The 72,089-nt window shown below is 31.4% G+C and overlaps 1 protein-coding gene across 1 annotated transcript; it reads right to left on the reverse strand.

The window, feature by feature from the left end:
- Positions 1–2,487: 2,487 nt before the first annotated feature.
- On the reverse strand, positions 2,488–39,015 carry LOC143044346 (substance-P receptor-like). Its single transcript, XM_076216292.1, has 4 exons — positions 38,171–39,015; positions 10,386–10,489; positions 10,080–10,170; positions 2,488–3,550 (listed from the first exon to the last, which is right to left on the reverse strand). Exons 1-4 carry the CDS (start codon positions 38,945–38,947, stop codon positions 3,395–3,397), a joined length of 1,128 nt encoding a protein of 375 aa, XP_076072407.1. The 5' UTR covers positions 38,948–39,015; the 3' UTR covers positions 2,488–3,394.
- Positions 39,016–72,089: the final 33,074 nt, after the last annotated feature.

Raw genomic sequence — 72,089 nt, forward strand, 5'->3', positions numbered from 1 at the left:
ACTACCCGTTACAATGATACACTGTGTATATATTACGGTCGTGTCTCTCTCATCGGTTTTTTTATATATTTATATTGAACCTTTTTGAATTATTTATCACCGACAACGCATGCAAGATCTTATTTTTTCAAAAAAATATTCTTCTCACGGTCATAAATCTACATGAAATATTTGCCACTGAGCGTTCAGAAAACATATACCAATAAATCTTATATCCTATATTTGTAAATTGTAGTATTATAAAAACTATAAACATTATCAAATAAGTTTTCGTTTAAACTCTGGTCATATATTGTCAGTTACATAGTGTGTTAGTGACCCTTTGTAATACGATATATACGGGGTAAGTAAATTCCATTATGGAGTTTGAGCCAAAATAAAACCTCATATGGAATTTACTGACCCTGTATATATCGTATTAGGTTACTAACACACTGTTTAACGAATTTACTCTACCGACTATCTTGATTTGTTAAATGTATACTGGAGTTGTCTCATTTAAAATCATACCACATCTTCTAATTGTTATATTAGAGTGTTCAATTCTAAGGACATACTCCCATTGGGTCTGCACAAAAAAACAAATAGACACTTCTCGTCTCTCTTCTTATTTATTTTTTTTAATTTCCGACAAATTGAACCCATCAAAGATACAAGAGTTGAGTTTCGGCTTCGAAAGAAATTTTCAAAACAGTACTAGACCAAAGCAAGGGATTCAAGCGTTACACGCCATTCTTGTGCATTCTGGAATTAAAACAGTTTAAACGTTATATATTTGTTGATGGTATAAGTATGACCACATCAGTGATAAGTCATGGTAACACAGATTGGTAAATAAGATATAAATGATGAAAAAGAGTATTCATTGGCGAATTATATATATATTCGGGTTGAAAGCATATAATACGATATCAATATTTATCCTGCTTATACAGATCGGACATCCTGACTGGATTGTTAAGCATACTTGTTCACACGGAAAAAGCCGAAAGGCAGATTTATCACCTAAATTTGTGTAATAGAGATAAAAAAAAGACTTATATAATAATGCAGACATGACTGAATATTATGCTTAATTTAAACTAACAAGAAAAACGAGAAACGAGAAATAAAAGTTTACGTGAATTAATAAAAACAAATTGTTAAGCATTTTGGTATTGAAAATCACGACGTCAAAGGAAATAAAATGACGTTAAATATATCTTTTTTTTAAATTTTCTTTCATCTAAACTGTCTCGATCATTACAAATTAACGGTAAAATATTACATGTTGAAATTTAGAGGGTGGGTAGAATATACTATGAGGATGTTCTATGTATTTTATCAAAAAGTTTTGATGCAATTTATATTTTATCATTTTTTACTCTGACATTGGGCGCTTTAACGGAGAACCAGTAATAGATCCCAAATGTTCGTGTTGATCAGTGTTCAATTTCTAATGGCGTGCAGGAAAACAAACTTTTAATCAACCATCAATGAAAGTAATTCCTGTGTTAATGATATTTCCATACGTCATATGTACATGATGTAAATACTTTCTCGGAAATAATTATATAGTGTGCAAAATCTTCACATTGAAATCTAATTTCTTTTTGTTCATTGTAGTTGGTGATCAGTTTGACTAAAGTTTATTTAAAGTGGGTAATAAAAGATTTTTTTTTCGATTTTTACAATGGTGCAGGTGATATACTATATAAGGTTTCAAAATCGCAGATTATTACACGATGAAAAGAGAGTTGTGGTGTAGTGGTGAGCACACTGGACTTCTTACGCCAAGGTTCCTGGTTCGATTCCCATTTCGTGCAGGAAAGTTCAGGGACTGACACCATTTGCAAGTAATGTCTTGAGAAACGATAATTGTCCGTTTAAAAGGAACAATAATTGGATGACGTTAAGAGAAAGCCTCATCTCTTGCACGTAAAAGACACCCTTGTAGATCTCAAAAAGAGCAGATTTATGCTGCTACAAGTCAGCACTCGCACCCACAAAGTGGAAAGGGATTACTGTTAGTTGAAATAAGTTGTTTCATAATTCACTACAAATAAATATTTTTAAACGTACCAGTTTTGATCCTCAATAACTTATATATTCGGGAACGCATTTCTCACCATAAAATACAACTTTAAAGGTTCTTTTCCCTCTAATATTAGTTACAAATCAGAGGAATAAGTTGTTTACCAATTTTCACATTACATTTAACTAATCATAACAGGCACAATTTCAACCAACATCGTAAGACACCATTTGCATTTATACAAACAGTTGAGAATCATTAACTTTCCTTTACAACAAAATAAAACTTGTTTTCATATTTTATTTTATGTAGGAGATATATCACCATTTATTGTTATTATAAGTATTCCAGATGTACGGTTAATAATAACATGAATTTGTGCTAATGTTCAAATGAAATTGAACTATCACTTTGGTTCTCCCGTGTAATAAGCAATCAATATGCCTTGCTTAATCAAAACAAAATGTAAAGAGTTCTGATATTTTCTAAATTTATTGTTTGAATAAATGTGATGTATCTACTTACAATCATAACATATATTTCAACTGATTATGGTAACTAAATCAAGACAATATAGAACTCGTCAATATTACTGGCTGTAAACTGATGGTCTCGAAATATGCACGGTGGCAGTGCTTCTATACGGACATGAATAGTAACATACCTTACTTTAGTTCTCAATAGAAAACACACAAATCATGTCATACTCCTAAGAAGCTAAATACTGATACAAAAGTAGGGAAAGTTCAAAGATGTTAGTCAAAGTCCTCACTAACAGAAGAAAAGCCCATCATGAATAGTAATTAAAGGAAACCAAAGACAAACAACAATCTACGGATTAAGAATAGACAACTACATCTTTAACTACGCCCTCATTGAAATCGAAAGTGGAATTTGTTGTTCAAATTTGTAAACAAGTTCTTATAACTTTTTTTGTGTAGTTATTGCCTTTTTTGGTTAATTTTCTAAATAAAAGGAAACTGTTCAATTATTACACTTCACAGAGAAACCGAAACCAACAGCAAAGTCATGGACGACAACATCGACGATGATGATGATGATGATGATGATGATGAGGAGGAGGATTATGTTAACAAACAGATGACGGTTATAGTGATAATACTGATGGTAATTATACAATGTTATATGAAGACGAAGATACATAAAATTATCAAAAAGTTAAAACAACATACCTGGATTCATAGTTAAAAATATTGGAATAAAAAAAAAAAAAAAACATATCGGAAAATAATGTTTTCCTGATTATTGTATCAACATAGTATATATTATAGAGATAATGGTTATGTCTGGGTCACAGTCGTTTCACATGTATTTTTACAAATTATTTTACAAATGTCTGCATTTGTTTTACTATTTTAACTAAGGCTTTGAAAACGTTCGAAGACTTCTTGAACTATTTCCTCGAATTGCCATTTCTGTGTAACAACTTCGTTGTCCAATTGAATTCTTTCGATACTGCTTACAACAGCAGGCACATGTTGTCAACAAATTCTTGAATTCCTTTTTAAACTTTTCCTGCATAAGAAAAAAAGCTATAACCACCCGTAAATATTTGCAAAATTGTAAGCCACCTTTTCATTCTTCGCTATATTTTTATGTACCTGTAATATTTATGTAGGTAACGTTATACAACACAGTGAGTATGTTATCCATTAAATTTGTTCAAAAACTCCAATGTGATCCATCAGATTGTAAAATGAGACTTTTTGAAAGCTGTTCGACAAGACAGTTAAAACAACCCATGATAAGCGATAAGTGTAAAAATGTTGAGGTAAGGTATCATTACAAATAAGTGGACTTTCAACCAAGGGTAAAGAGAAGCAGTAGTAAGCTATTATAGACCACCATACATCTCTCTTCAATAAGAAAACACAGGACTTATAATCAATTAAAAAGGGGTGCGACATGATTTTTTTTGAAGAACTGTGAGGTGTTTGTGTTAATTATGATCAAGGATAAGTACATAAAATATACTCAAGACAATCACAAATATAAGAGTAGATTTACCATTCTTAATAGGCCCTAGTTTGTAATGACATTCCAAAATGTTGAAGAATGTGTTTTCTTCTTATTACGCTCTAGTTTAAAATGACATACACACATGTTAGAGTAGATATGATGTTTTTATAAAGCCCTAGTTTGTAGTTAAATTCAGAAATATGAACATGATTAAAGAATCTACAACTTTCTAATTACGCCTTAGCTGGTATTGACATTCACACATATTAGAGTATATATATCGTTCTTATCATTCCCTAATTTGTAATGACATCCTTAAATGTAAAAATAAGATATATCGTTCTTATAAAGCCCTAGTTTGTAGTTCAATTAAGAAATATTAAAATGATTAAAGAATATACATCGTTCTTATTACGCCTTAGCTGGTTTTGACGTTCACAAATATCAGAGTATATATATCGTTGTCATTACGCCCTTGTTTGCAATGACATCCACTAATGTAAAGATAAGACTTATCGCTCTTATTACGCCCTAGATTATGATGTGAATATTTTAAGTTTTAATTTCTAGGTTTACGTGTTCTAATCTTGGCCTAAATTTACAAGGAAAGGGGCATATAATATTTGTAAATGTCTTTTAAAATCATTTATATTGGAACCCGTTTCACTTCCGTTATTATTTGTTTTTCTTTTCTTTCAGCTATTAAACATAACAAACATCATATCACTTCTGAGGAAACATTTATGTTTTCATTATTTATTTAGGGACAGGTATCGTTTAGAATACTACAAAACCAATAAAGAAATTGACGTCGATGATTTTCTAAATGCACACAATTATTGTGTACTAAACTAGTCAAACCAAGGTGACTCGATATGCACGTAAAGCAATACATGTGCAATAAATGAAATTACCTAATAAGAAGTTGGTGCATTTTACAGTAATAAACATGATTATTCGTTTGATTATAGTAATAATTTTCAATTATTGATGTAATTAAACGTGTATATCAATAATATTTTTATCAAGACAATATTATTTTAAGAATATCACAGGAAGATCGAATTGTTCAGTTAGTACTGAAACAGCTAAACTCTTTTCCTGCGCTAATATATATCGTAAAAATCTATTTTCATATGTGCAATTTATATAAAAATAATAACCCTTCCTATACAGTTGGGTGTAGATCAAGCATTACATAAAGTAAACGCAAGTTAACGCCGCGTGCACATATTTCGTTAGTTAACTTCATGTTTCCCGTTTTCTATATTTACGTTAGCACGGTCAAAATTGAAATTTCTAATATCTACCCGTGTAGACGGGCGTTTACTCTGTGTCCGTTTAGTCAGTAGTTACCTGGCTTTTACGTCAAAATTCTTCAAATTTATTTTTACTTGCACTTAAAAGTAAACGGGCGTTTACTACAGATTTTACAAGTGTATTTTTACTTGCACTTGAAATTATACGCACGTTTACTTTTCGCGTTAACTGATTGCGGTATTTAGAAATAAACTTCAAGTTCATTTGTACATTTTTTTTTATAAAAACGACTTTTAGTCTAATATTTTACGTATATAATCGTATATGTGTTTAAAATCAGAACAATTCAAAAAATTTCATTAAATTACACAAAATCAGTTTCTATAACTTTACTGATTAGTAGATATTCTATATTTCCTTTTCAAAAGTTAAATGTACAAATATCTAGGCGGAAAGAAAGCTTATCCAAAACATCGGAAAAATAATTTTATATGATGGGATATAAACATCATGGTTTACGTTGCTTCGTTCCCCATTTTTAACTGTCTCTTCAAATTCCTTACTATAACTTGGTGCATTTAATACATTATTTTAATCGAATTTCACCTTGTTTGCCTTGTATTTACATGATTTAAGCTTCTTTTTGACAAATTATCAAACGAAAATTGTACAGTGTATTGAAAGGGATATTAATAAAGTGTAACATAAGTATGTACATTTGTACCAACTCGTCAATTTGAAATTTCAAATATTGCTATCCTTTGTATTATACAATCTATCCTGACATGACAATATAACTCATTTACTATGCGGCTATGTAGATTTACATAATAAAGTGCTAATATGGTCAGTTGTGGTTGTTGCGGACAAATCATTTCATTATACGAGTCAGTCTGAAGTAAGAAAACTACTGAATTTTGTTTACAATTCAATATTTTGAATAAAAAAGTACATGCTGGCACTCTAAATTGATGTGAACATTTTTTTTAGTCATTATGTTCCAATATTGCTAATTTTATTTCATACAATCCATCCTGACATTATAATAAAACTCATTTACTATGCAGCTATATATATTTACATAATAAAGTGCTAATATGGTCAGTTTTTGTTGTTGCGGACAAATAATGTCATTATACGAGTCAGTCTGAGGTAAGAAAACTACCGAAATTTGTTTTCTGATTCAATAATTTAAATAAAAAGAGGTCACCCTGGTTCCAAAATTGCTCTCAATTGTATTATACGGACTATTATGACATAACAATATATCTAAATTACTACTATATAAATAACTTGATAAAGTGTAAATATGGTCAGTTTTGGTTAATGAGATCAAATAATTTTGTTTTACGAGTCCGTCTGTCTAAGATGAGAAAACTGTTTGATTTTGTGGATGATTTAATTATTTCAAGAAACATACTTGAACTATTTATTTGTGAAGAAATAGAAATTTACTATAATTTATAATTTTCAATTAATTACAGATGTGTGATAACATTTTTAATTAACTTTTATGTCTACTGCAATTTCGAAGCTAATGCACAGTTAACGCGACGTTAACAGGAAGTGCACGCGAGTAAACGCCGCGTTAACTTTTTCGGTCCGTCTACATCATGTACATGTAATGCTTGGTCTGCACCCAATTGTACCTTCTAACATTTTTTTTAACACAGATACATGTAAGTTAAAACATATTTCTGATTTCCAAAAGTTTTATCTATGTATCTATAAGAACTGATTGAAATGTATAAATGCAGTTTAAGGCATGATCTCGTTTGCAGAAACTCGGTCTTCTCCTTTAACAACTCATGTGATTCCTTTAGTTGTTGATGGTAACCTGTATTCTTTTTATTCGATTAAAATCATATAAAAATCAAGTACAACTGCTACCAGAATTTCATTTCTGACTCAGCTTTATGTAGAGTTATGAGAACAAATTACTGAAACCGGCCACGTCCACTTGTATTTGTAGTATTCCATTTTTATCCGTATGATGAGTTAAGCCTTTAACAAACTGATTTGTATGGTTTGTTCTTACGTTGTACTGTTACACCAATGTCCCAGGTTAGGTGGAGGGTTTGGATCCCACTAACATTATCTATGTATGTGCCTGTCTCAAGCCAAGACCCTGTAATTCAGTGGTTGTCAATTGTTTGTGTGTTACATATTTGTTTGAAGTTTATTTTTCTAAAGAAATAAGGTCGTTAGTTTTCTTGTTTTACATTGTTATTTCGGGGTCTTTTATACCTGACTATGAGGTATTGGCTTTGAAGGCCGAACGGAAACCTGTTATTGTTAATTTCTATGTTATTTTGGTTTCTTGTTGAAAGTAGTCTCATTGGCAATCATACCACATCTTCTTTTTTTACACATTATATTCAAAGTATGAATGGTTGACCGATATGATATGTCTGTGTTTCAAAATATCTTTGGAAAGCAAAAACATTGTTTAGTTGGAAGGAGCATCTACAGCCAAGTGGTCTACGTAGTCGAACTACTGTATCATTAGGATTCCAACACTAAGGTTTTGAATATATACAAGTAGATATGGTACGCGTGCCAAGGAGAATGTGAGTTTGAATTCCGCAAATTGTTAGGTCACCGGACTCAAAATTCGTTTGATAAGGACTATAACTTTTCTAACCAAAGGTCATTGCTTCTCGCCATGCCCTTTGGCGTCCAATAAAAAAAAAACTCAGAAAAATAGTGATGGGAGTGACTTTGATTCAATTATACTATTGACTAATCCATTTAGAAAATTATCATTTGCTTCTTTTTGTCGATTTTGACATTTTGACTAAGGAAGGAATCTTATGTTTGGAGCATGTTTGTTTCTCTAAGTTTCAGTAAATTTTCAGGATCAGTGCGGAATGTCATTGATAATATTCGCCTACAATATATAGCATTATTGAAACCGGTTGTGGTGAAGCGTAATGGGAGTTTCTATAATTAGTTGAAGATTTGAAATGTAATTGATATGTGATTACAAAAAATATTGTATTTTACATTTATGTTTTTTTCATTTAAGCTTGCTCTTTTTGCATAAGTAAATGAAAACCACATTGTTATGCACTTGGCTACTCCGAAGATATGGCAGATATATAAGAGCTTTTATGATTACATATTTTTTTTTCATTTCAATTGAATCGGTCGGCATGTTAGTCATTGGTTGCAGGGAACGATGTTGCTGTCATTAAAATAAACTGCTTCCAGTAATTAACGGAAATTTCAAAGTTCAAAAGAAAAATCAACTGATTGACATTTGAGATCAATAGATGTAAACACACTATGCATCCTTTACTGATGAAATTCAAACGTCCTGAAACAATAATCAGGCCGAAGGATTTATATAATGTCATGATATCTGTACTTAATTTCTATCACATCGATCTTCATGGAATTAATTGGTTGAAGGGAATAAAAATAAGTGCTTTCATTCTGTAGTTTTGTGACAGTAGTAACCGATGTCCGATCAGAAAAAGGAAATGTGGTATTATTATTAATGTGACGATTGTCCATAACGGTTTAGCTGAAGAGGAAGTAATCCTTTATAAACCTCCGCACGGCATCAAACGATAAAAAATACCGCTTAGTCGGCATTAATAGGTCAAGACGAACAATATTAAACAATTCATTTAAGAAAATAGACTGCTAATTTAGATCAAAACAGTTTGTAAAAAGCAATAATGACAGATCTAGACACGAACAACCACAAACCACTGACCTACATGCTACTGACTTTGGTCAGGTTCATACAAAATATGTTTTTGTGCGCGTTCATTCATTCTCTAACATTGGACAGTGGTGCATCAGCACAGTATAAGAACAAACTATGAAGATTTGAAAGACGCGTCACTCATCAGATTGACACAAAGGAAAAAAAATCAAAAATACAGAACTCCAAGAAAAATTTAAAACAGAAAGTCAGTAATCAAAAGGAAAAGTCAAATGCTTAAACATGTCAAACGAATAGAATCCTTGATAATTAAAACACATACAGAACGTGGTAGGGTATATAACTTTTCCAAATGTATAATATAAAAAAGACACTAATTACATAATTATTTGAGAGTAATCACACGAAATGACATTAACAACGGTTTATGTTGTTGAACTTATCAATCAAATGGAATTAATCCAGTGATACTTAGTTTAACCATGCAATGTAATTCACAACAGTACAGAACAAGTCTGTTATTATATGGGCACAAATGGTGGCCAAAGTAGTACATACACTCTGTCGATACATTTTCTTGCTACAACGTACATATCAAACGGTTTAGAAAAAGAACACAAGTCAAATTCGTGTCCTTTACTTTCAATATTTGGTCTATGATTTAAGGCCTTGCAATTCGTTACCTCAAGATAAGAAATTTTTGATAATGCAATATCAATTTATCCAACATAAATAATAACGCCGTTGAATACCCTGTCAAATTACAAGAAAACCGCAACAGACAAGACTCAACAGAATTGAAACAATTGTTTCCAAAATTAAGCTTTAAACTAAATGAATTTGAGAATCGCAACAAAGAAAGTGTCAAAAGGACAACAACACGACCAAAGAGTAGAAAACAGCCAAAGGCCATCAATAGATCTTAAACACAAACGTAGGTGGGTTTTATGATAGTACTTCCGTTTCCTCTTTTAACTCCCGTAGTGCTTTCCTTTTAAAAGACCAATCATCTTATGATCAATGCACACTAGTAGTTAATTACCATAATTTTTCCACTGAGCGTCTGCTGAACTTTGCATACTACAACGGAATAAAAGGACTATTTAGGAACAACAGACTTGTACATATATATAAAGTAAAAACACTCACGTTTAGTAATCCGTAAATAAATGGATTATAACAAGCATTGCTCATCGCTAGCCAATTGGAGCAAAGCCAAATGATCTTGATGTATTCAAATCTACAAAACAAAACATTACAACTCATGGGTATTAAATGTAGTTTCTTATATGAAAGTTATGTTCAATTCATTTTTGAGAAATGTTCATAAAATGTTTTTATATACAAGTATCTGCGAAGAAATATTTGTTACATTTTTTAATGACATATCTATGAGTCTGAAATCAAGTTGTGATTTTACTCTTTAACATGTAAATGTACATTAGACATACTTACTTGTTTACTTTGTCCTTGTATACAACTAACAGTAAGTTGTAGATCTGAACAGGTAGCCAACAAAAAGCAAATAAACATACCACTATAATAAGCATCTTTACGACCTACAATAAATATGTAAAGTATGTCTTAATTGCAATAAAGACAAAATTAACAAATTTTAACCCCGCCACATTATTTATGTATGTGTCTGTCCCAAGTCAGGAGCCTGTAATTCAGTTGTTGTCGTTTGTTTATGTGTTACATATTTGTTTTTCGTTCATTTTTTACATAAATAAGGCCGTTAGTTTTCTCGTTTGAATTTTTTTACATTGTCTTATCGGGGCCTTTTATAGCTCACTATGCGGTATGGGCTTTGCTCATTGTTGAAGGCCGTACGGTGACCTATAGTTGTTACTGTATGTGTCATTTTGGTCTTTTGTGGATAGTTGTCTCATTGGCAATCATACCACATCTTCTTTTTTATAAATCACAAAATATGGTTTTATTAATCAACATTTTTTTTATTTTTGTAAGCATTCTTTTTACTTTTAGTTATGCATCATTTTTTGTTAAATTATTGAACATGTTGTAAGGCAATTGTTGAAGTTGTCTATCACGTTGTTCTTGTAAGGGACGACAGCATAAGATCGATGTAGGATAAAAAACTTAAATCAAAAAGTCAGTGAAAAAACTATATGAATTAAGTTTTTTATCCTACATTGAACTTTTGATGTCGTCCCTAAATGTATGTCTAGTACATATCTTGCAAATAATAATCAATCTTCAAAATACTACAACAATTTTATTTTTCGACATATAATAAGGAAATCGATTCATTTAAACTCAATTATTGACAGATTATATAGGGATATGAGCATGCAATTACTGAAACCAACTTATTTTTGCGAATGCTTTCCCTCTCATTTGGAGATTTTTTTTATCCTTTTCGAAGCGATTTGAATTTGCGATTTTCGAATTGACTAGATGTAATTAGATAATGAAAGATTTTTTTCGCAACCATTTACATTCGCGGTATTGTTCTACTTGCAAAAGTCGCAAAAACAAATGACTCGCGAAAATGAGATGTGTTTTTCAGTACGCAAAGATAATCATATGCAAGAAAAAAAAAGAAAAAAAAGTCGTGCCTTTGTTGCATAAAATATCAAATTGTACCATTATGTTGGCAGCAAATGCGCATTTTGACAATCAATGCAGCAGTGATGCTCTGGACCAAAAATATTTGAAAATTCAGAGATTATTGAAAGGTTTAGAGCTATAAACCAAAAAAGACACACGTTTAGCAAAATTCGGTTAAGAAACCAGAGCATTGCAGGGGGTGATACATTCTTTAATTTCAAATAGTGTCCAAAATTGGGTAACAGCAAATTTCAAAAATTTTTGTCTTTTCATTTATTGGAAAAGCATGACCTTGTGAACTGTCAGTGTATTAGTATCAACAGAATATAGGTGTATCTGTTCGTCTTTGTTTGTAATGAAAATAAAATGCTCTTCTCAGTTTCCTTCCGACACAAATTAGGAGATAACTGTATTGTATTTTAGGATTGTCCTTCGTAAAACATAGATTTTAATGTCGCAAATTGAGTTTACCTAGCGACATTTCTTTTTTTATTTGCCCTAAGTATAATGATGTAAGACAGATCCTTCTTGATTCCATTTACTCAATTGTTGATAATGTTGACATAAATATTGAATTACTACTTTTTGGAAACGAATTATTTTCATATGATATGAATATTGCTATTTTTAAATCTGTTCAAAAATATATTAGTGACACTCAACATTTGTTTGAAACTTACTTAATTTTTGTTTCATCTAGTTTTATTTTTTATTTTTTTCTACACTCGTATTCACTGGCCAGGAGGTAATTGTTCGTATTCACTTGCCAGGAGGCAATTGTTCGTATTCACTGGCTAGGAGGTTATTGTTCGTATTCACCGGCCAGGAGGCAATTGTTCGTATGCACTGGCCATCAGGTAATTGTTCGTATTAATTTGCCAGGAGGTTATTGTTCGTATTCACTGGCAAAGAGGTTATTGTTTGTTTTCACAGTCAAGGAGGTAATTGTTCGCATTCACTGGCCAAGAGATTATTGTTCGGTTCCCAGGCCAGGAGGTAATTGTTCGTATTCACTGGTCAGGAGGTAATTGTTCGTATTCATTGTTCAGGAGGTTATTGTTCGTATTCACTGGCAAGGAGGTTATTGTTTGTTTTCACCGGCCAGGAGGTAACTGTTCGTATTCACTGGTCAGGAGGTAATTGTTCGTATTCATTGTTCAGGAGGTTATTGTTCGTATTCACTGGCAAGGAAGTAATTGTTTGTATTCGCTGGCAAGGAGGTAATTGTTTGTATTCGCTGGCAAGAGGTTAATGCCTTTTTTTACACTGCTTGTTTATATTGATAGTCAAATCAAAATGATTGCCTGTATTCACTTGTTATGAGATCATTAGTCGTATTCACTCGCCAGGAGATCATTCTAAAGAAGATTTATTATAATTTATTATTACATTTTGTAATTACCCAGGAACATATTGTGGTCTTAGATATTATGATACAAAAAAGAAAAAAAAATTGTCACTTCGTGTACTTTGGATATATAATTTCTGCAATGCTATTTGAAATCAAGTTTTCTTTTTCCATTAGTACGGACATCTCAATTAGGAGTAAGTGGGTTATTGAATCAAAGCCGTTTGCATAGACTAATTATAATAACAAACAACACGAACAGGAAAAAAAAAATTTCCAGTAATATGTTACTAATGACAGCTTATTGCTTTACGGAAAGTCGTTTTCAGAAAGTTCTAAGATACATTACATTTTCACAACAAGTTGTATTGATAACGTAACCATGATGTGTTTATTGAAATCTGAATAAATGAGTATTGTTAAAAATGATAAAAATTAGAATTTATTTTCTGTTGATGTACATATGGTGATGACGACAAAATCATTATGAAAACTGCTATCTGGTATAAGTTACACACAATGAATTACAGTTGAATACATTTAAACATGACTTCGTCAGTACATTATGTTAAGCTTGAAATATTTTTTTCTCTACGTTTTGGGTTGTATTTTTTTTTTTGATAACTAATTGTCAAGTGTGTATCTTAATTGAAACTGTACATGAAGCACAGTTAACTTGATTCTTGACAGACCGTAGATATACATTCTAGTTATATTCAGGGTACATTGTAGTAGTCTTGAAAAAAAATAAAATGCGAAAGACATGTGTTCTGTTAAATGTAATGTTAAACACTAATCAATTGATTTAATTTCCATTGAAATCAGTCGCTCACTGTGCTACATTCAATAAACGCAACGTACCTATTTTTATTTTAATCTAAATTAGTCTTACAAAAGGTTCATCTTAAAATCAATTGGAATATGATTAACGTAACACATTAACATTTATTTACGTTTTACGGAATTGTACATTATAAAGAGACAACAATCTTGAAACAAGAGCACCAAAGACGTCATAAGAAGTTATTGAATATAAAACATATAAATCCCGTCTCAAATCGACAGTGATTGACAAGTTATATTTTTCAAATTCTGTTGAATATATATTAATCTTAATGTTAATACTTGTAATGCTTTTTTCAAGCTTAAACATAAATGAATTATCAGCTAGACCTCGTACAGAAAATGCTGTTTGAATCGTTTATGAGAGCTTAACTCTCCCATCACATGCGATACTGGTCATGAGGGGAGATACACACAACATGATAACAACAAATAATCACTTGGGGAAGACTATCAAATGTGTTGTTGCATTTTTCTGTTGTTTATGACTTTTTATTTGTTTTCGGTTTGGTTTAATATATATCGATGAATTACATGAATTAGGAATGTTTTTTTTTATTTTCTGGGTCAAAATATTGAAACGAGTGTTTATGTTTGTTATCAATATAAAAATGGAGGATTTCGTATGTTTTTTTATGATCTCTAGACAAGAGAACAAACAGACAGAAAAATTATTAACAATAGGTCACAGTACAGCTTTCAACCATTAGTTAAACCCATTCCACATAGTCAGCTTTAGCTACAAACTGCACAGAAATGACAATATTAACCCATATTAAAGTTCTTTATAAATTTAAAGTTATATTGAATAAAAACATTCAAAACAGACATTTATTTCATTCCTTTTGTTTTAAACTTGTTAAAACATTGTTTTTATAATCTAATTTGTTTTTTTTTTCTTTGTTAACAATGTAAATACTACATTCTACTAATGGGGAAACAGGTCGACTAGCTGTTTGAGACATATAGGTTTATATGGTGGGGATTATGTCGATTTTGTTCAGACTAGAATTATCATTTAAACCAGACTGTCATGAATACATTTATATCTTTATCTTTTTTTTATTAAAATATGTCTGCTTCATTCCAAATAATCTATGACCATGAATTATGATGTAAAATAATAAAATTAGATTGAATTAAATTCGTTTATTTTGTCGTATCAACGATAAAATGAAGATTTTAGATTGATAGTGTGAAATTACAATTTAAATTACTGGTTTAAAGTAATTACAACAATTTTGTGCCAAATGCTTGTTATTGACATTATATAACTTAATATGTAGTGTTTATTTATAAACACCAGAACAAACGCATGCAATATATTTGAAGAATTTGCTAATGAATCCAAACTCATTATAAATACCAGGACTGGACATTTTGTAAAAGACTCATCAGTGACGCTCGAATAAAAAAAGTTAAAAAGGCTGACAAAGTATGAAATTGAAGAGCATTAAATGTAAGAACTTATGTAGGCAAAATTTAAAGTAAGCAGTTTTAAAACCCAGCAATTAAGATAATGATACATACAGGTGGTATTCGGAAAAAAAATATGAAATCCCCACGAAGAAAGATATTTGATGACTCAAAACAACACTGTCGCATTTTGAAATGTGAGACCAAAGGCTGCAAAACTTTTAATAACTGTTAATAACAGATGCTGAATTCACTAGCAATTTAACTAAGAAGTTATATTTTACAACAAGTTGCGATGATCTGAATTGTAAATCGATTAATGTCGTCTACGGATTAGAGTGCAACCTTTGCGGATTGCTATACGTCGGTGAAACGAAAGGAAGGCTAAACAAACGGACGAGCGGTCATATATCAGACATTAACCGTAATGCTAACGACATTCTTTACCAGCATTTCAATCAGCCCGATCATTCCATCGTTTCTATGACAGTACGCATTATCAAAAAAATATACCACAGTTCTAACAATCCTAATCTTGCAACGCCTCTCCGTAGACAAAAAGAGAACTACTGGATTAGACAATTGGGAACTGCGACACCATATGGCAATGACAAAATTGATGGTATAGGTATTCTATCAAGTCCTTCGTGTAGCTCGATGAATGTGATGAATATTTTCAACTCTACTCCTCAACGTATACAAAAGCCGTTAGGTATTCATCACATTTGCACAAAACTTAATTCATTGCTGCTTTCAAAACTTTTCATTCTCTGTTCAATTTATGTTTGGAAACCAATGTTACAAACCCTCATTCAAACCAATACAAACAAACAGCTATAATTTCGGATATTGCAAGTCAACTTAAGAAATATCCTTCATCATAAATTAGTTCAATCGAAAAATACCTCCTTATTTCAAAGACCAGTCTGAACCAATCATTTCTAATACTTATACCAAATCTATTCCAACTAAAATTTTCAATTACAAACACGTTTTGCAGGATCTCAGTATAAACAACTTCAAGTCTAAACCTCTTGATTGCACTTGTGCTAGTTCCCATTTCACATATACCCCGCTGGCCACGTTATTACTAGTGACCTCAACATTGTTAATAACACTCCCCTACGAAATGTGTTATCGAAAGGTCCCAAATATCGTGAGCCGAAATCCATCAATTGGAAATACAACAAACAAATTGTGATTGATTCAGTCGAAGATTATGCCAGGCAATGGGCTAAGCGTGAGAAGGAAGACGTAGACACTCTTTCCGAATATATTAAGGCAGTGAGGTCGTTGATAGAAATCAGAATTAAGAAACTGAATTGGTCTATCAATGCCCATAATAGGTCAATCTTTAAAGACCCTTATGTTGCAAAACACTTATCCTATCTTCATGACAAATATGGTGTTGTCCCTGCAGATAAAGCCCCAAACAGCATCGTTTTTGTGTGTAAAACACATTACATTATAAACTAGATATTGACAATTCAATTTGAAACCAAACATATACTCTGACAACACTTACATGTACCAAAGAGGAAATTCTGGATAAACATATGTTCCTTTGGGATTTTAACCAAAGATGATGAACTGGATCTTCCATCACTGTATTGGATACCTTAACTACATAAGTGTCCTTACAAACAACGGTATATTGCTGGGTCTTTCAAGTGCTCCACGCAACCTCTTTCTAAATTATTAACATCTATTTTATCAGCAATCAAAGACGGGATTCAAAGTTATTGTGAAACTGCCTATTCTAAAGGTGGCGTGAATCAGATGTGGATACTTCCAAAGATCTTTTAGAGTACATACAATCTAATTCTCTTTCATCTTGTAATAGTATTAAAACTTTTGACTTTCTACACTTTATACAATTATTCAACATTTCAAACTAAAAGACAAATTGAAAGAGTTGGTTTTCATAAAAAAAGAATGGCGAACGAAGATACAAGAATCTTGTCTTAGGAAGGGATAAATCCTACTTTCTAAAGGATCACTCGGATTCAAACAAAAAATTCTCTTAAACTGACAATATCAAGATGCATGATTTCTTGATTGACAACATATTTGCTACGTTCGGAGGACGTGTTTTTCAACAGACTATCGGCATTCTAATGGGAACGAATTGTGCCCCCTTCTTGCCGACTTTTTTCTTTATTATTATGAGGCTGAATTCATACAAGAACTTCTTAAGAAGAAGGATAAGAGGTTAGAAATATCCTTTAACTCTACTTTCCGCTATATAGATGATGTTCTTTCACTAAATAATTCAAAATTTGATGACTATGTGGAACGCATCTATCCCATTGAGCTAGAGATAAAGGATACAACAGATACAGTTAAGTCGGTCTCATATCTTGACTGACATCGAGAAATTGACAATGAGGGTCGATTGAAAACAAAACTTAACGACAAAAGAGATGATTTCAGCTTTCCAATTGTGAACTTTCCATTTCTAAGCAGCAGCAGCACTTGCATACGGTGTATATATCTCCCAATTGATACGATATTCCCTTGCTTGCATTTCCTATCATGATTTTCTTGATAGAGGGTTGTTGCTCACAAGGAAGCTATTAAATCAAGATTTCCAAATGGTGAAGTTGACATCATCTCTTCGCAAATTTTACGGACGCCATCACGAGTTGGTTGACCCTTATGGAATAACTGTTTCACAAATGATATCGGATATGTTACTTACATGTACATCGTAACTCCAATCCCCTTCCCTTTCATAAACGTGACCTACCGAATAAGGCTATTTACCGGATTTGATATCTCATAAGTAACACGACGGGTGCCACGTGTGGAGCAGGATCTGCCTACCCTTCCGGATCACCTGAGATCACCCCTAGTTTTTGTTGGGGTTCGTGTTGTTTATTCTTTAGTTTTCTATGTTGTGTCATGTGTACTATTGTTTGTCTGTTTGTCCTTTTCATTTGTAGCCATGGTGTTGTCAGTTTATTTTCGATTTATGAGTTTGACTGTCCCTCTGATATCTTTCTTCCCTCTTTTATGCTATTTCTAGAAGATAGCGAAATCAATATGCGCAATTATTCTTTCCGTGTTTTCATGCCTTGTTTGCAGGTCTAAGGATAATACTTTTCAGAATTTTCAATAATATGATAAATAACTCAAGGTATATTGAAATTAAAACCGCCATCTTCATATTTTGGATTGTACTAGAAGTACACAATCGGTTTAGTTCTTTGCTTAAATCTGCAAATTATGAGACATATTTGCAATTACGAAGTTAAGTGATTTATGGGCACACTACAGAGTATTTAAAAAAATTATTTTAGAATTCTTAAAGCATATTATAAAACCTACCTTCTCATATTTTATTTTAAGATTCTTCCTTATGGAATAAATTTTATTAAAGAAGGTGTTGTATTCATGCAATTTATGCAACTTAGCACGACTACATGTAATAGATCGAAAAAGACCTTGGTGACACAAACGTTTTATCATATGTTTGAAAAAAGGACGATCAAATCTTTATATAGCAAATTATAAGAAAAATGTATCGGAAGAATTGTATACTGATGATCCAGCCTAACCAATTGTAAATGATACAGATTTTTTCAACTTTAACATCAACGAACCTTTCAAATCATCTACATACGGAGTATTTATCTCCCAACTTATACGATATTCCCAGTCTTGTATTTTCTATTATGGTTCCTTGATAAAGGGTTGCTGCTTTCACAAGAAAGCTGTTAAACCAAGATTTCCAAAGGGCGAAGTTGAAACAATCCCTTCATTTTATTAAGGGACGTCATCACCGTAATGGATGATCGAATATAACTACAACCCAGCTACCTTTTAACGAATGTGACTTATCGAATTAGACTTATTACCGGGTTTATACTCAAATAAGCTTTACGACTAATGCCACATGTTGGTCAAGATCCGCTTACCCTTTCGGAGCACTAAATATCACCCCTAAATTGAGGTGGGGTTCATTCTGCTCATTCTCTACTTTTCTCTGTTGTATTTTATACACTATAGTTTGTCTTTTTGGTATTGTTACTTTTGAGCAATGACGTTGTCAGTTAGTTTTCAATTAATGAGTATGAGTGTCCCTTTGGTATATCTCACCTTTTTTGTGCAATAAATTGGTAATGACACATGGTCTTTTTTATATACAGCTCCCGTATGTGAAACTTGAACTGCAAATTTTCTAATTTTGGTCCTGCATACAACAGAAAAAATGGTTTAAGGAAAAAGAACATTTGCACAGAAAGCGTACAAAATCGTCCAACAAAATTCTCTTATTTGTTTAAAACATCCAAACTGTAATGCTGTTGACACATAATTTCAATGAAATACAACAAAAGGAATCCGAATCTGTATTTTGGAATACACGTAATTCGAATTTCTAACAATAACAAACCAAATGTCCTGAGAGATTTTTTTTATAGATAAAACATTTTTTACCTTGTACTGTGATTGCTTGCATAACATCTGGACGTCGGCTTATGGCCCAAGGAAGTTCGCAACTCAGTTTCAAAATAACAAGCCTTTTATTAGGGACTTATCGATTTGATTTTCCTATGAGTTCAGTATTTTAGAGATTCTACTTCTTTTTATAACTGTATTATTTATTGGTAGGGGATAAATAAAGGAACCAATAGAGTAAATATTAGATATAGGTCAATGTGCCTGTTTTCGAGATATTAGCTATTGAAATATTGGCGGTAAAAAGTTCTCTCTTGATTTTTCATAGCTTTATCATTGATAAGCATAAGTTCTCAAAAACTGTTCTAAAAAACAACAAAGATTTTATAACACTTATACAGATGGCTTATAGTTATACATGTAACAGTTATATTGAAAGAAAAATGAGGGTCAATGGGCATTTTTTAAGGCATTTAATAAAAATCCAGAGAAATCCGAAATTCAAACAAAATTTCCAAGACATGACATGCTAACATCATTAACCAGCATTTCAAATTTATCAATATTGAATTTAGTCAAAGTCCGTTTTCCCCACGTGTTCTACGTTGGCTAGTATGTAATTATGATATTCTACGTTATTGACACCCTTCAATTGTTCTCATTATGACTCAAGCATAGCAAAATTAAATTGTAAAACCATTGCCAGTGATCTTTTTTTTTATTTAAGCATTTATACACAGTAAAACACATCATGCTTGAGCTGCCACACATTTAAGCGTTAGGTTCTTTGATGTTTTCACTTCTAACGATAAGAAACTATCTCAGCGTTCACAGAAAAAATAAAAATAAAGGTTAATGTTAAATATTTTCTTTTTCTCGTGGATATTTATGTTAATTCCACTTAAACAGATGTTAAATATTTTACAGCATGATGAAGTGTGAAGTGTAAAGCAGTTTAATCTTTTAAGTGGAGACCATAATTACAAATGGTTAATAATGATATAAAAAATAAAAAGGCAACGAAACATGAGTTACAATCACTTCACATTTAATCAATAACAACCATCTTGTCAAAAACAATTACATTACATCCCTGAATATTCGGTCAGAATGAATGTTTACATTATTTAAAGAATAAACAATCGTTACATGAAAACTACTGCAAACGTATGCCGCCTTATTTATTTTCAATTGAGCGCAATGGAATAACCGTTTCACAAATGATATCGGATATGTTCCTTACGTCGTAACTACAATCCCCTTCCCTTTCATGAATGTGACCTACCGAATTAGACCATTTACCGGATCTGTTATCACATAAGCAACACGACGGGTGCCGCATGCGGAGCAGGATCTGCTTACCCTTCCGGAGCACCTGAGATCACCCCTAGTTTTTTGATGGGGTTCGTGTTGTTTATTCTTTAGTTTTCTATGTTGTGTCGTGTGTGCTGTTGTTTGTTTGTCTTTTTCATTTTTAGCCATGGCGTTGTCAGTTTGTTTTAGATTTATGAGTTTGACTTTCCCTTTGGTATCTTTCGTCCCTCTTTTATACTAAATAAGTTTCAGATCTTTCTATAGAACACACCATACTAAATCAGGATTTAATAAATGATAAACGCTCATTTCTTCCTAAGAGGATGCATATTTCTTATAGGTTGCATTTAGTAAAACAATTTTTTTATAAATTTAAAACCATTGAATACACTATTTGTAATAATTATAAAATTTCTTGCTATTTTTAACACAAGGGATACGCTATTAAATATCACGTATATATTTATAACAGTGAAATCTTTAGTTTTAGTTTTCAGTAGTTTGTTATAAAATAAAAGAATAAAAAAATCAACTGAAAATTGTTTTCTGGAACAACGAAGCGAAAAATAGCTAGTACTTAATACTTAATAATGCGGAGTTATGTCACTGCGTGTTATTTGACTTTTTGTTATTTTAGAAAGGAGCAAATTACCTCAAATGATTAATGTTTATATGTACTAAAATAGAAATGTATAACCCTGATTATGTGTCATACAAGTACGTTAAAAATGCTCAGATTTACTGTTTGCAAAAGTATGAATTATTCGAAATACAATGAAATACTTAATTTGTTTTTTTTATCCCAGGGCATACATAACCTTAGCCGTATTAGGCACAACCTTTTAGAATTGTGGGTCATCAATGCTAAACTTTGTGATTTTTCGGCTTTCTTGTATTTTTGTCCATCTGATGAGTTAAGTCTTTTTTAACTGATTTTATAGTTCGTTCTTATGTTGTACTGTTATACCACTGTCCCAGGTTAGGGGGAGGGTTTGGATCCCGCTAACATGTTTAATCCCGCCACATTATTTATGTATGTGTCTGTCCCAAGTCAGGAGCCTGTTATTCAGTGGTTGTCGTTTGTTTATGTGTTACATATTTGTTTTTCGTTCATTTTTTTTACATAAATAAGGCCGTTAGTTTTCTCGTTTGAATTGTTTTACATTGTCTTTATAGCCTTTTATAGCTCACTATGCGGTATGGGCTTTGCTAATTGTTGAAGGCCGTACGGTGACCTATAGTTGTTAATGTCTGTGTCATTTTGGTCTTTTGTGGATAGTTGTCTCATTGGCAATCATACCACATCTTCTTTTTTATAATTCCTAATCATTTCGATCTGAGCAATACTGATGAGTCTTATGTAGACAAAACGCCCGTCTGACGTTTCAAATTATAAGCCTGGTACCTATAATCACTATTTACACCACTGGGTCGCTTGCACTAATGGTGGACATTTTGTTCCCGATGATATCACTAGCCCTGTAGTCAGCATTTTGGTGTTGACATAAATATCAATTATATAGTAATTTTTATAAGTTTACTGTTTGCAAAAGTATGAATTATTCAAAATACTTATGATTTTCTTATTCCAGGCCATTTTGGCACATTTTGGGAGAAATTTGGGGTCATCAATGCTCTTCAATTTTATACTTGTTTGGCTTTCTAACTAATTTGATCTGAGCATCACGATAACACGTGGACAATCAAAATCAATTAGTTGAAGTTATTCATCAGTTGAACATTAACAACCTACTATTGTCTGCAAATAACACTTTTAAAAATGAATCAACTGATACGTAATGGTCATAAAATCTTGTTATATTATATAAAGTATTAAATTAGGCATATTAAGTCTGTAAACTGTCATTGTATTTTGATTTGAAGATTATTTATCCATTTTGTAGGTTCGTCTTTTTTATTGAAAAATGTAATCATGAATATGTCTTCAAACGGAAACAATTTAACTGCAACTTATTTTAAACTTGAAAAACAACAAGGTTGTTTTATTGCTTTAATGAGTTCCTTCCAGATATATTTGTACAAGAAATTGAACTGGCAGAAACCGCTCTACCTGATATTTCTTATTCAATCATACTAATCATGCTAATGTAGACGAGAAACTGAATTATTAATTGTTTTTCAGGATCGTCAGCTAATTTACAGTAATTGACAAATCTAAGATTTCGATATAAAACAAATTTTCGCTTATTGGCAGTCGTACTACATCTCCTTTCTTACATGTATATTTGTTCCCTTTTAAAAATGACTTGATTATAATACAACAACTACATAAACAAAGTTCACGAGGGATTCTGCCACCATACAACTTCATTTATTTATACAAAGTAGTAAATGATTATTGTTTGAAATGACTGTATTCAAACAAATCAGTTATCTGTTGAATCCCTAGACGAACAAGAGGTTGCACATTGAAAAACAGATGATTATAATAAGTATTGATACGAGTTTTATTTACATTGGAGAGTTTAAGATTAACCTGTTCTCGTTTAAAATTTCTAATAATTTGTAATTTCAGGTTTTTTAATGATTGCTATGGAATACGGATTTACCTCACTGTTGAAATCTTTTGATGACACATATTTGCTTACATTTCCCATCGTTTTTACTGACGGAAAGAAGTCTATTTACCTAGCTTTTAATACGTTAAATTATAACGCAAGATAAATTATGATACATGATAAATTATGTTTATCGCAGGCGGACGTTGATAATGGGTAAGACAGGGTGATAAATGTGAAATAATAAATCTTTTAACTGTACAGAACAATTGAACGCCTTTGTGTGATTTTTAACCAATCGATTAATCATGTAAACTGCAGAAAACTGTAGGATAATGTATTTCACATGGAAATAAGCTTTTGAAGAAATCAACTTCTTTCTGTCAAACTAGATCCGACAAATCTCACAATACTTATCCTCGTGCATTTTCATTAAAATATAATTTTTCAATCTGGAAGCTGACTTGGAAGGTTTGATCAAATTAATTACATTTAAATAAACTCATCATATATGCTAGGATTTAAATTTTGTATTTGCGCGATAATTTAAATGTTTGCTTTATTTGAGAGATTTGAATTGAACAAACTCATATTACTATTTAACCCAAGTTTTGTACTTCTAGCAAAACTTAATAGATTTGAAAGCGTATATGCGTGTTTGGCAGATTTTTTTTTTCAAATCTATTCTTCATATTAAAACATTCCATTTATCGTGACAATGGTCATATCGTTAGAATATTTTCGTTATTGCTCGTTATTGCTGCCATTTTTTATTGAAGACATATATACGTGTTTTTGTACCTCATTTTACGTTTTTCTTTTTTGTCTTTTCAAATTTTCAATGACAGCAAGTCTCAAAAGACTTGTCGGTAGCATATGAACAGAACAAGAGTGTGTACATAGTACACGGATGCCCCATTCTCACTTTCATTTTCAACGTTCAGTGGACCATGAAAAATCTAATTTGGCACTAAAATTAATGTTTCAATTTGAATGGACTTAAAATTAATCAAAAACTACATTGACTAAAATTTGTAACCTAAAGTGAAACAGACGGACGGACGAATGAACGAACGGACGGACGACCAGATGAACGGACGCAGAGACCAGAAAAAAAAACAATATCCATCTGAAATCGTAGGTGTGGCATACCAAGTAAAATAACAGTAAGACAAAACTAGAGGTTGTCATGCATGAGCTAGTTGAAAAACAAGTGTTTATGTACCATTTTCTACTTTAAAAAGAAGTGCTTGTACGAAGTCGCAAACATTTCAGCTGATTTCTGGTAATTTAATGCGTTTGAAGTTTTATCTTTTTTTATTTTTTAGGGTTTGAAATTTTCTTGTTTGCAATTTTTCGTATAACCTTTTTCACATCTTAATAAGTTTCCGTTTTACATATAGAACAGAAAAAGGGATTGAAAAAAGATAAACATACTATTAATTTACATCTTCTTTTTTATATATACTATTAATTTAGTGAAAATCAAAACTTTTGTAATCAAAACCAAAAATTAAAGGTAAAAGTAGTACAAAGTAAAATTTAATTCAATGAGATATAATCCCAATCCGAACAACCTACCTTTTGTTTATCAATTTCTAAAATGATCCATACAGAAAATTAACAACTTTTATGTACAATTGTTCTTGACTTACATCTTCATCTATAGCATGGTCATTACAAACTGATTTGGTTCAAGTTATTATATTATATAAAACAATGCAATATTGTAAATAAAGAAATTAAAAAAAATAAAAACACTGGTAATGAAATTTTCATAAAAAAAGATTAAGACAGATATGTATTAAGTTTATCTCTTTAAGTGCTTCACACAATATACTAAAGTAAATTGGCAATTATCTTGCATTGATGACAAACACATCGTATATAAAATGTTATAAAACATAAACTGGCTTCAAACGTTATACTGTCGGCTGCCATACTTGAATATGAATTATGGTACTTGAAACAATAATCAGTTAACGAACTATGTACTGTTTTCTAGTGTAATTCTTTTTGACTGTTTGCTTCTGGCCTATATAACTGGTTCAACATATTCAAATAATTTCCTTTTTGTTATACAAATAGAAGCAAACACAGTTTCTTTCAAATTAGCATGTATACTGTTATATTGAGTGTTCTATATTAGTTGTGATACAACATACATACTTCTAGCCCTTTATAGATAAACAAAAATTAAAATCACAAAAATACTGAGCACCCCGAAAAATTAAAAACGGACAGTCCCTTATAAAATGACAAAGCCAAAAAATCAAACGAAATGACCATATGATTTTGCATTCCCTTAACATTTGACTTAGCAGTTTAGTCTTGCATCAACGTTTTTCAGTTTTTGATCAAAATGTGGAATTATGTTCCCAATGTTTTTACAAACACAACTCATGCATTTTCATCGAAATATTATCAGATATCAGTAAATTATTAAAGTTGAATATTGTTCAAACGCATTACTATTTGATATAATTTAATGTAATACATGTTTAAAAATGTGGAATTAGTAACAGTTATGAATATTCTATAACGTTCTTGCATGTTCTAAAAGGCATGTCAAAAGACGTCTAGACAAAATTTAAGGCATTACTCAACAGCCCTTGTATATATTATTTGACAAAACGTTTAGGAAATTTGGTCCTCAATTTACAACCACTGGGTCGATGCCATTGCTGGTGGAGTTTTATTTTCCCGAGAGTATCACAAGCCCAGTAGTCAGCACTTTTGTGCTGACATAAATTATCATTGATATGGTTATATTTATAAAGTAACTGTTTACCAAATTTTGAATTGTTGAAATACTAAGGCTTTTCTACCTCAGGCATAGATAACCTTAGCTGTATTTGGGAAGACTTTTATGAATTTTGGTCCTCAATGCACTACAACTTGGTACTTTATTTGGCCCTTTTAAACTTTTTTGGATTCGAGCGTCACTGATGAGCTTTTTGTAGACGAAACGCGCGTCTAGCGTATATACAAAATTTAGTCCAGGTATCTTTGATGAGTTTATTTAAGTTGTTTGTTTTTCTAGACAGTTAATATACGTTAAGCTACTAAATACACCAGAATAAACAAATTGAAAAGGAAATAAACCCGACTGATCAACCCACCTTGCAATATAACATTGCAAACAATTACTTAGTCAGATGCAAATATACGCAAATCATCATTACTACTTTTATAACTTAATTTGTCCCGCCATGTACATTGAGTTACTGCACAGTGCACCATTAATCATTTTAAATAAACACTGACATAAAACACTCAATGTTAGTTATATTCCAGAATTGATTAAAATCTGAATAATTCATGTTCGAATATACTAGTAATTCTGATTTTGTTAAGTTCGAAATCTGTTTTATCCTAGCCTTAGTAGGTATAATTATATTCCGTTATCATTAAGCAGTATCTGAAAAAAAGCCCTCAGACCATCCACAATATTCAAGTGAGAACATTTAAGCTATCAATTACAAAATATTTTATAACATTAGCTATTAATTGAGCATGAAAGTAAATCGTGATTCTTTAAATATATCATCGTTTACTTCGTATACAGCTTAACATTATCTTTACGTGTTTATGAATCATGTAGAAGGAGTTTTGAATATCTGAAGAGTGGTATCATTTGTTAAATAAAGGCAACCATAGTATACCGCTGAAACACATCGATTGAGACAAATCCAATCCAGCTTACAAACTCAAAACGAGCGGAACACACCAACTATAAGAGGAAAGCAACAGAACAACAAAAAGAAACGATAAATACATAGACAGGTACTATTTGATAACAACTGCCATACCCTTGACTTGGCATAGGACATGTTCAGACAAATTGGTGGATTGGACCTGGTTTATTTTTGTGTTTGTGACCAATGTATAGAAGAAAACTTCACAAAGATAACGGCTACATGGCGTCTCAAACATAAACTCTGATTGAATGAAAAAACGGAATTGAACAAAAATCAACCAAAAGGTTAGGTAGTTTTGTTATTCTTTAATTTTTATATCAGAGACATATTGTTGCAAGTGTATGCATTGGTGACATTTATCTTTTTATTCACTTTTAACCACAATATAAAAAAAAACATGTTTTCAATGTCATCCTTCCTTTCTGAATATCAATTATTACTATTGCATATACCATAGTACATATATCAGAAGTAAGCAATTTGCATGTGACATACACTATTACAATATTGCGATGGGGAATTCATATCTCAATCTCGGTAATATGTAAACGGTTTTACCAGACACAGATATGCTCGTACATTAATATAAATGAGCATAGGGAATTGGTGCTTGGTAAACTTCTCTGATGAAGCCGCTGAACGATACAAAAAACAGAAATTTACAGGACTTTGGAAGATTAGAAAAACAAAGTTGTAATGAATGATGTAAAAAAAGTTGTAATGAATGAAGTAAACAACAATATAATTAAAGAGGTGTTCAGAGACACTGCAGACAATATTTATAAGAGGTGAAACATGTAATAATGACCTATCACATGAGCAAACAAAACGAAGAAATTTTGACTGTGCATGTTTGTGATGTTGAATTATAATACATAGCTCAGTATAGTTGGCAATTACAATTAAATTGTAAAAAGCATAATTTATACTTTAACCATGTCTTTTTCTTTTTATGAGTTTAAATGTCCTTTTGATATCTGTCGCGCATCTTTTAAAGTTTTATTGTTTTGAACTGTTGTATATAACATGCATTGTACAGTTAGACAAACGACTACGTTGAAAAAACATAGCCATACAATACCATGCTATTTACGCATTCAGTTTCAATTTAAAAAGAAAATAGAGTAACAGATGTTTGCTTCTTTTGCTTTTCCAGTTTTACATATATTCTGAATTCTCTGTTTTAATCCATGTAGTGTCATTACAAATTTTGTAAGCTAACCCCTTCTTTTCTCTCCATAGTATTATTACATAAAGTGTAAAGTTATTATTGCAAATCTTATAAAATCCTTTTTGTCATAGTTTTTTGAAAGAAAAAGGAGCCAAAATGAAATGTATGAAGAAAGTAGGAAGAATCACTTCCAGCCAAATTTTTAATCGTATATATCTCGAAAGCAAGCACATGACCTTTTCAAGTTTTTTTTTTGCTTTTAATCTTCTTTATCCACATACTTTTAATAATAAAAGTCTTTTAAAAGCTTGTTATTTTGAAACAGATTAGCAAATATTCTTGATCCTGTTTTTATGGATTGGAGACAAAAACATTAACAGACTAAAACGACATTGTAATGAAATTAGGTCCGAGTACACAGTTATCGTCCCTTGATTTTCGTTGTTCACGAATATAGTCCCTAGTGTGGACAGTGTGTTACTTGTCAATTTTTTTATACCCTTTCCAAATTTATTTATTTATGTTTTATGCCTCAAGTAGCAAGAAGGCGGATTAAACTACACTGTAAAAAAATGGATTCATGAATTATAATGTAAAGTAGTGATTTGGTCCAGATGAAAAAGGTCAAAAATTAGCATTTCGGAAGCTGTCAAAACATTTCAAGACCCCCTTCACATACAACTGTCCATAGTTTGAGTAAGAGCTGATGAAGTTTTCTATAATTTGGATATAATTTGTCCCAAAAGTAGTACAACACACTGTAAAAATATTATGGAGAAAGCGCAGGTGGGATTTTTTTTACTTCCGTTTATTGTCTAAAAGAAATGTACTACGAAATAACTGTGTACTCGGACCAGTGCAGTACACATTCTGAGATTATAAAAGTTCATACAACACTCGTCAACAACATTACACAATGTTCCACAGTGGGCGGAGATTTATATCGATACATAGGTATTTATGTAAAGCGTAAATGAATTGATGGTCCCTCAATACTGCCGTGATTGTTGCTATTGGTTTAGCAGGTTTCTTGTTTAGATCGATAGGCGATCAACCAATGAAAAGTATCCTTTTCGACAACACCTTCAGTTAGAGAAACAAAGAAACAAAATTTTAACCCACGAAAAATTGAATTCGTAGATTTTCCGCTTTCCTCCCCTACCACCCTACTTTGAAACCAAATCTTCTTATTTACAAAAGTGTAAATTTGTGTTATGTTTTGATTTTTTGTGTTTTTTGTAATCACATGAATTATACAGTAGTTGATAGTCTAGTTATTTTTATTTGTATGTTTGTGGGCGCTTTTTATTGCCCATCTTTGCTCCAATTATATCAGATGAACCAATCACTATTTACAGTCTAGTCATATGCATGATTTTCCCATATTAGTTACACGAATAATTTTGATATTTTGATATGTTATAAAATTTGTTTTTGATATTATTTGGTACATGTGTTCTCTTGGCGGGATCATGAGTACAGTATATACATACAGACTATATACCTTTTCGAAGCACTAACGTGTATATTCTGTTTTTACTATGCACAGGAGTTTAATATTGTCACTGTTTTCTTTGAAACTTTGTTAGTTTGTCTATTGCTTTTATATGCAACTATCTTTTTATATTGTTTATGCTATTGCACTCTAAAGAATTCTGATTAATAAAGAACAGTGTTTACTTTCCATTGAAATGTTACTTGGACCAGTAAATAACTTCAAATAATTTCCTTATGGTTTCCATCAATTAGCTATGTCAATCTTTTAACTGATCACCCTCAAGCATTCCTATTATCATTAGCACATACTATTAAGTAAATGAGTCGAAAGATAACAACTCCCTGAGGTATATCTATTAGACTGTTTTGTGTTTTATGGTTTCTAAAAGAAAACAATATATACGTATTAAACACAATTATTTCAATTTGACAGACGACATAGCAAATATCTCTTGAGAGGTTTAATGTCTCAATTTCAGTTAAAATCCGTTTTTTCAGTGAGTAAGAATGTAGGCAACAACAAAGGTCAGGACTGAAATAGGAATACAACAAATAAATAAATTGATGGACATATGAAAACATGGTCAAACTAATCGCTTAAAAACACACACGTTTTGATTCTGACCTTAGTCGGGGATGCGATTTTGGTTTACAGCCTGACAACCCCTGCACTTTTTTTGCACCTGTCCAAATTCAGGAATATGTTGTCTAGTTGTTGTCGTTTGTTGATGTGGTGTTTGTCATAAAGATTAGACTGTTAGTTTTCCTCTTCGAAAGATTTTTAATATATGAAAAATTGTGTAATTAGTTGCCCTGGGAAAGATTTTGAACTAAATTTCAAAGATAGAATGATACAAAAAGAACTCGTCACTTCAATTACTTTGGGTATAGATTTTCTACCATGCTTTTTGAAATTAAACATTTTGTTTTCAATTAGTACGGCCATCTCCATTAGGAGTTAGTGGGTTATTATATCAAATCCGCTTGCATAGACTAAGTATAAAAGCAAGCAACACGAACAGGAAAAAACCAACTTCCTTTAATATGTAACTAAAACAGCTTAATCATCTTAATGCTATAGGGGGAGTTGTTTTCAGAAAGATGTAAGATACATTATATTTTCACAATGAGTTGTATTGAATTACAGACCTCTGATGTGGTTTTTGAAATTTAAAAAAAATGAGTTTTGTTAAAATGATTAGTTTCAGCATACATTTTATGTTGGTGTACATATGGTGATGACACAAAATGCATTATACAAATTGCTAAAATTTTTCGAGTTTTTGAGTTTAACGTTTTCAATAACTTAATTGCCAATGTTTGTTTTGTAGTTGACACAGTTAACTTGATTTAACTAACAGACGAACAAGAAGGTCTACAATCGAGTTCTAAAGATGATTACGATAATGAAATACGACAGTCATGTGTGCTTCTCAAAGAGTACGAATGATACAAAAGGGACAGTCAAACTCATAAATCTAAAACAAACTGACAATGCCATGGCTAAAAATGAAAAAGACAAACAAACAACAGCACACATGACACAACATAGAAAACTTAAGAATAAACAACACGAACCCCACCAAAAAACTAGGGGTGATCTCAGGTGCTCCGGACGCGTTAGCAGATCCTGCTTCACATGTGGCACCCGTCGTGTTGCTTAGGTAGCAATAATTTGCCCTTATGAATTTTACCATTCCCTTTTCATTGCTTTCTTGCAATATCAAGCTTACTGTTTGTGTCATATATGGGCAAATGTATGTTATCATAATCTTCCATAGATTTTATATCCAGTATATAAAATAGCAAAATATAATTTCTTTTTGGTATATCCATTCCAACAATCTGCATTTATTTGTTATAAAATATTGCAAAAAGGGGGGGGGGGGTCAGATTTGGCTAAAAGTAGAATTTCAATCGCTTGAAGTAATACCTTTTCTGAAACTGTGTACATATATCATTCAGCAAATCCAATGAAAATCATATGTCTTTCATCTCATTTTGTTGTAAAATTGCGTCAAAAACTTCGTGTAGAAAAAAAAGTGTTTGTAAACAGCACATTAATTTCTGGACCGATGGCCGGTCTAGCTATGAAAATACGGATTGTCAAACAGAAAACAGCCCATAAAACATGTAAAAATTATCTTGATGCACTTATAAACCATCTTTGAAGGCTAAATTAGCACTCATCTGTCTAAAAATGATTTTTATTACACAATAACTTTCCTATTTGAAAAATCCACAGGGGCCAAAATGCGAAACTAAACTCCTAACTGTGTATTGTTACCTTATGTGATAACAAATCCGGTAAATAGTCTAATTCGGTAGGTCACATTCACGAAAGGGAAGGGGATTGTAGTTATGACGTAAGGAACATATCCGATATCACTTGTGAAACGGTTATTTCATAACGGTCAACCAACTCGTGATGGCGTCCGTAAAATTTACGAAGGGATGATTTCAACTTCACCATTTGGAACTCTTGGTTTAATATCTTCCTTGTGAGCAGCAACCCTCTATCAAGAAAATCATGATAGGAAATGCAAGCACGGGAACATCGTATCAATTGGGAGAAAAATACCCCGAATGCAGGTGCTGCTGGAATGTTGCTACTTAGAAATGGAAAGTTCACAATTGGAAAGCTGAAATCATCTCTTTTGTCGTAAAGTTTTGTTTTCAACCGACCCTCATTTTCAATTTCTAGATGTAAGTCAAGATATGAGGCCGACTTAACTATATATGTGGTATCCTTTATCTCTAGCTCGATGGGATAGATGCGTTCCACATAGTCACCAAATTTTGAATTATTTAGTAAAAGAACATCATCTAAGTGATCATATAAACACCATTCAAGTCATTTAATTTCCATTGAAACCACTAGCTCGCTGTGTTATATGCAATAAACAAAACGTTTCTATTTTAATCTTAATTCACCTTACAAAAGGTTCATCCTAAAATCAATGTGATCATTATTAACTACGAGAAGATACCCGCAAAATCGCGGGCATATACAGCTTGTGAACTGTTGTAGGATGATTTTTTGTAAAAGGTATTATGTATAGAGAATAACATAAAGGTATCAAAAGCCCTCTCCCTTTTTCCAAAGTCCGATATTTGTTTCCTTTCTGTTAAATTCAATTATATTCGTGTTCCTGGCCTACGACCACAATTATTCTTCTCCTTTTTTTCCCCCGAAATCGAAAAAAAAATATTCCCGGATCCCGTAAGGATTAATCCCCAAATCCCTCGCTTAAAAACACCCGATCCCGTTACCCCGAAAAAGGTCCTGCCTCCCTTAAATCTCTACCTGACTTTCATTTTTGCCAAATCACTATTTTCCCTTTTACCAATAAATTTTCATGCCCCAATTATGGGCATTATGTTTTCTAGTCTGTTCATCCGTGCGTTCGTTTGTTCGGTCGTCCGTCCGTCCGTCTCGTCCGCCTGTCCTACTTCAGGTAAAAAATTTTGGTCGAGGTAGTTTTAGATGAAGGTCAGCATGTTTTACTTATTTTAATATATATGCAAATGGTATGCATGACCCCTTAAATAGTAAACATTTCAAAGAAAACAGTAAACAGAATCAGGGACTTTCTATACTTACATAGAATTTCCCTGACAGAATACAGAGAGTCTCTATATATTAAAGTATCATAATCGTAGTTTACATGTAGATAAACGCGAAAAATATTTGTCCCCTCTAAGGAGGTATAATAGTTGTGATTCTTGCGATCTAAACACCATGATATGGAGAACGCTCTACGATTGGTTGTACTTGTGTCACATGTTTTACTGATTTTAATATATATGCAACTGGTATGACCCCTTAAATAGTAAATATTTTTTTAAAAAAGTAGACAGAATACAGAGAGTCTGAATATATTTAAGTAGTATAATCGTAGTTTACATGTAGATAAACGCGAAAAATAATTGTCCTCTCTAAGGAGGTAAATTAATTGTGGTTCTTGCTATCTAAACACAATAATATGGAGAACGCTCTGATTGGCTTATCTATTTTTCATTTTTGCTATCTATCATACGATTGGTTGTATTTGTGCGTGTTTCAAAGAGGAAGTCTTTTCTATGACTAAAAGTCTGTCTGATGACGGAATCATATCCGACTATGCATGTTACCTATAGGACACAGAGGGATGATGATTGATTTATTGTGGAAGGAAGAGAAGCGACATACAAAATGAGGTCTTCTCGTTTAATAGTATAGATACAGATTAGCAAGATGAAATTTGTTTCAATTACATCTAATTATTGTTTTACGGAATTGTACACTGTAAAGAGACGAAAATCTTGAACAAGAGCATCAACTGCGTAATAAGTCAATGAATATAAAACAAATGAATCATGTCAACGTTTGAGCTCAAATCAACAGTGATTGACACGTTATATTTGTCAAATTCTGGTGAATATATCAATGTTCATGTTAATAACTGTGATGTGTTTTATACCTCATACAGATTTTATGCTATTTAAAACGATAATATGAGCACTTAACACTATCATCACATGCGACTATGGTCATGATGGTATTTACACTGAACATGATAACAAAATACATTACCTTTGGGAGGACTATTAATGTCTTGTTGTTATTTTCTTATCTTGATGAGTGTTTGCATTCGTATTGTCTTTATGTATGAGTTGATTATTGTAAAAGAGGATGAAAGATACCAAAGGGACAGTGAAACTCATAAATTGAAAATAAACTGACAACGCCATGGCTAAAAATGGAAAACTAAAACAGACAAACAATAGTACACATGTAAAAGCTTCCCTTTAAGTTTTGTTTAATATTTATAGATGAAGTAGGGAATCTTTTATTTGTTGATTGTTTTTTTTTTTGGTTTTATTTCGGGGTCAAAATTTAAAACGAGTGTTTATATTTGTTATTGATATAAAAATAAGAAGATGTTGTATGGTAGCCAATTATACAACTCTAGAAAAGACACCAAAAATGACAGAGAAATTGACAATAATAGGTTACTGTAAAGCTGTCACCAATAAGTGAAACCAATACGCTAAGTCAGTTATAAAAGACCTATTTATTACAAATGTTATTCAATGAAAATTGCATGATATATTTTACATCCTTTTGCCTAATAACAATTCAAGATCCATTTATTTTATTCCAGGACCTGTTGTTATAAACGTGCTATTTTTTTAATTTGATCTAGATTTCTTTTACATTTTTTGTACTTTGTTAAGAATGTAAAAAGCCGTCATTCTGCGATCGGGGAAAAGTTGTTTAAAGAAAATATAGGTTTACATGTTGGTGATTATGTCGATTTTGTTTAGACTAGAATTATGATTTAAACAAGACTGTCGTGAATAAATCTATATCTTTATTTTTTTTATTAAAATATGTCTGCTTCATTCCAAATAAATTATGATCAATTACCTTCATGAGTAATGTTGTTAAAATATTTAAATTAGATTGAATTAAACTCATTTATTTTTTTGTATCAACGGTAAAACCAAGATTTTGGATTGATAGTCTGAAATTACAATTTAAATACCCATTATAAAGTAAATACAACAATTTTGTGCCAGATGCTAGTTATTCCCATTATATAACTTAAAATGTAGTTTTTATTTATAAACTTGTAAACTAGGACAAACACATGCAATATGTTAGACAAATTTGCTAATGAAAATTAACTCATCATAGATACAAGACTGAAATATTTGTAAAAGACTCATCAGTGTCGCTCGAATAAGAAAAGTTAAAAAGGGCGAAAAACTATGAAGTTGAAGAGCATGAAATATAAGAACTCAGTTTGGCAAAATTTATAGTAAGTTTGCATTCGAAAATTTTACATACCCCATCACGAGTTGATTGAATGTTATGGAATATCAGTTTCACAGAATATAGGGGTTATTTTTCCTAATGTCGTAACTAAAAAGCCGTCTCTTCATTTACGAATGTCACCTATGGAATGAGATGTATTATCAGGTTCGAATTCTTATGATCATTAGGACAAGTTCCACATGTTGAGCCAGATGTGCCTACCCTTCCAGAGCACATAAGAGCACCCCCAGTTTTTGATGCGGTTCGATTTGCTCATTGTTTTAGTTTTCTATGTTGTATTTGTGTATTTTAGTTCAAAATTTTGTCTTTTTTTTCTTTGTTAGCTATGGCGTTGTCAGTTTGTATTCAACTTATGATTTTTAGGTAAAAAGAAAACATGAAAGGTAGGGAGAACACTTGCACAGAAATCGTCCAATTTCTTTAATTTGTCAAAACATCAACACTGTAATGCTATTGACACATAATTGCTGTTAAATACATCAAAATAAAAACAAACCTGTAATTTGGTATATATGTATGAATATTTCACATAGATTGCCTTTAACAAAACACTTTTTGTCCTTGTTTCATCAACTGACTGCACTAACTGCAATATGTCTAAATTTTATTTTTATTTTTTTAAATGGGTTAAATATCTAATGTATATACTTTTTTATCCAGATACATTGACATCTTTAGTTCTAGTTTTTAGTATGTTTGGTATAATAAAAAAACCAAATCAACGCACAATTGCGTTCCGGTAAGGCAAAGCAAAAAATACCTAGTAATATGGAAGTTGAATCAATTCTGGCTATTTGCAACTTTTTGTTCAACGTAGTGCATAAAATATAAGATTTATCACTCTTCATTTTTTTTTTATATTTGATGCCTACCTCCGTCATGAAAAACAAGGAAAATATATCACAATTTATAGAAAAAAAAGAGAGACACGTGATTTTGAACTAGACGTTTCTTTTTGTTTGTTAACTTAACAACATCGTAAGGTAAATGAATAGATTATATATATATATATAATTAAAATGTCAGTTGTTCTTGAACAATTAAGAGGTCTTTCCTTTTGTAATGTAAAATACATGTTCCAATAGACGTAAAATGTATTGAAAAGCTTTAAAACACACTGAAAATCCTTTAAATAAGGTCAAAAACACATAATTCGCTATATGGGACATGACCTTGACCTTTGACCTTTTGATCTTTGTCAAGGTCATTGGTCTCCAATGTCATTGCTGAAGACCCCATGGGTCTTGGACCTTTGGTCATATAGTAAAAGCTGATTTTCTCTTTTCAGAAACCTAAAACAGGGGTTATGCCCCTTACAGAAAGGTCAAATCTCTTCGCTCAAAATGTAACAAAGTTGTGCCTTAATGACCCAAACATTTTCCACTATTCAAAACTGCTGTAAATATAATGGTTTCTGCGATTATCTCGTAACAAGGTGTTAGGTCAAAGGTCAAGGTCAACATACACATTTGACCTTGAGGTATTTTTCAAAGTCACATGAATTGATGATGAATGGTGAAGATCCTAGGTGTCTACGACTTACGGTTTCTGAATTTTGGTGGCCAACCTACACCGGTTAATTTTAATAGGGGCATAACCCTACCAATGAGTCGTTGAATCTTTTCGATCCAAATGTAACGAAGAACCAAGGTTTGGTCCTGAACAAATTTCATCCTTCGGTTTCTTTGTACCTATTACGGTTACGGTGTTTAAATGGTAACAAGGTTTTTAGGTTTTGGAGAGATAACTCCGGACCGACAAAATATTTCGACTCACAGGGTGAGTTCCGGATAGGTATTCATGACACCGATACAAAGTGTGAATATGAAAGCGACACGTCTTACAGTTAAGGCTGCTAACTTCGTCAAAATTTGGCGGAAGAATAATAATAACAATAATAAACAGAAGAAATACAGTAAGGTCTTTCCCTTTTGAAAAAGGAAAGACCTTAATAATAATAATAATAATAATAATAATAATAATAATAATAATAATAATAATAATAATGATAATAATAATAATAATAATAATAATAATAATAATAATAATAATAATAATAATAATAATAATAATAATAATAATAATGATAATAATAATAATAATAATAATAATAATAATAATAATAATAATAATAATAATAATAATAATAATAATAATAAACAGAAGAGATACAGTAAGGTCTTTCCCTTTTGAAAAAGGAAAGACTTTAATTAGAAGCTTGTGTTCACAGTCTGGGTTGTACCTTTATACTATATACGTTTAATTATTAAGGTTTTAGCTCAAACTGTTTAAAATTTATACGAAAATTACATTAGCATGCTGCAATCGGGATTTAGTAGTATTATTTTTTTAAGAAGAAACGGGGAACTATCGTTCAAATAAAATCTAAGTTGTAGACAAGACTCTCAATTTATCATAAATTGAGAGTTAAAGCAGACAGCAGTTTTTGATTACAGGTTATTCTTTTTTTTTAAGGAAGAAAAGGGGAACTACCGTTCAAATAAAATCTAATTTGTAGACAATATCTCATTTTATTATAAATGGGGGTTTTAAGCAGATATCAGTTTTTGATTGTAGGTTATTCTTCAACTTTTTTTTGTGTCAACTACACGTACCACAAATGATTGCCTACCTTTTTCCGGTTGGTGTTCCTTGCTCTGCCTCTTGGTAAACACGTTTCGTTCCCTTGCAGTGCATTGCCCCATTTACGACACGTAATACGTATATATGAGAATGTTATTATACTTAAAGGGACAACATATTGAAGTATAATCAAGTATGCACCGTACAATGTACGAAAGTTTTCTGATGGCCATTTTACTACGCACATTTTCCTCTCCGGTAAGTCCTTTAATTTAAACATACTTTCAATTGTATGGAATAGCGCATATGGTACAGCCGATAGTGTACTAACAAGCCATATTATTAATAACACAACAATTGCCACGGTTTTGCGAAAGCCGGCATGAAGTGGATGTAGGACAGCAATATACCTATCAATGGCGATCAAAGTTAAAGATAAAACACTGACATTCACGGATAAATTTTTAACAAACGGAGCCACACTACACATAAATTCAGCAACAACCCAGCGCTGCAAAATTGCTGTTTGAAATTGAAATGGTATAACAAATATTCCTAAGGCAACATCTGAACATGCCAAATTGGCAATGAATATGTTAGTTAAAGTTTGCATATTATTTTTTGTTAGTACTACTAATATCACTAAGCCATTCCCCAACACAGCAACAAGAGAAATAAGTCCATACAGAAGTGCCAAAACAATCACAATTTCCGAAGATGCAGGTGCTATATTAGTTTTGTTCTTTAAGTTTTGATATATATTTTCAATGTCCTTTTCAGTTAAATTGAAATGTTGCTTAAAACTGTCATAGTCGGAAAATGCCATTGTCAGTCTTATTTACCAATAGTTACTAGCAAAATTATACAGTTACACGCGTTATACATTATCCAATAGTTTTTCAAATGCCTTTATTCAAACACGACGTCTCTAATACTTTAATCAATCCAATAGAAAACCATACAATCAACTGCCTTGTGAATTACTATTAACAGTCTGTATATGATTGTGTCATTAAGAAATCATTGACAAGTAATTTTTCAGCTCATAGTAGATTCGATTGGTGTAGTTACAATAATGAGAGGTACAAGGATGACTTTAAATAGAAAATGTGCAGATCGTGTTGATTTTTTGTCATTTCATTTTAATGAATCAAACTTTTATACCAATTTTTAATATTTTCATAATTTTCAGCGAAATTATGTCACAGCATGTTATTTGACATTTTAGTGATTTTAAACAGAGGCAACTAACCTCAAATGATGTACGTATATATGTTCTTAATAGAAATTTATAATCCTGATTATGTACCAATCAAGCATGTTAAAAGTGCTTAGATTTGCTGTTGAATTATTCGAAATACAATGAAATTCTCAGGGCTTTCTTATCCTAGGCATACATAACCTTAGCCGTGTTTGGCACAGGTTTTTGGAATTTTGGGTCATCAATGCTCTTCGTCTTTGTGATATTTTGGCTTTCTAACCGTTGCGATTTGAGCGTTACTGATAAGTCTTATGTACACGAAATGCGCGTCTGGCGTATCAAGACGAAAACAATCAAAACCAAGGAGTAAACAAAGACTTGTAAAACAAAAAGACATTAACATCAACAGTTTCAAATAATAGATAAGAAACAACACGAACTCCACTTAATACCGGAAGTGAAATCAGGTACCCGGGAGGGTTAAGCATTTCCTGCACCGTATACGGCACCCGTGTTATATTTTTTTTGTTATAAGCCTAGTACATTTAATTACTATTAATACCACTGGGTCGATTCCACTGATGGTTGACATTTCGTCCCCGATGATATCACTAGTCCTGAAGACATCACTATATATAGTGTTGACATGAATATCAATGATATGGTAATTTTTATAACTTTACTGTTTGCAAAATTATGAATTATTCAAAATACTAAGGAGTTTCTTATCCCAGACATAGATAACCTAAGTCATATTTGGCACAATTTTTTCTATGGATAGTGGGGTCACCAATGCACTTGAACTTTGTACTTGTTTGGCTGTCCAACTATTTCGATCTGAGCGTCAGGATAACATGTGGACAATCAACATACATTAGTCAAAGTTATACATCAAGTGAACATAAACTATTTACCATTGTCTCCAAATAATTCATTTGAAAATGAAACAATTTATACGTAATAGTCATACAATCTTTCGTTATATTATGTAAAGTATTGAATTAGACATATTAAGTCTTTAAACTGTCATTTTATTTTGATTTGAAGATTATTTATTCATTTTAAATTTGTAGGTATATCTTTTTGATTGCAAAAAATGTAATCTAGAACAATTGCAACTTCAAACACTTTTTGTTTTTAGTCCCGCTAATTGATTTTATTTTGCTTTCCAACAACATTTAGTAGTGATGTACGATTATTTTGTTTTGCATCTGATCAAATAACAAGATAGCACCACCTTTTTAATGCAAGAAATGATTGTATGGTTTAGAATAAAATTAAACAATATATCATCATTATTGATGATTTGTCATACTATAGTTTGACATACTGTTCTGCATTTACCTAGTTTCATTTCGGTCTGTGATGTTTTAAAGTTTCAAATATGACTTTTGCTTAATAATTAGTAACGTTGCTTAAATTCAGTTTAATAAGCATGTAGTTTAAAACACTTAAGAACGCTAGTGACGACTTCTTATTACTGTCAAGATTTACTTATACTCTTACAAAAATGTATAATATATAAAAAACAGAATTATTTTTGTTCACAGAAACGAACAATGAATACAATTTCAAAACCAAATGATAGGAACTCATCAGGAAAATCCTTTATATATCATGAGCCGAATACATTGGCTGTATTGTAGTGAAACAAAATACAAAACCTGACAGCAAGCCGCAATGTTTGATTAAGTTTCTTTACATAGGTTATGCATGTAACGTCAACTATGCCGTGGTAATATTTTGTTTAAATTACCTCGTTAATTGTGTCAGATCGTATGAATATGTCTTCAAAATGAATCAATAGAACTGCAACTTATTTTCAACTAGAACGCCAACATGGTTGTTCTAATTAGTACATTTGTACCTTCCAGATATATTTTAACAGTGTATTGAACTAGTAGGAACTGTGTTAACCATCCATGTTAACCTGACATTTCTTACTTTACGATTCGTTAGGTCTTTGAAATGACTAATTTCAAATACAAACTGAATTAATTATTTTTTTTTTGGTCATTGACAAATCTGAAATTTCGATATAAAACAAATTTTCTTTTACTGGAAGTCGTACCTTCTCTCTTTTTCTTGATTTACACAAAAATGTTCGTTATAATTGTTTTGCGTAAAATGGTGTGATCATATTAAAACAACTACATGAAAAGGTTCAAGAGCGAGTCTGTTTATAAAATGCAACGTAATTTATTCAAATATTTACAAACTGTATATGATGATTGTTTTGAAGTGCGTGTTAAAACATAGTTATTGTTTATTCATATTAATCACATATCTGTTGAATCCGTAGCCGGACAAGGCGTTGAACATTTAAAAACAATTATGATACATCATACATTATGTTTATTGCAGACGGACGTTGATAATGTGTAATACACTGTGAAAAATTTGAAAAAAATATATATTTTAACTGTACAGAAGAATTGAGCGGCTTTGTGTTATATTCCACCAATCGAATAATCATGCAAACTACAGAAACCTGTTGGATAATGTATTTCACAAAGAATATTAGCTTTAAAAGAAATCAACTTATTTCTGTCAATCTAGATCCGACAAATCTCATAATACTTATCTTCGTTCATTTCCATTAAAACTATATTTATTCAATCCAGAAGCTGACCTTCTTGAGTGATATTTGGAAGTTTGAATCCTATTAATTTATATTAAAACATTTGCCCTATATCATCGATTAGAATTGAAAGATCGCCGCAGTACTTGTTTAACCCAATGTGTGTGGTTCGATCAAAACCAGTTTAGTTGTTGTGTTTGCTTGGTAGAATTCAATTCTTTTTAATCTACTCTACAAATGAAAAACATATTATTTATCGTGATACTTGATATGTCGTACGAACCTTTTCGTTATTGCTGCCATTTTTAATTTTCATTTGAGAAATCAATGCTACTTTGGAATAAGCACTAATTGGATATTTGATTTGATTTTGATTTTAATTCATGTAGGATTTATCACAGGAGACATATACGTGTTTTGGTACTTAATTTTCCTTTGTTCTTCTATGTTTTCTTTTAATGTTATCAATACTTTAAAGACTTTTTGGTAGCATACAAAACAGTGAAATATCAAAAATACCAAACTAGGGGTTCAGCTAGCTATGAAACAAGATTTTATGCCCTATTTTCTACTTTACTATTTGATATTATTTGATATAATACATGTTCAAACACGTTGCATTCATAACAGTTGCCACATGTGGAGCAGGATCTGCTACCCTTCAGGAGCAACTGAGATCACCCGTAGTTGTTTGTGGGATTCGTGTTGTTTATTTTTTAGTTTTCTATGTCTATTATCAAGTGTAATATTGTTTGTCCTTTTCATTTTTAGCGATGGCGTTGTCAGTTTATTTTTGATTTGTGAGTTTGAGTGTTCCTCTGGTATCTTTCGTCCCTCCTTTATGAATAATCGATATAGCTCTGGGATGTACTAAAAGGCATGTCAAAAGACGTCTAGACAAAAAATAAGGCATAACTCAACTTTATTTGTATATATTGTGTTGGTTTATTTTTCTAGACAGTTAATATACGTCAAAGCTTCTGCATACACCATGATAACCAAATTGAAAAGGAAATAAACCCGATTGATGAATCCGCCTTTTAATATAACATTGCACACAATTACTTAGTCAGATGCCAATATACAAAAAGTCATCATTACTACTTTTACAAACTTAAGTTGTCTTGCATCGCAACATGGGCATTGAGTTACTGCACAGTACACCAATAATCTTGTATAATAAACACTGACATAAGACATGTGATGTTAGTAATATTCCAGGATTTATTTAAGAATTTTTGGTAATTCTTATTTTTGATATTTCTAGCAAGTTGGTCTTACTCTGATTTAGGTATTTTTGTGATTTTACTTTTACATGTTTTAGATAAATTAATTGATTAAGAAAATTATCAATAGATATTGTCTCTTAGTAAGATTATTTGAAATAAAATCATTCCTTCCAAAAAGGAGTTATTCATGTCAAATGAACAGTCTTCTTTATAAGTAGACCACTAGCATCAAACCGTGTTTCTAAATAAACATTGAAAAAAAACCCAGCAAAATATTTAATATATTGCAAATTTTAGCCTCAGTAGGTATACGTATATTCCGTTATCATTTAACAGTTAAGCTTTAAATTCCAACACATTTGATAACATTAGCTATTAATCGACACGAAAGTAAATCGTAAACCTTTAAATATATCATCGTTTATTCAGCATTATAAATCACGCAGGAGGAATTTTAAGTATCTCAAGAGTGCTATCATATGTTAAATAAAGGAAACCGTAGTATACCGCTGTAACACGTCGATTGCGACAAAACCAATCCAGTTTACAAACTAAGATCGAACTTTAATAGTGCAACAAAAACAAACACCAAATACATAGAAACGTATTATCAACTGTCATGCTCCTGACCTGGTAGAGGACAGGTTAAGACAAACTGGTGGATTATACCTAGTTTAAAACGTTAATTTATGTGTGTGACCAATGTATAAAGACAATATTACTAAGATAACGACTACATGGATTCACAAACATTTGAACTCTGATTGGATGAAAAAACCGGACCTGAACAAAAATGAAGAAAAACGTGCGGTAGTTTTGTTTTTTTCAATTTCTATAATCAGAGACATATTGTTGCAATTGCATGCATTGCTGATATTATTCTTTTTTTCACTTTTAACCAGAATATAAAAAAAAACAGATGTTGTCCATGTGATGATTCCTTTGTGAAATACATCAATTATTACTATTGCAAAAACTATAGACCATATTTAACTCTATTGAAGTCATTTATTTGCATATTACATACACATTTACAATATTGCGATGAGAAATTCATATAACTATCTCCGTAATATGTAAACGGTTTTACCAGACACAGACATGTTTGTACATTAATATAAATGAGCAGAGGGATTGCTGCTTTGTTAACTTCAATGTTGAAGCCCCCTAAACAATACAAAATAGATACCGGACTTTGGAAGGTTACAAAAACTAAATGTTATATCCATAACAAGGTGCTAGGTCAAAGGTCAAGGTCAACATACAAATTTGACCTTGAGGTATTTTTCAAAGATACATGAATTGATGATGATTGGTGAAGATCCTAGGTGTCTACAACTTACGGTTTCTGAGTTTTGGTGGCCAACTGACACCGGTTAATTTTAATAGGGGCATAACCCTACCAATGAGAAATGATGAGTCGTTGAATCTTTTCGATCCAAATGTCACGAAAAACCGGGGTCTGGTCCTGAACAAATTTCACCCTTCGGTTTGTTTCTACCTATTACGGTTACGGTGTTGGAACGATAACAAGGTTTTAGGGTTTCGGAGGGATTACTCCGAACCGACAAAATATTTCGACTCACAGGGTGAGTTCCGGATAGGTATTCATGACACCGATACAAAGTGTGAAGATGAAAGCGACATGGTTTACGGTTACGGAGGGAAATTTTGTCAAAGTTTGGCGGAACAAAAAGAATAATAATAATAATAATAATAATAATAATAATAATCAAAAGAAATACAGTAAGGTCTTTCCTTATAGAAAAAGGAAAGACCTTAATAATAATAATAATAATAATAATAATAATAATAAAAATAAACAGAAGAAATACAGTAAGGTCTTTCCCTTTTGAATAGGAAAGACCTTAATTAGAAGCTTGTGTTCACAGTCTGGGTTGTACCTTTATACTATATACGTTTAATTATTAAGGTTTAAGCTCAAACTGTTTAAAATTTATACGAAAATTACATTAGCACGCTGCAATCGGGATTTAGTAGTATTATTTTTTTTAAGAAGAAACGGGGAACTATCGTTCAAATAAAATCTAAGTTGTAGACAAGACTCTCAATTTATCATAAATTGAAAGTTAAAGCAGACAGCAGTTTTTGATTACAGGTTATTCTTTTTTTTTAAGGAAGAAAAGGGGAACTACCGTTCAAATAAAATCTAAGTTGTAGACAATATCTCATTTTATTATAAATGGGGGTTTTCAGCAGATATCAGTTTTTGATTGTAGTTTATTCTTCAACTTTTTTTTGTGTCAACTACACGTACCACAAATGATTGCCTACCTTCTTCCGGTTGGTGTTCCTTGCTCTGCCTCTTGGTAAACACGTTTCGTTCCCTGGCAGTGCATTGCCCCATATACGACACGTAATACGTATATATGAGAATGTTATTATACTTAAAGGGACAACATATTGAAGTAAAATCAAGTATGCACCGTACAATGTACGAAAGTTTTCTGATGGCCATTTTACTACACACATTTTCCTCTCCGGTAAGTCCTTTAATTTAAACATACTTTCAATTGTATGAAATAGCGCATATGGTACAGCTGATAGTGTACTAACAAGCCATATTATTAATAACACAACAATTGCCACGGTTTTGCGAAAGCCGGCATGAAGTGGATGTAGGACAGCCATATACCTATCAATGGCGATCAAAGTTAGAGATAAAACACTGACATTCACGGATAAATTTTTAACAAACGGAGCCACACTACACATAAATTCAGCAACAACCCAGCGCTGCAAAATTGCTGTTTGAAATTGAAATGGTATAACAAATATTCCTAAGGCAACATCTGAACATGCCAAATTGGCAATGAATATGTTAGTTAAAGTTTGCATATTATTTTTTGTTAGTACTACTAATATCACTAAGCCATTCCCCAACACAGCAACAAGAGAAATAAGTCCATACAGAAGTGCCAAAACAATCACAATTTCCGAAGATGCAGGTGCTATATTAGTTTTGTTCTTTAAGTTTTGATATATATATTCAATGTCCTTTTCAGTTAAATTGAAATGTTGCTTAAAACTGTCATAGTCGGAAAATGCCATTGTCAGTCTTATTTACCAAAAGCTACTAACAAAATCATACAGTTACACGCGTTATACATTATCCAATAGTTTTTCAAATGCCTTTATTCAAACACGACGTCTCTAATACTTTAATCAATCCAATAGAAAACCATACAATCAACTGCCTTGTGAATTACTATTAACAGTCTGTATATGATTGTGTCATTAAGAAATCATTGACAAGTAATTTTTCAGCTCATAGTAGATTCGATTGGTGTAGTTACAATAATGAGAGGTACAAGGATGACTTTAAATAGAAAATGTGCAGATCGTGTTGATTTTTTGTCATTTCATTTTAATGAATCAAACTTTTATACCAATTTTTAATATTTTCATAATTTTCAGCGAAATTATGTCACAGCATGTTATTTGACATTTTAGTGATTTTAAACAGAGGCAACTAACCTCAAATGATGTACGTATATATGTTCTTAATAGAAATTTATAATCCTGATTATGTACCAATCAAGCATGTTAAAAGTGCTTAGATTTTCTGTTGAATTATTCGAAATACAATGAAATTCCCAGGGCTTTCTTATCCTAGGCATACATAACCTTAGCCGTGTTTGGCACAGGTTTTTGGAATTTTGGGTCATCAATGCTCTTCGTCTTTGTGATATTTTGGCTTTCTAACCGTTGCGATTTGAGCGTTACTGATAAGTCTTATGTACACGAAACGCGCGTCTGGCGTATCAAGACGAAAACAATCAAAACCAAGGAGTAAACAAAGACTTGTAAAACAAAAAGACATTAACATCAACAGTTTCAAATAATAGATAAGAAACAACACGAACTCCACTTAATACCGGAAGTGAAATCAGGTACCCGGGAGGGTTAAGCATTTCCTGCACCGTATACGGCACCCGTGTTATTTTTTTTTGTTATAAGCCTAGTACATTTAATTACTATTAATACCACTGGGTCGATTCCACTGATGGTTGACATTTCGTCCCCGATGATATCACTAGTCCTGAAGACATCACTATATATAGTGTTGACATGAATATCAATGATATGGTAATTTTTATAACTTTACTGTTTGCAGTAAATACTAAGGAGTTTCTTATCCCAAGCATTGATAACCTAAGTCATATTTGGCATAACACTTTGGGAAAGTGAGGTCATCAATGCACTTGAACTTTGTACTTGTTTGGCTGTCTAACTATTTCCATCAGAGCGTCAGGATAACATGTGGACAATCAAAATACATTAGTCAAAGATATACATCAAATGAACATAAACAATTTACCATTATTTGCAAATAATTCATTTAAAAATGAAACAATTTATACGTAATAGTCATACAATTTTTTGTCATATTATATAAAGTATTGAATTAGGCATATTAAGTCTAAAACTGTCACTTTATTTTGATTTAAAGATTATTTATTCATTTTGTAGGTATATCGTTTTGATTGCAAAAAAATGAAAACTAGAACAATTGCAACTTCAAACACTTTTTGTTTTTAGTTCCGGTAATTGATTTTTTTTTGCTTGCCGAAAACATTTATTTGTGATGTACGATTATTTTGTTTTGCATCTGATCAAATTACTGATGATATGTCATACTATAGTTTGACATACTGTTCTGCCTTTACCTAGTTTCATTTCGGTCTGTGATGTTTTAAAGTTTCAAATATGACGTTTGCTTAATAATTAGTAACGTTGCTTAAATTCAGTTTAATAAGCATATAGTTTAAAACACTTAAGAACGAACGGTAGTGACGACTTCTTATTACTGTCATGATTTACTGATACCCTTACAAAAATGTATAATATATATAAAAAAAAAAAAAAAAACAGAATTTGTTTGTTCACAGAAACGAACAATGAATACAATTTCAAGACCAAATGATAGGAACTCATCATGAAAATCCTTTATATATCATGAGCCGCACACATATGCTGTATTGTAGCGAAACAAAATACAAACCTGACAGCAAGCCACAACGTTTGATTAAGTTTCTGTACATAGGTAATGCATGTAACGTCAACTATGCCGTTGTAATATTTTGTTTAATTTACCTCGTCATTTGTGTATGAATATGTCTTCAAAATGAATCAATAAAACTGCAACTTATTTTCAACTAGAACGCCAACATTGTTCTAATTAGTACCTTCCAGATATATTTTTACAGTGTATTGAACTAGTAGGAACTGTGTTAACCATCCATGTTAACCTAACTTTTCTCACTGACTTTACGATTCGTTTGGTCTTTGAAATGACTAATTTAAAATACAAACTGAATTAATTGTTCCTTTTTCGGTCATTGACAAATCTGATATTTCGATATAAAACAAATTTTCTTTTACTAGAAGTAGTACCTCCTCTCTTTTTCTTGAATTACACAAAAATGTTCGTTATAATTGTTTTGCGTAAAATGGTGTGATCATATTCAAACATCTACAAAAAAAAAAGGTTCAACAGCGAGTCTGTTTATAAAATGCAACGTAATTTATTTATGTGTATTTTCAAACTGTATATCATGATTGTTTTAAGTGCGTGTTAAAACATAATTATTGTTTAATCATATTAATCACATATCTGTTGAATCTGTAGACGGACAAGGTGTTTGACCTTTAAAAACAATTGTGATACATAATACATATAATGTGTAATACACTGTGAAAACTTTTAAACAATATATCTTTTAACTGTACAGAACAATTGAGCGCCTTTGTGTGATTTTCCACCAATCGAATAATCATGTAAACTGCAGAAACCTGTAGGATAATGTATTTCACAGAGAATATTAGCTTTAAAAGAAATAAACTTATTTCTGTCAATTTAGATCCGACAAATCTCATAATACTTATCTTCGTTCATTTTCATTAAAACTATATTTTTCAATCCAGACGCTGACCTTCTTGAGTGATATTTGGAAGTTTGTATCCTATTAATTTATATTAAAACAGTTGCCCTATATCATCGATTAGAATTGAAAGATCGCCGCAGTAGCTGTTTAACCCAATGTGTGTGGTTCGATCAAAACCAGTTTAGTTGTTGTGTTTGCTTGGTAGAATTCAATTCTCTTTAATCTACTCTACAAATGAAAAACATATCATTTATCGTGATACTTGATATGTCGTACGAACCTTTTCGTTATTGCTGCCATTTTTAATTTTCATTTGAGAAATCAATGCTACTTTGGAATAGGCACTAATTGGATATTTGATTTGATTTGATTTTTAATTCATGTAGGATTTATCACAGGAGACATATACGTGTTTTGATACTTAATTTTCCTTTGTTCTTCTATGTTTTCATTCAATGTTATGAATTCCTTAAAGACTTATTGGTAGCATACAAAAACAGTGAAATATCAAAAATACCAAACTAGGTGTTCAGCTAGCTAGGAAACAAGATTTTATGCCCTATTTTCTACTTTAAGAAATGCTTGTACCAAACATGAATATGACAGTTGTTTTTAATTTTGTTTTAATGTGTTTTAGTTTTTGATACTATCATTGAATAAGAGACAAATTTTTGGATTAGAGTATTTTTGTTACTCTTTTTACATCTAAATAAGTTTCTGTGTAACAACTTTAACAGAAAAAAGAAATAAAATTGAGAATGGAAATGGGGAATGTGTCAAAGAGAAAACAACTCGCCCAAATAAAAAACAACGGCAGAGGGTCACCAACAGGTCTTCAATGTAGCGAGAAATTCCCGCACCCGGAGGCGTCCTTCAGCTGGCCCCTAAACAAATATATACTAGTCCAGTGATAATGAACGCCATACTAATTTCCAAATTGTACACAAGAAACTAAAATTAAAATAATACAAGACTAACAAAGGCCAGAGGCTCCTGACTTGGGACAGGCGCAAAAATGCGGCGGGGTTAAACATGTTTGTGAGATCTCAACCCTCCCCCTATACCTCTAACCAATGTAGTAAAGTAAACGATACACATTGTATACAGTTAGAATAAAAACTATTGTCAACAGAACCGTAAAATAAAAACTAGAAGTAGAACAAAGTAAAATTTACGTCAATGAGATATAAATGGAACCTGAACTACCTACATTTCGTTTATCAATTAGTAGTAGACGTTTGTAAAGTGATTCCTAATACAAAGAAACTAATTACATGTACACATGTACTTGACTTACATCTTCATATATTACATAGGAATTACAATTGATTTTGGTTTAGATTATCATATCATATAAAATAATGCACGTTTGTGAATAAAGTCATTACAACAATTAAAAAGCTGATAATGAAATATTCATATAAAAACTAAGACAGATATATTAAGTTGATCTTTTAAAGTGTTTCAAGCAATAAACTAGCAAGTAGATTGGCAATTACCTTGTGTTAATGACAAAAATATTGTATATAACATGTTATAAAACATACCATCCTGACTTCAAAGTTTAAAATGTCAGCTGCTATACTTAAATATGAATTATGGTACTTGATACAATAATCAGTCGACATACTATGTACTTCTCACTGTTTGTTGTGTAATGCATTTTGTAGATAATTCTTTTTTTTTGCCTCGGGCCTATATAACTGATTCTACATGTTCAAACAATTTATCTTTGCACAAATTGAAGCAATCACGGTTTCTTTAAAATTAACATGTTTTCTGTTATATTGAGGGTTCTATATGAATTGTGATACAAAACGTATACTACTATCCCCTTTTAGATAGACAAAAAGTAAAATCACAAAAATACTACACTCTGGGGACAATTCAAAAGTTCGTAATCAAATGGCAAAGCCAAAAGCTCAAACATTAAACGGAATGACCATATGCATTCATTTAACATTTGACTTAATGTCAGTTTAGCAGTTTTGTCTTGCTTCAACGTTTTTCAGTTCATGATCGAACTGTGGAATAATGTTCCCATTGTCACAAACACAACTCGTGCATTTTCATCCAAATTTTATCAGATTTCAGTAAATTATTAGAGTGGCATATTGTTCAAACGCATTACTATTTGATATTATTTGATATAATACATGTTCAAACACGTTCATGACAGTTGCAACATGTGGAGCAGGATCTGCTTACCCTTCGGGAGCACCTGAGATCACCTATAGTTGTTGGTGGGGTTCGTGTTGTTTATTCTTTAGTTTTATATGTCTATTATCATGTGTACTATTGTTTCTCTGTTTGTCCTTTTCATTTTTTGCGATAGCGTTGTCAGTTTATTTTCGATTTGTGAGTTTGACTGTCCCTCTGGTATCTTTCGTCCCTCTTTTATGAATAATCGATAAAGCTCTGGGATGTACTAAAAGGCATATCAAAAGACGTCTGGACAAAAAATAAGGCATAACTCAACTTTATTTGTATATATTGTGTTGGTTTATTTTTCTAGACAGTTAATATACGTCGAAGCTTTTACATACACCAGGATAACAAAATTGAAAAGGAGATAAACCCGATTGATAAATCCGCCTTTTAATATAACATTGCAAACAATTACTTAGTCAGATGCCAATGTCCAAAAATCATCATTACTACTTTTACAAACATTATTTGTCTTGCATCCCGACGTGGGCATTTAGTTACTGCACAGTGCACCATTAATCATGTATAATAAACACTGACATAAGACATGTAATGTACTTAATATTCCAATATTTATTTAGATCTTACTCTGAGTTCAGTATTTTTTTTATTTTACTTAAGAACGACAAAATAATAACGGAATAACATCAAAGCCTAATGAAAAAACGGGATATTAGAATTTAATGATAATCGGATATAATTACTGCTTAATGATAACGGGGTATAATTACCGCTAAAAATAACGGGGTATAATTATACATGTACCATCTGAGGCATTGATAAAACGAACTTTTTAAGCAGTTTTTCTTTACATATCAGACATGTTCCTTCATATCTTGGGCAAAATTCGTTGTACAGTTCTTATGTGTTTTTGTTTGTCATCCAGTAACCCAGTAAATTATAATTGTCTTGTTACGACGAGAAATTTTCACGAAAAACATTCGGTAAAACAAATATGTGAAGTACGTTTGTAAGTCAATTTTTAACAATGAGATATAGTTTAGTTTTTTTTTGTTTTGTTTATAGTTTTTACTTCTGTGTTGACATGGATATCAATAATGTGGTCATTTTCATAAATTTTCTGTTTTACAAAACTACGGGAAATACACACAAATGTGTTCTTTTAGTGAACCACTGAATGGAATGAAACTAAACATAGCATGAATGTTCCTAATGAGGTGCTGACCAAGTGTTGTTACTTTGTAGCCGATCCATCATCCAAGATGGCCGCCAGCGGGGGACTTAGTTTAACATAAAACCCTAAAGAAAATGCATACAAATGACTTCTTTTAGAAAATCACTGAATGGAATAAAACCAAACATGGCATGAATGTTCCTTATGAGGTGTTGACCAAGTGTTGTTAGTTTGTAGCAGATCCATCATCCAGGATGGCCGCCAGCTGGGGACTTAGTTTAACATAGGACCCTATGGGAAATATGTACAAATGTCTTCTTTTAGAGACCCACTCAATGGAATGAAACCAAACATGGCATGCATGTTCCTTATGATGTGCTGACCAAAGGTTGTTACTTTATGGCCGATCCATCTTCGAAGATGGCCGCCAGCTGGGGGACTTAGTTTAACATAGGACCCTACGGGAAATACATACAAATGTCTTCTTTCAGTGAACCACTGAATTGAATGAAACCAAACATACCATGAATGTTCCTAATGAACTTGAAATTATCGTAAAGACTAAGGATTTTCTTATCCCAGACATAGATTACCTTAGCCGTATTTGGCCAAACTTTTTTTGAATTTTAGATCCCCAATGCTTTTTAACCTTGTACTTATTTGGCTATATGAATATTTTGATATGAGCGTCACTGACGAGTTTTCCGTAGACGAAACCCGCGTCTAGCGTTCTAAATTATAATCCTGGTACCTTTGATAACTATTTACGTTTATGATCAATTCTTTTTTTAAGAATTCAAAACAAATAAGTAATAAAATGAAGAGAAACACAAATAATGAAATATCAACCCATACCGAGTACAAATACATAACACAAAGTTAGCACCAGTAGTGTGACGATGATTATTATTTATTCTTATCAGCTAAGTATGATATTTCAAGCTAATTGAATTTGTATGTCATTTGTTTTTATCATTTTACAAAACATTCAGACTCTATTCAATTTTTACTATCATATGTGGATAAAGACAGCTGATTTTTTTAAATATCAAATTATATGTCTTCTTGCAAATTGATAAAGAGCATGATCAGCGAGAATATGCGAGAATACCGTGCAGCAAGACGAATTTAAATATGGAAATAAATAACAAATAACAAAAATCAGATAAAAATCAATCAAGGGAACAAGTGAAACACAACTGCTGTCTTACTGACTTGGTTTTGGAAGTTTGCATAGAAAATGGCGGGTTTAACCTTGTTTGATAGCTAGAAACTACCCATCTGTATGACAGTTGGTCATAGTTTTGTTATATCGACAAAATCGGGTATGCAACCAAAAAAGACAGACCAGGTACGTGTGATACTTTTTGAGACAAAACAGCCAAAACTGTACGGTAATTTTCATGAGAATTTATTGGGTTATTATATATAACAATAGAAAACAAGTTGCTTGCAAAAACTAATATAAAACAAACAACACGAACAGGACAAATTCAATTTCCAGTAATATGTTACTAAGGACAGCGTAATTCACTAGGGAAAGTTGTTTTCAGAAAGATCTGATATACATTACATCTTAACAATTAGTTGTATTGAATAACGGATGTGGTTTTCGAAATGTAAATATAAAATCAATAAAAAAATTGATATTAGCATAGAGTTTCTATTAATTTGCATATTGTGATGACCCCTAAAGCATTATACCAATTGATATCTGGTATGGGTTACACGCGATGAATATTTATTTTGTTTTATATTCAATAACTTCTGATAACATATTTGGTGCTCTTGTTTTTTTTTTTAGATTCTCGTCTCTTTTTACAATACCGTAAAACACAAATAAAATATTTTTATCTTACTAGTCTGTAACATAAATCTTGTTAAAATTGATTTTCAGATGAACCTTCTGTAAGCTTTAAAGATATAATACATTAATATTTAGATTTAATAAATAGAAACGTTATATTTATTGCAGTGAGTTCAATGGAAATAAACTGACTTGAATAGTGTTTCATGTTACACATAGAAGCACACGTGCCTACCATCTTGTATTACCTTCTAGAACATCACCATGATTATTCTATACTTCATAGCTTCTTATCCGTCTATTAGTTATATCAAGTGAACTATGATACTGTAAACTTTAAAATCCAGTTTAATTAAATTTAATTCCATTAACAATATCAATTAAAAAACAAACTTCACAATAAAGTTATTAAAAACATTAAAACGCAAAAAGTCGAGAAAATGTATTTTCATACTTGCATAAAGTTCCGATGTAGTTCATATATTAACATTCATTCAACTATTATTAAGTCAACGTTTGAGCTCAAATCAAGTGATTAAATGGTCGTATTTGTTCATGTTAATAATTGTACTGTGGTTTTCAAGCTTAGGTATCGATAAATAATCAATTAGACCTCCTGTAGGAAATGCTGTTGAAAACGTTTTTTGAGCGCTTAACACTCTTATAGGATGCAACAAAGGTAAAAACACGCAACATGATAACAAAATATAATCATTTAAGGAGGACAATCAATGTTTTGTTGATATTATCTGTTGTTCTTGAGGGATGTTTTAATTTGTTTAGTCTTTATGAAAGAGTTGATTATTTCCAAAGTCGTCCCCTTCGGTTTGGTTTAATATATGTAGATGAATAAGGACATGTTTTAAATGTAGATTTTTTTAAATTTTCGTTGTAAAAATATTGAAACGAGTGTTTATATGTGTGATTGATATACACATAAGAAGATGTGGTATAGTATAAGAAAACACCAAACAAGAGACCAAACTGACAGACATAATAATATTTATAAGTCACAGTACGGCTTTCAACAATACGTTAAACTTATACCGCTTTGTCAGCTAGAATTGGCATAGAAATGACAATTATTGTTAATCATTAGTGATAATATTTACATTAATTCGCATAATAAGGTTACAAAATAGACATTTATTGTATTTCTGTTGTTATTAACATGTTTAAACATTTTATTAAATTTTAATTTTGATTTAGTTTTTAGTAAAGAATGTTAAAAGCCGTCATTCTAAGAGTGGGACAAGTTTAAATAGGTGTCTGTAAAAAACACGGTATCATATGGTGGTGATTATGTCGATTTTGTACTGACTATACTCATTATATAAAAAAAAACAGACATTCAATAATAATTTCAGTTTATCAAAATATGTCTGCTTCATTCATAATAAATAAGGACCAATTTCCTTTGTGGATAATTTTGTTCAAATATTTAAATTAAGCACATTTATAGTGTTGAAACACCGATAAAATCAAGATTTTGAATTGATAGTGTGAATTACAATTTCAATAACGATTTAAAGTAATACAAAAAATTTGTGCACGATACTTTGTAGTGACATTATATAACATAATATGTACATAGATTTGTTAGTAAACTTGTAAACTAGGACAAACACATGTAACATATTTGAAGAATTTTCTGATTGAAATAAACTTATCATAGAAACCAGGATTGAAAATTTGTATTTACGCTAGACGAGCGTTTCATCTACAAAAGACTCATCAGTGACGCTCGAATATAAAAGCAGATAAAAGGCTGAAATTGTAGAGCTTTAAATGGCAGGTTGTCTTTAGGCAAAGGTAATATTAAGTTGGCCAACAGATTTTCTTCTTCTAAATTTCACAAACCTGGGAAATATCTGAAATCCCTGGAAAAGAGAAATATTTGCTATTTCTTTAAGATTGCAATATCAATATGCACAAATACTTTTTCACAGTTTTCGTTTTATTTTGGCAAAGCCAAAGGAAAATACGTTTCATTATTTTCATGAATAACTTAAGGTAGATTCATTTATAACCGCAATCTCTATATCATGGATCGTACACTAGCAGTACATAATATAGATCGTTGCTTTAATCTGCAAATGTTGAGACAGATTTGCATTTTATTTGCAAGGACTTTTATATATGTTCCTTACGTCGTAACTACAATCCTCTTCCCTTTCATGCACGTGACCTACCGAATAAGACTCTTTACCGGATTTGTTATCTCATAAGCAACACGACGGGTGCCACATGTGGAGCAGGATTTGTTTACCCTTACGGAGCACCTGAGATCACTCCTAGCTTTTTGTGGGGTTCGTGTTGCTTATTCTTTAGTTTGCTATGTTGTGCCATGTGAACTTTTGTTTGTCTGTTTGTCCTTTAAATTGTTAGCCTTGGCGTTGTCAGTTTATTTTCGATTTATGAGTTTGACTGTCCCTCTGGTATCTTTCGTCCCTCTTCTTTTACTCTTTTGAAACAATTCAGTGATTTATGGCATAATACAGAAAGGTTTAAAAAAAAACCCAGAAAATACTGGTACACCAAAAGTAAAAATTGTATACTGACCTTATAGTGAGATGTTCATTTTGTACTTGTTACAATGTAGCTTGAATACATTTTCGTGGACACCCGTTTTTCTATTTATATTATCAAAACATATTATAAAAACCTACCTTCTCAAGATTCTTTCTCATTGATTTATTTTTATTCAAAACAGGTGTTCTATGCATGAGCAATTTATGTAAATTTTAGAAAATCCAATTGGACGAGATCGCTTTCTATTTCTATTTATATCTATATGTATGTTTAAATCGCTTATATGACAATCGGAGGTCTTCGGAGGTGAGCTTGATAGTAAATTAGATGTCCTCAAACACCAATACACACGAAGCAAAGCTACATATAATCGAGTTCAAGCCCGATGAATTGTTTATGTCAGACTTCATAATTTGAATAAATGATTCACATGGTGATAAATCAAATATGACGAAAACCACACAATGACATCCCTGAATATTCGGCCAGGATGAATGTTTACATCATTTCAAAAGTAAACAACTAACTGGATGACATATGAGATGCTATTAGACATTGTCACTCATCGTGTTTTATATTAGATATCTACTTTCGTCGTGAAAAGTAAGAAACAAATCAATTACAAGGTTTCTTGTTGTTTGTTAACTTAACAACATCGAAAGGTACATGAGGCGATTAGATACTAATGTTCACAATCCGCGTTGTACTGTGGATTCATTTATTTTCATGGGTATCAATTTTCATGGATTGACGAAAAATTGCATTTTCGTGGATATTTGATTTCGTGGTTATGTCAATATCTGCATACAAAGGATATATAAAATGTACGTTTCGTTGAACATTTAAATTCGTGGTTATCATGTACCCACGAAATCCACGAAAATTGGTATCCAACGAATATTAATGAATCCACAGTATCTCAATCTTTAATTTTTCTTACTATTGTGTTTGATACTTCTGTCAATGACTTCGTCTTTTTTAAATATACCTTAGATGATTAAAGTATTGGCTCAAACTGTTTAAAATTTATACGAGAATTATGTCACCACGCTGCAATCGGGATTTAGTAATATTCATTCATTTTTTTTAACAAAGTGGAGCTATCGTTCAAATATAATCAAGGTAGACAAGACTCTCAATTTGAAATCAAATCTTTTATTTTAAATCGAGGGTTAAAGCAGATAGCCGTTTTTGATAATAGATTATGTTTTACAGCATATATTTCCGTTTCTGTTGTACCACACAATTATTGCCTACCTGTTTCAGGTTGTTGTTCCTTGCTCTGACTCTTGGTAAACACGATTCATTCCCTGGCAGTGTATTGCCCATATACGACACGTAATACGTATATATTTATATTTATATTTTTGAATTGTCATTTCAAGGGAAGGTAACTCTGAAAAAGTGCATTTTCTGAAAGAATCTACATGGAATTTTGCTATTTTTTTTATAGTATCTGGTAAAAACACACGGTGACCATATCTTTTCATTTGATATTCTCAATGTATTTTCTTACAGCTATCTTTACGTGTTTTATTTTGCAACTCTAACAAATTGTTTAGTTTCTAATCACATAATAATGTCTTTTCCTGTATAATTCATACATATTGTGTCATTTTGTCGCAGCCTGTAGCTTGATAAAATGAACGGTGACCTATCCTTTTCTTATATTTTTGAACTTATATCAATAAATACTACGTTTTGTCAAAGCACAAACAAATTATGTTATCTTAAATTTAAACTCTTATACCACCTTAACAGAATCGTACATTTAGTGAAAATTCATGGCCAAATACTAGGTACTCATCATGAAAATCTTTTAAATATCATAGGCGGCATATATTATATCTATATGTTTCATTTTGAAGACAAGAACTACAATCAAAGTTACACTTACTGGTTTATATTACCTTAGCTGTATTTGGCAAAAATTTTCGGGATTGTGTTCCTCAATGATCTTCAACTTTGTAAGTTATTTGGCCTTTTTAACTTTTTTGTATTCAAGCGTCACTGATGAGTCGTTGGGAGACGAAACGCACGTCTAAGGGTAAATACAAAATGTAATCCTGGTATCTATGATGCATTGATTTATAACACATCCACACAATGATTGAAAATAGCTAGATTCTTCATATTATTAAATGTCAAAAACCGCGAGGAAGAAGAGATGACTTTACGGAAAAGTTAACGGCTGACGTATGCCAATTTTGGAAAATAGAGGCGTGAGATCGATACAACAGGTACATTCAAACTCGTAAATCGATGATATCTAAAAACGCCATGGCTGAAAAACAACAAGACAAACAAACACATAGACAGACAAACAAACAACTGTACATAAAATGCAAGATCACAAAAATACTGAACTGAGAGGAAAATCAATTCGGAAAGTCCATAATCACATGGCAAAATCAAATAACAAAACGCATCAAAAACGAATGGACAAGAACCATCTATTCCTGACTTGGTACAGGCATTTTTAAATGTATAAAATGATGGATTAAACCTGGTTTTATAGCGCTAACCCTCTAACTTTGATGACAGTCTCATCAAATTCCGTTATATTTACATTGATGCGTAAACTAAACAGACACAATAAATAAAATAGTCAAAATATGGGTACATTAGTAAAACACAGCATAGAAAACTAAAGACTAAGCAATTCCTTGACCAAATCAGATGTAGAATAAATCATATGAATCCCCAACATTCATCTCTTTGGACAATACAACAAAGATAAACAACAAGTAAAAAATGATTGATTAAGATTATTTGAATAGGTTATAACAATGCCATTGCCATTGGCTGATGGTATATTTATGTTTAAATTCCCGCGTTAATTGTGCCAGATCGTATGAATATGTCTTCAAAATGAAACAATATAACTGCAGCTTATTTTCAACTTGAACGGCAACACGGCTGTTATATTAGTTCCTTCCAGATATATTCTTTCAGTTAAATGAACTGGCAGGAAACGAGTTAACCTAATATATCTTACTGTAAGATCCGTTTGATCATAGAAATGTCTGGTTTAGAATACAAACTGAATTATTAATTCTTTTTTAAGGATTGTCAGCTAGTTAACAGTCAGTGACAAATCTGATATTTTGATATAAAACAAAATTATTTCATTACTAGTCGTACCACATCTCTAATTCTTAGATGACACAAAAATGGTCATTATAATTATTTTGCTTTAAAATGTCGTTACCATGACACAAATAACTACTTGAACAAAACTCTCGAAGGAGTCAATGCAACTTTATTTGTGTATACAGAGTTGTTAATGATTATTGTGTTGAGTGACTATGGTAAACTATAATTATTACTTATTAAAACAAATCACTTATCCGTTGAATCCGTAGACGAGCAAGGCGTTGAACATTGCAAAAACGATAACGATGATAAGTATTGACAATAGTCATATCTTATAAGTGGAAATATGGTGTTAAATTGACTTTCAATAGCTTGATTTAACTGTTCTCCTTAACATATGCTTGAATTTGTAATTTCAGGTTTTGTAATGATTGTTATGTGTTACGGGTTTTCCTCATTGTTGAAGGACTTATTGTGATATATAGCTGCTAACATATTCATTCGTTTTCACTGATGAAAAGATGTTCACTTACCAAGTTTTTCAAACTTACAAATCTTACACCCGTCAATCTATATTTAATACATTATGTTTATCCCAGGTGGACGAGGATAATGGGTATTCTACAGTGATAAACTTTAAACAATAAATCTTTATCTGTGCAGAACAATTGAGCGCCTTTGTGTGTTATTTCGCCAATAGATTTATCATGTAAAATGTAGAAACGATAAGATACAGTATTTCACAAAGATTTTTAGCTTGAAATCAAGTTATTTCTGTCAAACTAGACAAATAACACAATGCTTCTCTTCATGCTTTTTCATTAAAATTGAGTTTTTCAATCCAGAAGCTGACCTGCTTGATGTATATCCGGAAGGATTCATCCTATTGAACATGTCGAATCATATCTAAATGTGTGTCTTTTCTACGCGATCGAAAATGAACGAACGCTGTAATTCTGTTTAACCGAAATTGTGCAGTTCTCAAAACTAGGTCAAAATTTCAGGAAACATGTATATTTTTTTGGAGATTTTTTTTTCAAATCTTCTCTACAAATTTGAATCATTTCATTTACCGTGATAATGCTGATATAGAAAGAACATTATCGTGATTACTGCCATTTCTAATATTCACTTGTGAAATCAATGTTTCTTGGAAATATACACTTATTGAGTATTCAATTTATTTTTTTAATTTTATTTTGAATTTCAACCACGAAATATTTATTATACACGTGTTTTTGAACTTATTTAAAGCTGCCCTTCCTTTGTATTTCCACTTTCTAATGAAAGCAAATCTCAAAAGACTTTTCGACATCATACATCAAACGTCGAATGAAAGAAAACAAAATTTAAGTTAACAAGCTATACAAAATTTTTAATGCATCATTTTTCTACTTTGAGAAATGTATACCAAGCAAGCAATATGACAGCTGTTTTCCATTCTTTTGATGTGTATGAAGTTTTGATTTTGTAATTTAATGAGGGCTTTTCATTTCTGAAATTTTCTTGGATTTCAATTTTTTCCCATGTGTAACATTAATTCTAGCAGAACAAATCAAATCCTTATGAAAAGAAACGTATTATTTGTGCACATGTACTTGAGTTACATCTCCATTTATTACATGAGAATTTCAATTGATTTGGTTCATATTATTATATTTCAAAAAAGAGTTTTCTTAGAGATACAATCAAAGTTGATCTCTCAAAGTGTCTCAAACAGTATCAATTAAGGCGATAAGCAATTACCTACATGTAGTATTGATTGCAAACATATTTAAAATGTTATAAAACATAAATTCCTTACATCAAAGTTTACACTGTCGTATGCCATACTTACATATGAATTATGGTATTTGATGCAGTAATCAGTGAACATACTATGTACTTTTCACTGTTTTCTAGTGTAGTCACTTTTGAATATAATCCTGTTTGACGTTTGGCTCGTCGTTTTATAATTGTGTTATTTTTCTAATTAAACAACCATGCTGTGGTGGGTAATTTGGTATAATTCATTCTTAACATTTATTTCACACAATGTTATATCAATTGGTACTTACACATTGTGATACAACATAATATTTATTTCTTGCCTCCTTTTAAACAAATATTTCACAATATACTTTTGCATTCCCTTAAGATTTGACAATATTTCAGTTTTGTCGCATCAATATTGTTTTAGTTTTTGATCAGAAGTGTGCAATAATGTTCTCTTCATTGTCACAAACGCTTTTCATTGACGACAAGTGAGAGGTTTAGCTAGCTATAAAACCAGGTTCAATCCATCATTTTCTACATTAGAAAATGCCTGTACCAAGTCAGGTATATGACAGTTGTTATCCATTCGTTTGATGTGTTTGAACTTTTGATTTTGCTATTTGGGGGACTTCCCTTTTAAATTTTCGTTGGAATTCAGTATTTTTGTGATTCTACTTTTTCATCCAAATGTTATATCAGATTTCAGTAAATGAAGTAGCATAATGTTCAAATGCATAACTGTTTGATATTATTTATTATAATACATCTAGTTCAATAACAAAACAAATATCTTCCATCGGGTTTAAAAACGTGGAACTCGTGACAGTTATGGTATGAATATTCAATAAAGCTCTAAGATGTTCTTAAGGCATGTCAAAATACGTCTTGACAAATTTTAATGCATAACTCAACTCTCCTTGTATACATTAAGTGGTTTATTGTCCATGTTATTCTAGACACTCGATATACGTCAAAGTTACTAAATGCACTAGAATCAACAAATTGAAAGAGAAATAAACTGTATTGATAATTTCGCATTTTAACATATCATTGCACACAATTACTTAGTCAGATGCGAAAATACACATATTCTCACTTGAATATTATGGATGATCTGATGGCTTTGATGTTAGATACATTAACTGCTAATTAGTGATAATGGAATACAATTATACCTACCAAACATGAACAAATTTTATCATACAAAGAACAAAACTTACAAACTAAAACCGAGAGGATCACACACTATAAGAGGAAAGCAACAGCACCACAGAAACACTGCAGTGCAGCAAAAATAAACACCAAATACATGTACATAGAAAAGTACTATTTGATAACAAATGCTATACTCCGGACTTGGTAGAGGACATATTTAGACAAAATGGTAGATTGAATCTCGTTAAAAACGAGTGTGTTTGTGACCCATTTATAAAGACAACATCACGAAAATAACAGCTACATGGTGTCACAAACATTAACTATGATTGGATGAAAAAACAGAATTGAACCAAAAATCGACATAATAATTCGGTCGTTTTGTTGTTTCGATTTATAATCAGACACATAGTGTTGCAGTTGCATGCATTGTTGACATTATTCATTTTTTAATCACTTTTGACCACAATATATAGAAATATATGTTGTCAATGTTATGATTCCTTTGTGAAAATATATCAATTATTACTATTGCATATACTGTAATACATATATAGCTTTATTTAAGTCATTATTTTGCATATGACATGTACATTTACAATATTGCGATGGGGAATTCATATCTCAATCTCGGTAATATGTAAACGGTTTTAACAGACACAGACCTGTTCGTACATCAATACAAATGAGCAGAGGGAATTGCTGATTGGTAGACTTCTACAGAAATTTACAGGACTTTGGAAGGTTACAAAAACTAGTTGTTATAAATACAGTAAACAAAAATATAATTCAACGTGTTCAGCGAAAGTCAGCCTTATATGCCAGCCGGCATGAAGATTATTAATTAGTTAGTCGGGGAAACTACGAACAAAGTTCATCAGTACCGTTGAAGAGGTAAACATATATAAATATAATTATGACTGTCCTGATCACATGAACATACAATACCGAACAAAATTGACCGCAGCCAATCTTTGTTCGTAATGTATGTTCGTGTGATCAGGACAGTCATAACTATATTTATATATGTTTACCTCTTCAACGGTTCTTATGGGAAAAGGGGAAATTATGATCATACGAAACTACCTACGAGATACTCAGAACTCTTCCTTCAGATCTTTGTAAAACATTATGCATGTTATGAGACAACTTTTACCTTGTTGACGATGCAAATAGTTATCAAAGGTACCAGGATTATAATTTAGTACACCAGACGCATGTTTCCTCTACACAAGACTCATCAGTGACGCTCATATCAAAATGATTATAAAGCCAAACAATCACAAATATAACTATTCGAGATTGAGATACTTCTGCAAGTAGTTATCAATTTTCAACAAAATAATAATATTAAGTACATTCGACATCTCACGTGTGTGCTATGAGTGAAATGGTTGGGTTATGTCAGATGTAATAATGACTTTATAATTAAAGGTAATTATTATAGCTTAATGAAAAATGTGATATTACAATTTAATAATAATAGGATATGATTTCCGCTGAATGATAACGGGGTATAATCATACTTACTGATGTATTGATCACACGAACTTTTAAAGCAGTTTTTCTTTACTTGACGAACATTTTCAAACATATTCTTTCCTTTCTTGGGCAACATTCGTTGTAAAGTTTAAGAAGTGTTTTTTTTTGGTCATTCGGTTACCCAGTATAAATTAAATAAGGCCGTGTTCACATCAAAAGCCATGTACAGTAAACTTGTTTACAATTAGTTTAGTTTAATATACTGGACATTGGTTTCACATTAGATTTGTTCACATGTATACACCTTGTTTAATTACCTGTACATACGATTTGTTCACACTTGTAAACTCTATGTCATTTAAATGTTCATTACGTAGAACCGAATGCACAGTTTTCGGACAACTTTTCTAGCAGTAAGGGAACAACCATTTGGCTTCAAATCGGCCGGAGGAGGGGGAAAAATATTCCGAACCCCAATTGGTCCTACAGTTGATACAAAAATATTCTAATGAAGAGTTTCTCCATACACTATAGTGTTTAATGTTGAAAAAAAATTTGATTGCCAGCATAAAAAAAAACCGGAATAAAGCGTTTACGCAGAAAAATTCTGGCTCAGATAAATTAACAAAATACCCCCCCCCCCCCCCCCCCACTTTTTTAAGTTAAGTAGTTGCTTCTTTATGAAAGCCATTTTGATGATTTGCAGTAGTTTAAAAATAATGAAGATGTCTCGATTAAGCATTAGAAAACGTAGGCTGCAGCAGCGTGCTTACAGATGAAGAATATATATATTTTTATTCTCATAAAGCTAATGCATTACATCGGTACAGAGATTGAAGGAGAAGAAGGAATGATATATAATGGATCACTATATTCCTATCTTTTCTGTTTGTTTCAAATGGTATTTCTTCTCCACGGAGTATTTGACAAAGGGATGGGGTAATGTTTTTTTAAGTTTTAAGGGTAATTTAACGCATCCGAGATACATGTACTAGACAAACAATACATTTACCTCTCACTTTTTAAGTAATGCATTTATGAGTGAATCGTTGTTTGAGTAAAGACCAGTGACAAACATTTCTGTGCAAGTCAAGTCGATTCTGAAAGACTTTAATTTCCAAATGAATTATGTGTTCGGCAATGTTTAAAAAAAAAAAAAAAAAAAATAAATATATCAAGTTTAGACAAATATTTCTGTAAAGAACTTTATTAATTATTGTTATAAATATCAATTTTATTCAAAAATTGTTTCTTCCTTAAATATACACGGTGAAACTAATGTTTTAAATGCCTAGTATTGTGAGTTTTATCAATGGGAACATAATTTTGTTAAGATTACGAGTGAGTTACACTTACACAACACCGAGTTTAGGTCAATGTGAACACGGTCTTAATCTAGTTACGATGGTGATTCTCTATTTTCATGAATGAAATTCGGTAAAATAAATGTATGCTGAATTACTTTTAAATGCTTTTTTAACAATAAGATCCAGTTTAATTTTATTTATAGCCATTACTGTACGATCAATTTTTTTGATTAGATTTTAAAAAAAATAAAAAAATAATATAATAAAAAAGAAACACAAATAATGAAAGACCAACCCATACCGAGTACAAATAAATAATACAAGGTTACCATCAGCAGTGTGAATATGTTCTTCCTTTTTTTAAAATCTAAACATAGTATCTCCATTCAAGCTAATTGAATCTGTTTGTCATATTTGTTTTTATCATTTTACAAAACAATAAGACTCGTTCAACTCTTTCCGTCATCAGTAGACTAAGGCAGCTGATTTGTTGAATATCAAGTTATAGTTATATGTCTCTTCGCAAAGTAATGAAGAGCAAAACAAGTTTGATAAACGGCAGTAAATAACAAATGACAAAATCAAATAACGAACAAGTGAAACACAACTGATATATTCCTGACTTGGTTTTGGCATTTCCAGAAGTGGGTTAAATCTTATTTGATTGTAAGCAAAATGTCCCAACTTTATGGAAGGTGTTTATTGCTCCGTTATATCCATAAAATCGAGAAAGCAAGCCAAATAGACATTTATTGGGACAAAGCAGCTAAAACTGTAAAAACAAGTAAAAATACATTTGAGACATACATAAAGCAAGACATGGTCGTTAACAACTTTCACAATCGTCAGACATATAACACATCTGACTAAAAAAGACAACGAAATCTCGGTTCAAAAAATAAAGTTATGATTAAGTAGAAGAAAAACATACAGCGCTGAAAACTTGTATTATTCATTTCTTGCTTCCAAAATGCTTTGCTAGATTTATCATTATTTGTAGTCAGTACTTTTGTGCTGACATAAATTATCATTGATATGGTTATATATATAAATTACCTGTTTACAAAAGTTTTGAATTTTAGAATACTAAGGCTTTTCTTTCTTCGAAATATATAACTTTAGCTGTATGTGACATACGTGTAGGAATTTTGGTCCTCAATGCTCTTCAACTTTGTACTTTATTTGGCCACTTTAACATTTTTTAATTCGAGCGTCACTAAAGAGTCTTTTGTAGACGAAACGCGCGTCTAGCGTAAATAAAAAATTCTATCTTGTATCTATGATGAGTACATTGGAAAGCTGAAAGCCTAATACTTATTATTGAAAGTTAAAGGTGTACAGTCCTTTGATGGTGAACACTTCCCGCTAACACCATACACCATTACTCCATACACATTGTGCCGTTACACTATACACGTAACACAGTTGCACCATACACGTTACGCATTTGCACCATTCACCTAACACCATATTGCAATTTAGTTTCAAAGATGCGTGCGACTACAACAATTATTTATTTAGTTAAAAACACGAATTTTGATCAAAATACTTGGATGGTTAATTAATGTATAAAATAAAAAATCAGTTGTTTTGCATAGTTTCAAATGTCGTACACCATTCATTCACACCATTCCCGATCTCACGTTACACCATTTACACCATTCTCCTTACATCATAGCATTATGCACCTAATACCATTGCACCAAATGCCATACACCATTTCACCATACACGTTTTTTTGGGGAAGTTTACACCATCCAAGGGCTGTATAAGAACCAACACATTGGAACGAATTAACAGCCAACCCAATCTTTAAAAATATAACTGATGTACCCTGGCTATATATCATAACTAACAGATATACACAAAGGTTGATATAATTTCATTGGGGCGAAACAAATAACAACAATTAATAAACTAAACTACTACAAGGAGAGGTGAAATACACACAATATTTATTATCTATGATGTTGCCAATCATAAATTCAGTTATAGTTTTCTTATTGACTATATTAGAGGCAAATTCAGCTGATCATACATTGTCTTTATTACAGATTTATCTTCATTTGTTTTGAATCTGTATAAACTGATATACTTATCACTGAATTATTATAGAATACAATCAAATTACAGTTTTCTTCTGATATATTATCTTATATAGTTTATGAATCAAGTTATGGAAGTTTCCTACCTAAATGATTAATACCCTCTCGAAGCCCTTAAGTGTATATCCTGTTTTTACTACGGACACGAGTTAACAATGTTGTATTGACACTGTTTTCTTAAAAACTTTGATTTTAATCGCGCCATTAGTTTTTCTACGTTTTTCATATAATAGTTGTTTCGTGTTTTTTTTTTATTGCTGTTGCACTGTAAACGGATTCAAATAATTCAAGATACATGTTGATTTGAATTTCCTCTTAAAATGTACTATTGATTGGTAGAAAGCTCTCCCTATATTAAAAAGAAGATGTGGTATGATTGCCAATTTGACAAATGTCTACAAGAGACCAAAATGACACATATATTAACAACTAAAGGTCACCGTACGCCTTCAACAGCTCACCTATGGTTTGCATCGATTAGCGGTGTCAATATATTGACACTTGTTATCATCTGGAAGCATTTCTATCCCGTTTGAATGGTTTTACACTATACTTTTTTTGGGTCCTTTATAGCTTGTTGTTCGGTGTGAGCCAAGTCTCCGTGTTGAAGGCCGTACATTGACCTATAATGGTTTGCTTTTTTAAAATTGTTATTTGAATGGAGCGTTGTCTTATTGGCACTCACACCACATCTTCCTATATCTATAATCGTTTTTTGATTTATAGTTCCTAACAAATAAAAATACTTAAATGAGTCGAAAGATAACAACTCCCTGATGTATATATAGTATGCTGTTGTGTTGGGATATTGTTTCTGAACACAAGATTTATACGTGTCAATCATTTGCATATGAGAGACAACATTGCAAATATCTCTTAATAGGTTTCATGTCTCAATTTTGGTTTTCTGAAAATAAGAGTGTTGCCAAAAGCAACAACAAAAGTCATGACTGAAAAAGATATACTTAAAAAAGATTAATTGATAAACATATTCAACCATGCCAAAATAATCGTCTCATTTTTTTTAATGAAAGTAACTAGACAAAATAGTAAATGGTATCTTTAATAGGTGCATATTCAGAATTAGACACAAAAGTGTTCATTCAGACTTTTGTCGGGAATATGGTTTTTGTTATACAGCTTTTAAACCCGCTGCTTTTGTTTGCTCCTGTCCAAATTCAGGAACCCGTTGTCCAGTTGTTGTCGTTTGTTTTTAGTGGTACATAAGTATTTTCGTACCTTTTTTGTCAAATACACTAGACTGTTGTTGGTTTTCCTTTTCGAATGACTTTTAATATATGATAAATTGTGTAATCAATTGCCCTGGAAAAGATTTTGAACTAAGTTTCAAAGATAAAATGATACAAAAAGAACTCGTCACGGATATTTTTGTGTTATTAAAATTTGCTGTTAAAAATGTTAGAAATTATTATAAATTAAGGAATGTATCTCCCTCATGCAAAGCTCTGATTCCTTTCACGGATTTGGCTATGTCATTTTATAGACCTTTTGGATTATAGCTCTTCATCTTTTATATAAGCTTTGGATTTCAAATATTTGGCCACAAGCATCACTGAAGAGACATGTATTGTTGAAATGCGCATCTGGTGCAGGAAAATTGGTACCGTTTATGTTGTTCAATTACTTTTGATATAGATTATGTACAATGCTTTTTGAAATCAAAATTTTTTTTTCAATTAGTACGGCAATCTCAATTAGGAGCTAATGGGTTATTATATCAAAGACGCTTGCATAAACTAAGTATAAAAACAAACAACACGAACAGAGAAAAAAACTAATTTCCTTTAATATGTAACTAATGGCAGCTTAATACTATAGGGAGAGTTGTTTTCAGAGAGATCAAAGATGCATTACATTTTCACAATCACTTGTATTGAATAACGGAACACTGATGTTGTTTTTGAAATCTAAAAAAAAATAGTATCGTTACAATAATAAGTTTCAGCATATATTTTCTGTTCCGATGCATATGGTGATGACGCCAAAACATTATACCAATTGCCAACTGGTATAAGTTACACTCAATGAATCACTGTTGAATTAATTTTAAACATATCACTTTCATCAGTACTTTATGCAAATCTCAAAATCTTTTAAGACTGAACACATTTTTTGACTGTTTGCGTTTTAATGATTTTGATAACTCAATTGTCAAGTTTGTGTCGTCGTTGACACAGTTTACTTGATTCAACTTACATACGGACAAGAAGGTATACATTGGAGTTATACAGATTATTAAGATAATTGAATACGACAGACATCTGTGCTTTTAAATGATCTTACACACCATTTAAGTCATTTAGTTTCAATTGAAACCAATAGTTCACTGTGTTGCATGCAATCAACAAAAATTTTCTTTTTTCTATTTTAATCGAAATTAACCTAATAACAGGTTCATCTAAAAATCAATTTAATCATGATAAACGTTACAGATTAGCAAGATGAAAAAAATTTAATTACATTATTTACGTTTAACATGTTTAACGGAATCATACATTATTAAGAGACGAAAATCTTGAAACAAGAGCATCAAAAACGCCATAAGAAGTTATTGAATATAAAACAAATGTCTCATGTCAACGTTTGAGCTAAAATCAACAGTGATTTACAAGTTATATATTTGAAATTCTGCTAAAAGCTCGAACATAGATAGATAATCAATTAAAACTTATACAGTAAATGTTGTTTATACGTTCATTATTAGTGCTTAACACTCTCATCACATGCAAAAAGGTAACATAACTCAAAATGATAACAAAATATAATCACTTAAGAAGGACTATCATGTTTGTTGATAATGTCTGTTGTTCGTGAGGGCTGCTTTAATTTGTATATGGATATAGGAAGATGTGGTGTGAGTGCCAATGAGCCACTCTCCATCCAAGTCACAATTTATAAAAGTAAACCATTATAGGTCAATGTACGGCCTTCAACACGGAGCCTTGGCTCACACCGAACAAAAAGCTGTAAAGGGCCCGAAATTACTAGTGTAAAACCATTCAAACGGGAAAACCAACGGTCTCATCTATATAAAAAAAAACGTTTAGTTTTTATGAGTGAGTTGATTATTTCCAAAGGCTTCCCCTTCGGTTTGGTTTAATATATGTAGATGAATAAGGAAATGTTTTAAATGTTGATAAGAAGATGTGGTATAGTAACCAATAAGAAAACACCAGACAAGAGACCAAACTGACAGACATAATGATATTAATAAGTCACAGTACGGCTATCAACAATACGTTAAACTTATACCACTTTGTCAGCTAGAAATGGCCCAGAAATGACAATTATTGTTAATCATTAATGATAATATTTACATTAATTTGCATAATAAGGTTACAAAATAGACATGTATTGTATTTCTATTGTTATTAACATGTTTAAACATTTTTTTAATTTTAATTTTGTTTTAGTTTTTTGTTGTTGTAAAGAATGTCAAAAGCCGTCATTCTAAGAGTGGGGACAAGTTCAAATAGGTGTCTGCCTAAAAAAAAAAACACAGTATCATATGGTGGTAATTATGTCGATTTTGTACTGACTATACTCATTATATAAAAAAAAACCAGACATTCAATAATGATTTGAGTTTATCAAAATATGTCTGCTTCATTCATAATAAATAAGGACCAATTTTCTTTGTGGATAATTTTGTTAAAATTTTTAAATTAAGCACATTTATAGTGTTGAAACACCGATAAAATCAAGATTTTGAATTGATAGTGTGAATTACAATTTCAATAACGATTTAAAGTCATACAAAAAATTGTGCACGATACTTGGCAGTGACATTATATAACATAATATGTACATAGATTTGTTAGTAAACTTGTAAACCAGGACAAACACATGTAACATATTTGAGGATTTGCTTATTCAAATAAACTTATCATAGAAACCAGGATTGAAAATTTGTATATGCGCTAGACGCGCGTTTCGTCTACAAAAGACTCATCAGTGACGCTCGAATATAAAAGCAGATAAAAGGCTGAAGCTGTAAAGCTTTAAATGGCAGGTTTTCTTTAGGCAAAGGTAATATTGAGTTGGTCAACAGATTTTTTTCTTCTAAATTTCACAAACCTGGGAAATATCTGAAATCCCTGGAAAAGAGAAATATTTGCTATTTCTTTAAGATTGCAATATCAATATGCACAAATACTTTTTCACAGTTTTCGTTTTATTTTGGCGAAGCCAAAGGAAAATACGTTTCATTATTTTCATGAATAACTTAAGGCAGATTCCTTTATAACCGCCATCTCTATATCATGGATCATTCACTAGCAGTACATAATATAGTTCGTTGCTTTAATCTGCAAATGTTGCGACAGATTTGCATTTTATGTGCAAGGACTTTTATATATGTTCCTTACGTCGTAACTACAATCCTCTTCCCTTTCATGAATGTGACCTACCGAATAAGACTGTTTACCGGATTTGTTATCTCATAA

Source organism: Mytilus galloprovincialis, chromosome 9 (genome assembly GCF_965363235.1).
Source record: "Mytilus galloprovincialis chromosome 9, xbMytGall1.hap1.1, whole genome shotgun sequence".
Taxonomy (NCBI): Eukaryota; Metazoa; Mollusca; class Bivalvia; order Mytilida; family Mytilidae; genus Mytilus; species Mytilus galloprovincialis.

Excerpts from the sequence above, each read along its gene's own strand:
- LOC143044346 (XM_076216292.1), bottom strand. The coding sequence starts at position 38,947 with ATGGCATTTTCCGACTATGACAGTTTTAAGCAACATTTCAATTTAACT. Across the intron at positions 10,490-38,170 it reads GGAACACCAACCGGAAAAAG|GTCGTAAAGATGCTTATTAT; the intron begins GTAGGCAATCAT and ends TATTTATTGTAG. Across the intron at positions 10,171-10,385 it reads TACAAGGACAAAGTAAACAA|ATTTGAATACATCAAGATCA; the intron begins GTAAGTATGTCT and ends TTTGTTTTGTAG.